We start from the raw sequence: 72089 nt of genomic DNA, 5'->3' as shown, positions 1-72089 counted from the left end.
CCTAGGACTTCTGTTCATGAGCGCGAGGCGGTACCTCGTCGCTACGAATATAAGAGTTTCATACTAACATTAGTATGAAACTCTATGGCCACGAAACCAGAATGGGTCGCATCTTGAACAGAAGCTTAACAAGACGAACACTCGAGCGACCAATATCCCAGCGGTAATCTCGTCCGATGTAAATCGTGTGAGATCAAATGGGAGGCTATTCCTTGGTGGCACCGGATTTGCATTTCCAGAGGGGACCACAAAGCACAGCCTCAGGATACAACTGCAGGCGCATCCGACGGGCCTGTACAGTCATCCATCGGCTAAGTCCGCCGTGCCTTTCTTTTGCCTCGGGGCATCGGGTACGTCCGGCGTAACGTCTTTAAATAGAAGAAGACGTAACTTATGTTTTCCACTTTGGGTTACGTCCGATATAACTTGTCTAAAGTTTCGTCGCACGTAACTTTAGTTTTCGATTTTGGGTTACGTCAGACGTAAGTCTAGACACTACGTATATGTTATTGTTAACTGATGTGTAAAAAAAACATTGTTTGTTAGGTATTTTTTGTGTATTATCTATTTATTATTTATTGTTGATTATTTATTTTTAAAAGAAATAAAAAATAAAATTTTATTTATGTATTAGCCAAATTTGCCCAATTCGACAAATAAATATTTATATAGAGAAGCAAAAACTAAGAGCAATGTCAAAATCTCCTTTTGCTTAACACCACAACGCGTGAAATACCGCGCGCCTTGATGCGATGATCACGCAGGTAAACAACGGCAAGCTATATATTACGGAGCCGCTATTATGGACTGCATTTATAAAACCTACTCTTAGTTTAGATACGGTCTAATCTAAATTACTGAAATGCCCATTTTGAAAACATGTATCCCTAGAATATAACTTCCTGCTAATAAATGTTTTGGTAATTTCATTTCGCCTGCGTTAATCAGTATTTCCCTTGCCCCGCACTTTAGCTGCTGGTGCTTGCCTAAAGCGTTCCAAGCGGCGTATGAGAAGCATTCGCCTTCGCACAACGAAGCCTTAGACTAAACACGCCTTCTGGTAATCGCGTAGGAAAACCAAAACACGACGAGCACACCACCGCCCTAAACCAATGCCTTTTTCCACTCGAAAGTTTGACCTAACGCCGAGGTACTCTACCAGTTACGGTGGAGTCGAAAGTTTCGGCAACGACATGTCAGCAGGGTCGTTGCACCCGCCTTGTCACCGCCAGCACCGCGCCCTCCGACGACATCGGCCGCCAATTCCTCGTTATGTCGCCGCCCATCAAGAGCATCGCATCGATCCCAGCTGAGCAAGCAAGTCAGCGCTGCTGAGATTAAATTATCGCCAGATTTCCCCAACCTTCCAGCTCCCGTTACCACGGCGCCTGGAGGAGCGCTGAGACAAAGTGCGGTCCAGTTTTTGCTGTCGCGCGCCGGCAGCAAAGGTCGGCACATTTATACGGTTTGCGGATGAAGCATTAATATCCCGCAAAACTCGACATCTACAAGAGGAACGTAGGGATCAGTTGATGTGTTTCTATTTTGTACTATGCGAACGGTTTCTAGGTGTCGCTCAATTCGACACTTTCCGCGTGCAAACTAGGACTAATCTTCTACTTCCTACTTGATTGGGTGTGATGTTTAACGCGTGGAAGCTACCGATGTGCAGCCTGTCGCGGAAGCTACCGCGAGTCACGGCCCAGAGCCCTAGACGGAGCGATCCGTGCTTCTTTATTCGCTGTCATCGAACCACTACCGATGATGATCGTGGCGCGTGCTCACTCCCGCTGCGTCCTTCTTTTCTACATCCTCCCGCGGGCCCAAGATGATTAGGCGGCTGATTCTAACAGGTAAAGTTTTTGCACTGGACGGTTTATCACGTGACCCGTTGCTGTCCGCACCGAGCACGCTCTAGCGACGCCGTCGACGCCGTGGTGCAGCATTGTCACTCGTCCCAGTTTCCACTGCATTGGCGGAGCGTTGTCGTCATGCACTATTACGACGTCGCCCACCTTCAGCTGCGGTGAAGTAGCCTGGGGACGGCTGTGAGCCGAACGCAGTAACAGCAAGTATGCGTTCCTCCATCTGCGCCACAACTGAGCCGTCAGCCTTTGACGGTAGCGTGCTCGTCGCCGTAGGTCAGTTGGGGTTGACGACGTCTCGGTCACCGCTAAATCTTGGGGCATGCAGATCACACGCCTACCTGTCAGGAAGTGGGAAGGCGTAAGTGGCACTCCTTCATCGGGGTGGTCTTCGACGTAGGTTAGAGGTCGGCTATTAATGACAGCTTCCACTTCGCAAAGGGTGGTGGACAGAGCTTCGGCAGTAAGGCTACTGCGCCCAAGGTAACGCTTGAGAACGTCCTTGGTGGAGCGAATGAGACGCTCCCACCAGCCACCCCACCAAGGGGCTCGCTCAACGATGAATTTCCAGTGCACGTTGAGCCCAGTCGCATATTCTTGAAGGGCTGACGCAGCGGCCTTAAATGCTCGAGCGCAACTATGAAACGACTGAGCGTTGTCAGAGTAAACAGTGTTCGGTATGCCGCGTCTTGACACGAACCGACGGAAGGCCAGTAGCGTGGTAGCCGCTGTCATATCCAATGTCAGCTCCAAATGTATGGCACGAGTGACACCACATGAAAATAATAAAATGTAGGCTTTTGCCGGAGGAGCTTTTCCACGCACGTAGAGTGGTCCACAGAAATCCAGGCCTACCACAGAGAACGGGTGTGCTGCCGTGATTCTGTCGCTTGGCAATGGAGCAAACGGTGCAGTTTGGGCAGTCAGCCTCCGGCGTCTGCACGTCAGACATTGGGCCAGCACCCTTTTGACGGTTTGGCGTCCCTTCACAATCCAGAACCGTTCTCGTGTCTCCGTGAGCGTGGCTTCGACTCCACCGTGAAGAGTGTGGTGATGGGCCGCCAAAACGATGAGGTACGTAAACTTGTGCAGCGCAGGTAGCAGAATCGGGTGCTTGATGTCGATGCTGGCATTCAATTTGTGTAATCGGCCTCCTACGCGGAGCAGACCTTCGTCATCCATGAAGGGTGAAAGTCGAAGCACCGCTGATGTAAAAGGAACGGTCTGACCGACTGACAGTGCGCGTACTTCAGTGCTGAATAACTCCAGCTGTACGTGCCGCATCCAGTAGCGTTCAGCCTTCATTATCTCAGTTGCTGTGAGGGGACCGCTTACTGATGGCCTTCGCCGCTGGGCATTTTGCAGAAAACGTAGAATCCAGGCCGTGACCCGCAAAAGGCGCCTGAGGGTGCTGTAATTCTCTACGGTCAGTAGCTGTTCGTGCTTTGTGACATCGCAAGGGCAAACCAAAGTTTCCTGTGACACTGCGAGCTCCTTCGGGTCAACATGATGAATCTGCGTTTCAGGGAACTCCTGTTTTGGACCTAGGAGCCACGAAGGTCCGTGCCACCATTGGGTTGAGTGCAGAAGAGCCGCCGCCGATATACCTCGTGTGACTAAATCTGCCGGGTTGTCTTTCCCGCTGCAATGGTTCCAGTCTGTAGGAGCAGTTAGTCGTCGTATTTCGGCCACGCGGTGTTCTACGAACTGGTCACGCCTTGTGGCGGCGCTAGTAATCCAGTGCAGCGCGACAAGAGAGTCCGTCCACAAACTGACGGGGGAGTCTTCCAGAATTGCAGTTGTTTTGGCATAACGTACGAGTCGTGCTCCAATAACGCAGGCAAGAAGCTCTAGCCGAGGCAGGGAGATGGGCTTGATAGGGGCGACTCGGCTCTTGCTAATTAATAATCTGGTGTCATATAGGCCATTGTCACCCAGCTTTCGGACGTATAGAGAAACGCCGTAAGCTCGCGGGCTTGCATCGCAAAAAGCGTGGATCTCGATTGAACCCTCCACATCGAACGAGTGCGCGAACATGAACCGTGGAACCTGGACCTCATTCAACTCTGTTAATTGGGCGCACCAGCTGTTCCATCGCGCTTGTTCGTCATCTGGAAGGCGTTCATCCCATGAGCGGCTCTTTTTCCAGAGGTCCTGGAACACAAGCTTGGCCGTTACGGTGAATGGTGCAAAGTATCCCAAGGGATCATACATCCTCGCAAACGTCTGCAGCACGGTGCGCTTGGTTGACGGATTGGCTGCCGCAAATTCTGATGCGTCTTTCGTCGACAGGTAAATGCAGTCTCCAGCACGCTCCCATGGGACTCCCAGCACCTTCATCCTGATTGCGTCTCCCGCTTCATTTTCGATTGCGACGTTGTCCCGCACAAACTGATGTCCGAGCTCCTCTGAGTTTGATGCCCATTTTCGTATCTCCATTCCGGCCTCGGAGAATATTTTGCGAGCTTCCTCGTACACTTGAATTGCCTTTTCAACGCTAGGTACACCAATTATGAGGTCATCCACGTAGAATGCCCTTTCCAGCAGCGCTACTGTTTCCGGGTACTGCTCCCGACAGGCCTGGAGATGGTGGCGAATCGTGGCAGCCAGAAGGAATGGGCTGGATGACGCGCCAAACGGTACACGGGTCATCCTCCAGGTTACAATGGGGGACGCCGGATTATCTCGCGTGGGCATTCGTTCCACCCAGAGGAATCTCAACGCGTCGCGATCTTCTGGTCGAATCAGCAACTGCAGGTACGCCTTTTTTATGTCTGCGACAATGACAACAGGGTGACAACGAAAAGTCATGAGCAGCTGAACGACTTCGACCCCAAGCTTCATGCCCTTGCAAAGGACGTCGTTTAGGCATGGCTGGCCGGCTGTATGCGAAGAAGCGTCGAACACTACTCGGAGTTTTGTTGTCACTGCGTCCTTTCGGATGACGGCATGGTGGGGCATGTAATACAAGTTATCGCCTGTACGCTGCTGTTCTGCAACTTGTTCCGCGTGGTTTTCGTCAAAATATGCTCGAATTGCCCTGTCATACTGCTCGAGCAACTCAGGTTGTTCCCTGAATCGGTTCAGTTGCGTTCGCAGACGGTGCTCCGCGAGCTGACGATTGTCGCTGCCAGGAGGTAAACCAGGAGCCTGGATCATGAGGGGTACTTGGTACCGGCCTTCGATACGGGTGATTTTTCGCTCGAACGTTTCCATCGGGCTATCCTGCAGCGACTTTTCGTGACTCGGGTCATCAATGCCAATGGCATCCAGCCGCCACATGGCAGACGCGTCAAAGTCCAAATGTCCGGGTGAGGTGCACGACAGGAACATGGCACTGGTAAAAGGGCATGCGGTAGAAGCGAGCCTTCCTTGAACGGCCCAGCCTAGAACTGTTTCTACCGCTGTGAGGTCTCCGTTGATTCTGTCCACCCTGCCCGTGGCCACCTTCCAGTAGGCGTCGGAACCAACCAGTACGCTGATTTCATTTGCCTTCCATGTGCTCGGATGGAAGGCGTCGGCTATGTCGTACCGCTTTTCTATAAGGGTTTTTACGGTCGCGGTGTCGAGTTCCGGGCTCGTAAGGGAGCAGATCTTCGGAACCTCTAAAGCTTCCAACACGACCGGCCTTCCACGAGCTTGTGCGCGTAGCGTCACCTGTACTCGCCGGCACCGTAGAACCTTGGGTGACTTCGCAGTACCGAACGTTACTAAGGATAGGTCTTCCGTGCCGAGAACCGTGCATTTCAGGGCCCTAGCCGCATCCTGGCGAATGAAGGTGCGTTGGCTGCCAGTGTCTAACAGCACTCGAACAACAAGGCGTCGCCGTACACCCTCTGCCAAGGCTCGGGCCGTCTGGAGCAACACGGACGTTGCCCCGGAGTATCCGCTCGAAGCCGTCATGACGGCAGGTGCGCTTTCTCTAGCTTGTACCTGGTGTGTTGATCTGGGCGTGCTGCTGCCAGTCGGATTGAACAAGTCACACAGGACGGTTAGGTGGCGCCGATTGCAACTGCTGCAGGTCAGGTTGCGGGAAGCTCTGCACTGACGCGCCACGTGGTTGCGTCGGCCGCACCGAAAACAGCAGCGAGCGTTGCGCAATCGCGTCCTCTTCTCGTTCGCCGACATGTCAACTAGGCAGTCCGCCACCTTGTGACCATGGCTGTCACACAAGGGACACGCTGGTATTATTACGGACTCAGACTTCGCGGCCAAGGCTGACGCTGAGGGGACGGGTGCCTCCGGTTGCGCTGCAGAGATCAAGTCGGCGTTTTGGACGGACCGACGACCTGTGTTGGGGGGAGGCTGTCCTTGTCTTCCTTCCTCGCGAATTTCGATTTGAATTCTTAGGAATTCCATTAGCTCTTTCACCTGGCCAGCTCCTTGTTGCCGCGTCGCGGATTCGTCCGTTAGCCCCTTGTCCGTCTCCTTAACCCTCTGCCGGTACATTAGAGTCAGGTCATCCGGCAGGCATCGGAGGAGCACACGGTTCAGGATTACGGCGTACTGCTCTGGCGGAACTCCCAAGGCTTCGAGGGCGCTGACACGGAATTGCACCTTGTCGTACATTTCGCGGAGCCTCTCGATGTCCATTGAGCTTCTGATCGGCTTCGTTGCCATGAGTTGATCAATGTGCTCATTGATGAGCAAGTCTCGTCGGCCGAACCGCTGAACTAAGGTATTCACCGCGAGGTCGTAGTTCGCGTCCGCAAGCCGGATTCCCTCAATGGCTCGTTTGGCGTCGCCGATCAAGTATGTAAATAAGTACTTGAACTTCTCAATCTTCGGCAGCTCGGCATTTTCGTGGATCGTCACATTAAAATGATCCCAAAACACTTGCCAGTCGTGCAGATTTCCCGAAAACGCTGGGATCTGGAGCTTGGGAAGCATAACCGTCCGATGACGTGAAGCATGCGTGTGCCCGCCTGACGCACCCGTGGGAGCAGTAACTGGAGCGGCTGTCCCTCCGCTGGCGCTGGAATCGGTCGCGCTGGGCACTTGCTGGGCGTTTCGTAGGAGGAAGCGTGCTTGAGATACGGCGTAGGATATCTTGCGGGTATACTCTGCCGCTCCTTCGAGCTCCTGCTCCAGCCCGTCGTCATCCGTGGCATCGGCGATTTTCTCGTTGAGAGCGGTGAGCTCAGGCTCTTGCTGTACGATGTACTCGACGTGGGAGCTCAGGGTTGCCGCGTCGGGAGACGGCTGCTGCAGCAGGTCATTCAGCTGGTTGAGCGCTCGCGTGACGCCGCTCCTGACGACGCCACGAGCCTTCCGAAGGCGGTCGATGGACGAAGCCATGCGGATGATGCTCCGAAGGGCGATTTCCCGGGTTGATCGGCACCAAAGATGTCGCGGAAGCTACCGCGAGTCACGGCCCAGAGCCCTAGACGGAGCGATCCGTGCTTCTTTATTCGCTGTCATCGAACCACTACCGATGATGATCGTGGCGCGTGCTCACTCCCGCTTCGTCCTTCTTTTCTACACAGCCAGTGTAGAGAGGGCCTATCCTAAATCCCCATACTCATTATACTCATTCAATGAAAGCACTTGACACCACACGACGCAAACATTTCCCAAAATATAAACACAATATATTCCACACCACACGTCTTACTTTTACGATATCAATCAATGTTTCATGTACAACTTGTTTTTGAGTCCCTCATCGACGTAAAATTTTTAAATCTCATTTCTTATCACGCATTTTTATTTTTACATCTCATTTCTCATCATGCACCTTCACAACCTGACATTTACTCCAGTTAGATCTTCATTGCCTTGTGTTTCACTATTGTTTTTACTGAAATGTTTCTCTTTTGCTTTCCTTTTACTCTCACGGAATAACTTCCCTTTAGCACGCTTTCCATCAGTCGGCCTAGCGCCATTAAAATTCACGCATCTTCATTACGCACTGAAGCTACCCCTGCGGTATGAGGTACGCCGTAGAGCAGAGCTCCTGATTATTTTGACCCCACGGGGATCTTTAAGGCGCGCCGAAGTCTCGCCGCGCAAAGTTTTTCGCTCTTCTCCTTCATCTGAAGAGCGGCCAGCGTGGGCTGATTCAAACCCGCGCCCTTGGCCTTCGACAGTGAGCTACCACGGTGGGTTGGTTTCTTCCTGCTTTACGACCGGTGCCAGATGGCGACTACTTACTTGCCCCCTAACTGAACTTCTACAAATGCGAGACGTGGCACTTCTGCGCACCGCGCTTCGTGTTGACGCAGCACGGTGCGCAGTAGTGACGCCCTCCTGATCCACGTATTAGGCACTAAAAGTCCAATTGTCCAAAAGGAAGTAGACTGACCCCTAGTTAAAAACAGAATCGAGCCCTCTCCCAGCCTCTGTGCGTCGCCGGTAGGATTGGTAAAAAAGGAAGTTTTAGGCGATCCGGTGTTTTCAGTTCTCCAGGATGCCCAAATGCTGTTGTGTGCCATGGTACACAAAAAGAAGGAACTAATATGCTCAAGAGGAAAAGGTAAGAACTCTAGAAGGTAAAGTATTATCATTTATGGTGTCATCGCATGTGCCGCAACAAACATGCGTGTTTCTTGTTTCTCGTGTATGCGTGTCGCGCGACCTGCGAATCGTATCGGTGTTAGTTTCCGTCATATAGATATGACAAGAACAATCTGTGTGATACGTAAGGTGTTACCAAAGAACTGCCCGCTTGCCTTAAATCAGCCATTTACTTCGCGCTAACGAATCGGGGATTGCTGGATACTACGGCGGTGATCGGTGCGAACGCGATGGAGGCTCTATTTACCCCGAATACTAAATCGAACGGCTAACGCACGCGTGTCTAATACTGACAGGTTAGCGCTAGTTCTTGCTTGTTTGATGTTTAAAACTATTTTGTCCTTCGGACGGCAAAAGTGTCAACAGGCGTCCGAACATAGAGGCTGAAACTCCTGTGTTTACATGCTTTGTGACTTCAAGGCAAACTTAGTTGCTACATTTAATGGCTGAATGTATTTTCTGTACTGTTCGCAAGAAGCCGTGTTTTACGTGCCCATGACGAAAAAGATTTCGCACGGTAAGTTTTGCACTCTCTGTTCGCACCAAATGCAATGCAAATTACGTTCGAGCGTTCGCGTGAACGAAGTTTCTGCCCGACCCAACCCATAGCTTCATGTGTGATTGTTCTTGCCACGAATGACGATTATCTGCCGCAGTCAGACTAGAAGAGCGCAGAAAACGCTACGAGCGCAAAAAAAAAAAGCGCTTTTTCAAAGAAGCTTGCTTCACTTGGCAGGTCATTGTGAAGGCTAGGTTCACAGTCTACAGGTCTGCATCCTCTTTCCGGCTACGGTAACGGGCACAAAGCACAGCAACAGCAGGACCAGAGCCCCTAAAACCAAACAGGAAACCCGTGAAGTTAAATACAGACATAGCTGCATTTCCTGCTTAAAAACTACACTACCGCTTAAAATTGAGCGCACGAGGGAGAACGCGCATTCAGAGTTTCTCATTTTTACTACAGTGTGACATGGCCTTTAAAGGGGCCCTGAAAGGCATTTTGAGCACACTAAATGAACTAGCGCAATCGCTAGATTGGGTCGCCAACGTCACCTGTGCCAAGTATTACTCTTTTACGCGCAGCGGAAAGCTCACACTTTTATTGCAAAGTTTGTCGCTTTTTTCTCACCCTTTCCTTCGTGTTTTTGGACGCCGCCATCTTCACATGTCTACATCATCGATTCCCAGATGTTCGTCATGAGCTAGACATCCTGCTATTGGGCGGCTTTTTCACGCACTTCCGGCAAAGAGATGAGTCGTCTGCTCAGCGTCGGCTCGCCGGCTGATCTGCCAGCGGAGTGCCGGAGTGCTTGAACATTTTACGACAAACGAAACAAATGTAAACAAACGCTTAACCGTTTGTATTGAATGCAACACGGCCATAACACGACGTGGATTTTATCTTACGTGAGTAGGTACCATAAAGAAAGTCCCGTGGCACTTCTTTGGTGCAATCGCAGAGAACGCCCTGAGCCGAATGCCCGGGTTTGACGCGTACATTTTATTCAACTTCAAAACAATCCAGAGATGCGTTTCGAACGAACGCAACGTCACAACATGCGTTGCAAGTCTGAACCGCGATTGACAGACGATGAGTTGCCTCCTCCTGCCCGTCGTAAATTCGGCACTCACCTCACACCCGGTTTGCGGGGACGAGCAGCAAGTCACAACTCTGGCGCGCAAGCGAGAAGGCTTTTAGCCAGGCACACTGCACATACCCCATGCGAGGTTGAGTGGTACGTCGTTCTAGAAAGATAATCCAGACCATGGGAAGCACTATCCACCCGCAGAAGTACAATGTCGCATTTCATCGCGAAACGAACGCGTCCACAACACACAGGAGGCGATGCACACACACACACACAGCTTCGGTCGCTGCATTGGCTTAGCTGCAAGCTTCGTTCGGACAATCAGCGATGCTACGACGATACAGAGCTGCGTGAGGACGATGTGCTAACCACTTCACGTATTTAAAAACACAGGGGCAAAGAACTAGGTTCATCGGAAGCAAAAAATCTTTCCTCCGTTATAGTGCCTCAAATATACTGGCTAGTGTGCCGAGGGCGGGCTCCAGGCGGGCGCCGGGAGCGATGTACGCGGCCGTCTGCCGCTTGGGGCGCTGCCGTGCGGGAGTGTGCGCGTTCATCCGGCCCGAGCAGATCGCGCGGTTACCTCCGAGCTGCGTAGCAGACGGCAGCGGCAGAACTTTCCATTCCCGCTTGCGACGAAAGCGAGCGAAAGCGACGGGAATTCTGTCGCGCAACCGAAATTTGTCCCGACCATTCGACAAAAACGATCGTCGCGCGACAAAGCGACGGAATTCCTGCCGCTCTCACTCGCTTTCGTCGCAAGTGCGAACGGGCCTTTATGCGCAATCTCCGCCCCACATAAAACAAGCTCTTGCTTGTCGCCTGAGCATACGGTTGATATCTGACTACGTTACACTGTGCTTGCCAGTGTATTTAAACGATGTCACTAGGTTTGAAACGTACGCGCTCGGCCTGCAGCTTTGTAAACGCAAGCGGTTTCACATACGCACGCTATTTTGCTGCTAATAGAGTTTTAGTACAGCGTTTGTGGCCTTTGCATACGCTAAACGCTAAATTTTTGCGTCCCGCTACGTGACACCACGATGGGAGTTTTAGTAGAGCGTCTCATCAGTTTTGCGTAGCGACACACTAATGCATGCGGCGCCATCTGTCAAATGTTTTCCGAAATGTCTCGCCGGCTGATCTGCTAGCGGAGTGCCGGAGTGTTTGGACATTTTACGACTATCCAAACAAGTGCAAACAAACGCTTTCCCGTCAGTGTTGAATGCAACACATGGGTGCAGCTTGTCAGAACACGGGTTCTCGCTGATCGAGTGCAGCGTTGGTTTGCTCTTCGCCTTCACGTTCATCGCCGCTGATAAAGCGATCCGATCCGGCGCGTTTTGTGCACGGGTTCTGTGTCGGTTGAAAATGTCTTTTTTCACATGCCGCCGGTAGTAGGAATTACAACCACCGCAAAATAACACGCGGCACCAGCGGGGCCACATCTGAGACCGCGCTTTTTGGATAAACAGTGCGCGGTGCACCAAAGGGAACGAGCGCACGATTCTCCCCACGCGGCTGCGAGTTCGCCGCCGATGCCAACTGCACCTACGTACACCGCGAAAGGGCAAGGCCAGGCCGCACACATGCGGCCAGGTCATTCGTTCGCTTTTCCAGCCTGTGTCCATGGTGTCCACAGAGATGAAAAAGCCGAAAGAGCTGGCCCGTAGCAGACGGCAGTCTGTGGGAGCGCAATAGCGGAAGTACGTCACCGCTGAGGAGCGGAGCATCATGGGAGGGGAGGCCAACAGCGAAGAAACAGTTGAAAGGAGGAGGAAATACGGCGCGACGATAATTCGCGGTTTTTGATTTACGATTTCTCAGCTAATACACATCGCTTTAACAAAATTCTTGCAGGAGGAGATTGCTAATACATTGCTTTATTTGGTTACATGTACATCCATGCATCGGCGGAAGGCATTTCAGGACCCCTTTAATGCAATCCCTTGGGAATAAGCAGGGTAGCTGGTGGTTTAATCATTTGTGACTACTATAAAACTGAATTCATGATGGTATATAGAATGTGGAAGTAGAGCACCGTAGTAAGAACTCCAGTAACAGCTTTGCATGACAACACAGCCCTTAACATTCGGTAATTAGTATACACTTTCACAAGTGTGGTAAAGTAAGTTAACAGAGTTGCACACAGGCAAAATAAATTTAATGAACGCCACAAGCAAAGGTGATGGAAATGTGCCAGCGTTTTTAATGTCCCTGGCACAAACAATGCGTCTGTGCATAAGGCGTACAAATATATGTTCTCGCGCGACAGAGCCAACACGCAGTCCGTCGCGTTATTTCCATGAAACTTTGTTTCATTTCCTGACCAGTTGCGCTTGCTCGATCGCCTAGGTCATTCACTTAATACGACGGAACGAATTCCTTCGTTTTTCTTTCTTGCAAAACGATTGAAATTGCTAATTCACTCTGCAGAGGTTAAGTTTTTTTTTTTTGCGAACGACCCAATATTGCAGTTAAAAGAAAAAAACGCAAAGTTGAATCGTGAAAGAGCCAGCACTAGTCGATTTTTTTTTTGCTTTTATACGGGAGATGCAGCGAACTGTTTGTTGCGAAACATACCCCCAGCGTGACTTGAACACTCAAGAGCCATAAGCCAAATATTTATTGCATTAAATAAGAAGCGCACATACAGTGAAACGAAACGCGCGTGTTGCGGCTGCCCAGGCGACTGATTTTTCAGAACTTCGAGTTGCAAGCAGCGCCTTCGATGGCTCGGTAAGTTTTTGGCCATCAGATGATGTTATTCATTCAAGGCACCATTTAACAACTTTTATGCAAACTCAAAAGCACATACAAATAACAACGAAGCAAGCGTACTTACCGTTGCACCGCTTCGTCTTCTTGGTCGGCCGGCAAACATACGATTCGGTGGCAAACTTGTAACTGCGCTTCTGCTACCGCTGCGATTGCGAATTGGGCGTTTCCGCGAAGCCGTTTGGGTACCGGAGCAACACGGACAAGTCCACACGCCACTCATAAGTTATTACGTGCGACCAAACAGTACGAGACGTGCAGCAAGTCAGTTTGACGCGAAGAAACGCATGTGTAGCACACGTGCGGGCGACCGGCGTTCTCCTTTAACATGTTGTCGAAGGGAGGTTTCGCAACGGCTCCGACAGATGGCAGCACTTTTGCATGAGGTCTAGTGTCCTCCTTCATGATCGGGTCGTGTATTTCTTGTCTAGAATCGTTCCTTTTTTGCGATTTTCAATAACCGTTCTGACACAATGCAAGGCCGGTTTCACGCACGCGCCGTGCGTCCAGAGACCTTACCAGAGCTTTTCGGTCGATGAACCCGTCTATGGAGAAATGCCTTATTGTTTTGACCGAACATTATCGGCCCCTCTAAGAAAGCTTTCGCTTTAAAAATATCTCCTCCCGGGACAAAGAATTGGGGAAGGTGTGTTCGCACGACGCTTTGTTCCGTAACGCAAGCACTTTCCATGCGGCCGGCTATGCAGCGGGCGACTTTACTCGGATTCAAGGCGCCCGGCTGACCAAAGGCCGCAATCAGCCGAGCCCATCAAAGAGACCGCGTGCGTGGCGGATGACCCACACGGAGTAGCGAAGGGGGCAGAACAACAGTTGCTTGTGAGGGAGCTTTCCTCGGTGGTGGGCCGGGCTACACACTCTGCGGCTCCTAATTGGCCCGTCGAACGCGATCGGCACTGTTCTGGGACCATCCCGAGCTCCCGCATCGACCGGCCTCGAGGGACGGGGCACGATGGCGCCGATTGCTTCCCGGAGGCTGATGACGGTGGTGGTTTGTAGCGCGCCCTCTTCTGACACGTAACGCTTGGCCACGTCGAAGTTAACTGCATTTCTCCAGCTTCTAGATCTGTGAAATTAGTTCGTGGTTCCAAGGCAAACGCTAATTATTGGGATGTGGAAAGTGTTTTGATAGCCTGATTTGTTAAACTAAGAAGTAGTAAGGAAATGTCGACTTGTTAACCACTTGTTTTTTTATATATTTAGAGTGTAAAATAGCTATCACAAATTATAAGACTAACGCACTGCCTGTTTGGTCGAGTTGGCTAGCTGACTCGTGTTTACCTAGCCATGCCCGTTTAGCACCGATTATTTAAAGTTTACTTGTGCGATTACTTCTGGACAAATCACGAGTAAAGCAAGGTTTCTGGACGCCTTAAGGTATAAAGAAGGTCTGAAGATGCTTTCTGAAATATTTTAAAGTTGTTCACTCGCGGAAAAAAAAATGAACTGTTTTATGCCTATTTTTGTGCTGTTTTATAATGGTAAAAACACAAAAAATGGAATTCTACGATTCTCATACATTCGACTTACGGCGGGCGTAATCGGAAAACACGAGTTTAACAGCAAAGCTATTTTAGCTTGAGTTTGGTACGTTCGCGTTCGCAAAAAAAAAAGGAAAAAATTAGAAAACCTCCTCCGGTGTGAGGCGTCAGGCACGACCTTCGCCCAGCCGCGCAGGCGTATAGCGAAGCCTCGCCTAGCTATGACGTCATCCCTCGCTCCGGCACCGCTCGACCTTCCCGAACACTCTGCCCAGCGTTTGCGGTGTGATCTCTCGTGCTCTTTTCTTCGCCAGTTTACGTGCGTTCGCGCCCGCAGTGGGGAGCACAGAACAGCTCGCGCTACAGGCGCGGAGTTCGCGAAGCCGGTTGCCGCCGGGTCTAGCGCGTCATTATGCGGTCAACATTGGGAGAGATGTTAAACTCCGCACACAAAACAATCAGTGCCTGCCGGTCATCGAGAACTGTCAGCGGCAAGTTAGGAAATCTATGTGAGGTACAACAGCCGGGGCACCGACGAAGAGAGAGGGGCCGCCAGCTCTGCTGTTTCTCCAGCCTTGCACCCCTAGTGTAACCTGCGCCAATTTTCCTTTCTTTTAAGCGCTAAGAACTATCGCAAAATCAGCGGGGCTGCCTGAGTGATTCTGTAAAATTATGCACGTTAATGCTGCGCGTGTAGATACTAAAACCAAAATTGAGGACTGTATAAAGTACTCCACTTGAAGTAGAGGGAGGATTGGTAAATGTAATCGCTTTTTTAGAGCACATACCCCGCCTCATTTATTAGGGCGAAAGCTTCAAGTGCCCCGTTAAACACAGAACCGCCGTTATTGTTGCACGCTCAAGAAAATGGCCGCAACTCTAAAGGGTACATAAAAAATACATGTGTGGGTTGATGGGATTTGAAGTCGCGAGAGAGAGAGAAACATTTTAATGAGCTGAAAATTAAGAGTAGATCCCTAGTCCGTGAATCCATGCGTTGCCCTAGCCATCTTTGCCTGTGTCACCAGGAGAGCCTGGTCTTCCGGTTGGCAGCTGGTGAACAATGTCTCTCACCGCTCAGGAAAGGAACGAGTGGATAGGGGTGGTACGGCTGGGTTGTGAGTGCATTCCACAATTAAATGCTGGAGGGCACCTAGCTGTGGAAAAAGGTTACATAAAGCGGAGTACAGTGTGGCAAACAATAAGTTAATTCGAACCGAGTGTACGTTACTCCACAGTAGGAGCCTGATGCGACATGACTCTGTTATCACAGCACGTTCCAACCGGCAGAACTAAAGTTGTCCGTGTTTTTCCTATATTGTTGACTCCTACCCACTCTGGGGGGTGGCCACGAGCGGCAGCTTTGCGGAGCTTATCTGGCCGTTTTACAAAGTTCACGAAACTGCCTATCGGAAACGTAAAGGTTGTAGAGTAGGGCATGTCGGGTGTCACCTGGACGTGATGCACATCAGTAGAACAGGTCCAACGCATCAGCACCGAATCTGATTCGAGAAAAGCTGTGCCGAGCGCCAGTGCGCTTGCTGACGTGATTCGCGCCGCACTACAAAGAAACGAAAGTGAAGAAACAGACGTGAATACGATGTTACAGCAAAGAAATCCTTAGTAAGCATGTTCAGGCTTTGTCCTGCAAAGCACGCAAGCAGACTTAAGTGCCCCGAGAATTTGGTTTGCAAAGATTTCTCAATATGGAAGTGTAAGACGTACTACAGGTTTACAGAACGCGCATTCTGGGCGCTAGGGATATTTTGCAGGAGGAAAAAAAACCCTCTGTAACAAAAATCGCGGATAAAGTGAGGGCTTCGTGCTGACATCTGACTTCAGGTATGAAGGAAAGCGTAGAAGAATGACGTCGACTTTTAATTAGTTTAGCGGGAGCGAACAGACTAAACCGGTCCACTTTGTATTAAGTGTTTATAGTTACACGTCATCTTGAGCGGCTAGGGAAATGGAAGATGCGGCAGCGGCCTAACGAATGTGGAACCTAATACTGCGCGCCCTTGTGTACTTAGGCTGGCTGTCTTTTATTGCACTGTCGGCGAGAGATCGTGGAAACGAAGGTGCGACACGGGATGAAATAGGCAATGGGATATCTACTTAATTGAGCTTGGATAATATTGCAGCGGAACTAATTAGTTCTTTGAACACCTTATCCACACATCTAGAGTTGGAATTAATGCGGGTGCACTTTTTTGGGTTCCGGCAAGAAGTATAGTGGCGAAAAAATATGGCATCAATATGGTCATTCCCTTGGTGGTTCCTCGTATGTCGGTGTATGATTAAATTTGCAATTTAATGTTGCAATATTAGGTCGTTTTTGTTATATATAGATCAGAACTTTGGAATTTGGAGAAAGGTGGAAAAAGCCACTTTAGTTCCTATAGTACGCCCGGAATAGCTGCTATTAGACAGCCATTGTCGATATTATACACTCGTTCACGTTCAAAACGGGCGAGCCGCAGTTTACGAAGTCAATGTTGTGGCGAAAACGAGAAACAGCACTTTTTCCCCGATAACTGCACGACATTGTATCACGGAACAAAAGCTGCAATCATTCTGCCTATAGTCGTTTATTAAATACAAGAAAACAAATATGTAAACAATAGCCCTGAATGGTGGCACAGACGCCGCAGTGTGAACCTGGAACAATGGGCCCATCGAATGGCTTAGTTCCGTATAAGAGAAACACAGAGCACAGCTCTCCCATTGTCCAGGTAAAAGATTCATTGTCACCACATTTCTCTGCCACTTTTGTAGAGAGTAGCGCTGTAGGACGTGGCAGGGTCTGGGGAAAAGTAAATCTCTCCGAAAATCGGCGACCTCTCCTGTGACTTGTATCTTTATTTCGACTATAATTAAGGGTTTTCCTTGACTGTGTGGGTTGCCATGCGAAGGAACACGTTTTTAACTCCGCTCACAGCTGGGCTGTCTAGGCCTGCGAGATGTATTTAGTGGCACGGGCAGGATGCAAACCAGCAGCCAAAAAGTGGAAACTTCTTTCAAGCCGAGGTTCCCACTTATTGCAGACAGCTGCTTCAATGGTCAGAGGTTTCTGACTCTGGAATGAAGCAAGCACAAGAAGTTTGTATTCTACGAAGATGAAGTGGTGCTGTCTGTGGTGGTCAGCAAAAGGAAGTACATTGTTTTGCTGGTGAAAGTCGCATATTATACACGTAAACGAAATATTTTAATTTTGATACCATCCTTATTTCGTATCGGCTGCTAATTACGCGGATACAAACGTTGTACGCAACAAGATTATAGGCTTCAGTGCGCACTGCTAGATAGTAAACTGTGCCTCGTCAACTGATGAAGAAATTGTGGAGAGGCCTAAATACGCAAACAAGCTAACAGAAAGAAGCATTTCACATAGCGGAGCTGATTCCTGGTGGCACTAAGCATGCCAGTTTCAGAACTGCTGCCTCTCATGCGCAGAGGGTTCGTCTTTTGAGACAGTATAGCATTCCCGTGAATAAGCATACACTTTCGTTGAATCGTGTACATAAAGATACCATAAATATAAAATAAAACCTTCCTTTATTTGAAAGAACCAGCTTTACTAACTCACGACAGTGCTTTTCTTACGAATGACGCAGATCCCACAAACAAAAAATATACACAGTATATGTGGAAGCAACGTTCAAATCTTGCTCCAGGCAACGTCAGCTGTTACGTTAGCGAAGCCATATCAAATACAGTTATCATTGTGGTAAAGACATGTTGGGGCACCTTGAACATATTTTAAACCTCGAATTCTTCTTCAGCATAGTAACAAACCCATCCACTGCCTCAAAATAGGAGACCTAAAAGTACGTCGGCCAACTGTTCCAATTCTACGCCTTGAGATGACATACAGAATACCTCACAAAGCATTGTTCTCCTTCCTGGTCTTGGAGCTCTTCGAGCGCTCAAATGTCGTCATTCAGGCCATGCTGTGCCCAAAGGCTGGCTTCCTTTCAGCAGTAGCAATAGGCGGGTTCGGAAGCCTATTTAAAGAAAATTACAACAAACGCAAAGTCGAAACTGCTAAACGTACCTGGTGCGAGGAGCAAATACCCGAAGGCCGATCTTCGCTAGCGACAACTGTTGTTTTGCTGTACATCCAGGCACGACGAAAAGATTTTATAGCATTTACCGGCAGTCCTGCAAAGTTCCTTTTACTCTTTGTTGGTCTTACTCTGCTTTCATCCCTGTTGGACCTTTTGCTCCCTGTTGGTACACCCTGCAGAACTGAAAACCAAACTAAACGCCCCACTACCACGGCACAGGGACATGCGTTAGCACTAGGGATTCTTGTTTCTGACAACAAATGGGGCATGCTAAATAGGGCATCAAAAACGGTAAGCGGGAAAGACTCTGCTAAGTCCCCTCTACTTCAGCTGCATTTACTTTTATTTTGAGCAATGTTTTGATGTTTCGGTAACATTTGCATACGTGTGCTTAGAACAAAGAAATCTTTCAGATAGAGCATAGTTACATTTTAGCACGACTGATCTGATGCTTCACACCTTTCGTTAGCGGCATCCGGTCCTTTGAGCTCTGAAGCCTGCCGACCAATGTCACAAAGGGAAGAATTTCGTGCTATAGCAGAAAGGAGCGTTGTTAGACGACGGGTTGACGAGGCGGCGCGTCGGCCATTGAAGGCACAGCGTCTGTTTTCATGCCAGTTGAGAGCACGGTAAAAGCACTCAATGCACTGAAGATGAAAAAAAGCGAAGGTTGATAGCATACAAAATATGGGTTTGTGCTCACGTGGTCCTGCCGCTTAGTGTTTGTGCAGCGTATCGCCGCTATTTCCTTTATCAGAGAGTTATAGAAGAGCGGAAAACCGGTTTCGCTAGGGTACCCGGTGAATCTGCGCATGCGTACAGCAAGTTTTCCCGCCTCCCGCCTCTGCGGCGTACCGGTTACCGTACCGGGACCGGTTCTCCGCTCTGCTATAACTCTATATTGTTTCTTCTCGTGGAGTGCGGGAGAACGGGTGGGCCAAGTAAATAGAGCGATTTCGGTGCTCAGAGTCGCACTCGTGGCGTTAACAGCAGCGTAAACAACGACCAGCTCAACGTGCGTTCATACACCTGCGCGCGGTCGGTAAACTAAGATCGCGGGGAGCGTGGAGGCAGTGATGTAAAAATATTGCAACATAATTATGCAAATGATAAATAAAGCAAAACTTAGAATGAAAGCATCATAACTTAAAGCACCCAAACGGCTTTCCGTTCCCCCTCCAGCATCACCTCTCCCGTTCATCTTACAGGAACAGCGTTTAATTTTTATTGCGGCAGCAACATGTGGCCTGCGTCGCCAAAAACTTGTACGATCGGTCGTATGGAGAGATCTCCGGAGGAGCGTAGAACTACAGGGCGTGCGCAGAGGCAGGTGACGTCACGCCGAGTGAGCAGCGGTGGGAGCTGACTCCGCGCAGGTGCCGGCCCTGCTGGGGACGCGGCGGTTTTTCACAGCTTGGCGCTCCCGTCCCCCGGTGTTCCAGCGCAGCCTGTTGTGCGAAGAGAGTACAGGGCCGAGTAGGAGGAACAAGAACCTGGAACAGGATTGACGGCCACAAAGTGTCGACACCGGTGGACTAAGGGAGCGGCAAGGAGGCAACGGAGTTGCTAAAGGGAGCGAACGTTACGAGTTCAACGCAAGTCATTGTTGGCACGCCGAGCGCAGGGAAGACGAGAATAGATGTGTTGCGTACAACACAGCCGCACAAACGTGTGCTTATCGATCCCAGTCTCAACTCCGCGAGGAAACGGAATGGGAGGTTCACTTATTCTTTAGGATCAACCAATAAAATTTCCATTTACTTTTTCCTGGCGCGTACCTCGTTGGATTCACACACTACAAAGTGCTCCGAACATACCATAGAGCGAGTTTAGAACGTACAGAGGGCAACACCCGTGTCTATAACACCGGTTTCGTACTTGTAGCCTTACCTTGCGTCGGGCGAAAAACATTTGAAGAAAACTATTGTGTCATTCTGAAGTATTGACCATATAATTTGACCTCAACGTTTTTTGTGACAAATTTAAGTCCGCAGTTTTGAGAGATAACCAGTTCAAGTCGAACTCAGTGTTTTATACAAGAGTGTTGCGCACTGTACTCCTTATTTTATTTTTGTGTCAAAAACAGTGCCATCTGTATACAGTTCCCTCGGCAGGACTGGGTGTACAATGTAACGAGCAGAAAAAGAAATGAAAGGGTGGTATGGTATGCTTGTTGCATACAAATGTTTTAGAATAACCACAGCATGATGAGAGAAACAGTATGGAAAACCGGAAAACCAAGAAAAGCAAGTATCCTCCGCACGTCGTGACGTGTGCAGTGCTAATCAACAAAATTATTGGGGAGACAATTGCTCGCGATGCCACACTGGTAGCCCACTCGGCCGGTAATGCATGTACAGAGGGCACAAAACTTGTCTATAACACAGGTTTCGTACTTATAGCCTTATCTTGCCTCGGACTAAAAGCATTTGAAGAAAACTATTTTCTCATTCTGAAGTCTTAACCATATATTTTTATCTCAAGGTTTTTTGTGAAAAGTTTGAGTCCGCCGTTTTGAGAGGTAACTAGTGGAAGTTGAATTCTGTGTAATAGACAAGGGCGTTGCGCACTGTACGAACATTACCCAAAGGCATTTTACCCGGCCTAGTGCAAGGCGTTTGCATTCTTACAAGTAGTTTGAAGTGCTCCGAAGGGCCGAGCAGACATGCGGAAAGCGACGTGTTTCTGCACACGTTTTGCCCACGACCGGCTATATTTTGTACGACCTGCGTACGCCGCCGCTCGCCAGCGCGCGCTATTTGTTTTTGCTTGTCTTGTTCTTTTTAGTTCACCGGAGCGCCACTGCAAGCCACGGCGCTGCGTTTGATCCTCAAGTCGCGGCACAGTCGCATTGACTTGCATAGGGATTGTGCTAGGAAACTGCGCGGGACCGGGACTACCGAAAGCCCGAGCCCGGCTCTGACCGCATGCCGGGTTCGGGCGTTGTAGCACGCATTTTGTCGGGCTCGGGCCGGGCTCGAGGTTGAACAAATTTTTTTTCTGGTCCTGCCGGCACGCGCCGGCCCGCGCCGGCCCGCAGGGCCTGAGGCCCGGCAGTCGCGTGCTGCAGATTTTAAATTGTTGATAACAAAAAGTTTGCTAATTTACCCTTTAGGTTAAGTGAACACATAGAAAAGCGAATGAAAACAAAAACGAACGGAACTTCACCGCGGAGGGCTACGTAATGCAAGCAAGGCCGGCCTGTCTGAACAATTAGAGAGGTTTTTGGACAACTTTTTCTTTTCCACAAAATCCACAAAATCATATTGAAGGAGAGTTTTTCTGTGAAACGAATTGAACGGATCAACGGAAGGTAAATAAATGTGTAAATAAAGGAGATTATCCTCTTTTCTCAAAATCCTTTAAATGACCCCCGTTGTGCGTCGCAATTAAGTGCAGCACATGCATTCGCCCAGATTCTTGAAAATACATACTCTAAGTCAGGAAATTTTGGTTGTACGAAGCTCAGGCCAAGTTTAATAGACGTTTAGATCCAATATACTTGCAGTATGCTTACGTATGTTTCTATGTTGAAGACCACAAATTTTTTTCGGGCTCATTTTTTTGACTAGGGCTGATATTTAAAAAAAAAATGACTGGTTGGCTCAGGCTTATTTTATAACATTCTGTGAAGCTCCGGCCAGACCAGGGTCACATTTTATAAATTTGTCGGGCTCGGGCCGTGTCTCCCGTGTCACTCCGGGCCTAGAAATTGCAATTGCAACACATGTTCACAGCTCTATATGAATTGTGCGTGGTCGTGATATTTCACCTTTTTTACAACACCTTTACACCACTTTTTTTACAATGCTTTACACGCTGCGGTTTTTTACAAAAACCGCAGCGTGCCATCGCGCTTGTTGTCGACAATGGTACACTGCTGCTGCGTTCCGTTATGCCAGGGGTCGGCCACCTGGCATGCGGCCCGGTTGTTTGAACCGTACGCCCCTCCCCCTGTTCTTAATTCTTATCTGAAGGCTGACGCGCCAGTTTTGACATCAAATGGACCGGGTGATAGGTGGGAGACAGCAGCATGCGAGTTGATCGCTTCCCCATCTTCACATTTAGCCAGATTATTGTCAAGTATTATTGTCAATTCGCTGAGTTTTTTCTCTTTGTCTGCAACCCCCCCCCCCCCCCGCCCTTTTCCGATTTGTCGTGCGGACCTCCGCTGTGTCGGATTTATGCAACTCGGCCTTCCACCTCAAAAGGTCGCGACCCCTGCGTTTTGCCGTTCCGCCAATCGAATTTCCTTTCACAAGTTCCCGTTGACCAACTATTTATCAACCAAATAACAAATAATGACCACTTTCCCGAAGACCATTTTAATTTTTGTAATGTAAATGTTCCTAGTCGTTTTTTTACTACATTCTCAAAAAGACAACATTTTACAGCATAATGCTCTACGTTTCGTAACGTAAACTTACGATTTAATTATGCTCACTGATATCTAAAACGTTTTCCCGTAAAGAAACTAGCCGAACGTAAACTTATAATTGAGCTGAATATTCCCTTATAAGTTTAAAATAAAAAAACGGAGTAGAAGTCTATCATAGCCACAGTTACGAGTGAGGCTGTTGTCAGCGCACCAAAGCAAAAATACATTTGCACGAATATATACAAATACATTTTCACGAGACGTAGATGCATATCTAATTAACATCGAAAAATCGCGCGCCACTGCCGCTATGTTTACGTTATCTGCAAACGTGCAACTTCGCAGACCGTATGGAACCCACGACGGGCCGCGCGTAAACAAGCGATGCTGAGGATCAATTACAGTGCCACCTGACGGGGGCGCCCGGCGCCAGAGCGAGACCACGTGATATTTCGGGGGATGCGGGAGGCAGTTGGAGGCGGCGGCATGCGCAGGTCGTACAAAATATAGGCGGTCGTGGTTTTGCCTCTCTGGGAACCTGTCCGGCAGCCGTCAGGAACACGCATGAAGGCTACAGAAGTGGTTATTGGAGAGGGAAAAACACGTCCCGAAACGAGTCGCTTTCGGCATACCTGTTTGGCCCTTGACGAATTTAATTTTATAGGAAAGCGGACGCTAGGAGGGGCTGCGTTCTGCGGCCATTCCTTCCCTGCAACATGGAATGCTCGTGGCGCTCTCGCTAGCAGAGCAACGTGTTTTGATTTTCCCGTTTGAGCCATTTGCGATTGTGCTCAACTTCTCCCACTCTGGCTATGCATTGTGCGGCCGCGTCTGTTGCCAACTCCTGAATCTGAACTACTCGCACCCAAGAGAGAAAGACACATGGCGGTTGCGACGCGTCCGCTTGAGTTGCGAGGCGAAGTCCTGGTGAAAACGTATGGACGGGGCGGAGATAGAGAACGGTCGAGTGCCCCCAAATGCTGGATGAGTTACGACAGCCGCTCGCGTACCTTGCCTGACGTAATCGCCGAACTCTGGAAACAATGCTGGGTGAGGAAGAACAGCACGCAAATTTTAGGGGCGAAGCACGTTAAGGCCGAGGCTTCTCCGTCCGGCATCCGTGCACACGGCACAGCACCGTGCAAATCGAAACATCTGTTAACAAAAGGTTCACGAAAGGTTAACAAGAACAAAATACAAAGGTTCACAAAAGGTTAGAGAGAAACAGAGACGCACGGCACCGTTAAATTGAAACATCTGTGAACAAATCTTCATGAAAGTTTAACAAGAACAAAATAAAAGGTTCATAAAAGGCTAGAGAGAAATAGAGGGAGAGAGTGTTCCTGGAGAGCCGTGCTCCGCATGCGCGAGAAGCATTGGATTGAATTGAATATGATTGGATTGGATTAAATTAAATTGGATTGTATTGGAATTCGTTTTAGCAGCAGTAAGCCCTCTCACGGGTCATTTACGGTAAGAACGATCCCCAGTGCTTCGCCCGCTCGTCATGATTCACTTGTGGAGATGCGTGAATTTTTCGTGCCCACTTTAGTGTGCACAGCGTTGTTTTTATCGCAAAAAATACCGTCTTTCAAAAACACATAAACTAGGCCTGGAGAGAAAATACTTGGTGGCATAGAAGTTAGTTGGGTATTGAAAGCAGGCGAGGTAGAGGAGAGAAAGGGAGGTGCGGGAAAGACGATCTCTTAGACAATTCTTCAGCGCGTAGTGGGACACACATTTCCTGGAGAAGTTGTGAGGCAAAAAATAGATCGGTGTTATTTTTTTCCCGGCTCGCCACGTGCTCATAGATGCGATAGAATCTTAATGTATCGTTTGCTGTGTTGATAGGGGAAAACTCCATAAGGAAAACGAGAGGGAGATAAGAAAAACATGGAACCCCACAGGCATCCTCCTACCGCGAATTGCGGTACAGGGAATTATTTTGAGTCATGAATTATTTTGATGCTAAAGGACGAAGTAAGCACCCACGCATTCTTTTAAATTCCCCATGAGGGGAAGAGTCCTCAATTTAGCTGTTGTCGCGTCTCCACAAGAAGAGTTGCACAGTAATTCTCAGCCTTTATTAATTTTCGGGGTTTATGTTTTATGGCAACTGTGACGACAGCTCTCAGCATAGATGCATGCAAGACAGTATTCAGCGCTCCTGATTTTGAAATTAACTGAAGATCCCGTTTTCCTTTAAGTGTACGCTGAACTTCACGGAGGAAAATCGGGAAAAATGTTTCTCAATAATAATTTGACGGCACTAAGAATTCGCACAGTGCAAAGATCTTCTTTTGACACACAAACTCATTAAAAGTTTGCTAAGCTTCGTTTTGATTGCTCACAGAGCAACAGCAGTATTTACGCTTTCACATTGAGGACACCGGGAAGTTGCTAGGATATTTAGGCGAGTTTCTAGTCATATTAAAGTTTTTTCAGCTCAGTTTGTTGTTACACTTCGTAAGAGTCGCATGTCCTCGAAAGTGCTTCTTACTTACGCTTGGTATGCGCTTAGTTTTCCACACAGCTTTCAGCCGTGGTATTCCAATCTTTCTAAGAAATATTTTTGCCTTTGCTGCAAAACAGGTAGGACAGCCTCAAGGGCTTTCGAAAGCAAACTCGGCTGCCGTATACACAACAGGCAGGTCTCTACCAGCAGGAACGAGGGCGAGGCGCCGGTCCTGCCGCTTCCGGGCCACCTTCCGCCCAGGACAACAAAAGCGGAAGCTTTCTCCTCTATAAGCGCGTCTACATCCTCTAAAATGCACCTCCCAGGGCGGCTTCCAAAGCGCACCTGGAGAGTTGCCATAGCAGCGACAGCCTTGCAGGGCTCTCATCCCAGTCGAAAATGACAACAGGAAAATTTCTGTAGTATGTCGTTTGTCGCATTTTTGCGTGTTGTACAGTCGTCTTGTCGTACAGTCGTCGTGTTGTGTCGTTATTCTGACAGTTGTCGTGTGTAGTATTCCTGTAGCAATTTTGTTGTTTCACCGTGTGTTGTAGTCCTGTAGGGATGCTGTAGTATGTCATAGTCCTGTAGTGATCCTGTAGTATGTCGTAGCCCTATAGTAATCCTGTAGTAATCCTGTAGTATGTCGTAGTCCTGTAGTAATCCTGTAGTATGTCACAGTTCTGATGGTCTTCTGCGAGAATCATGCCTGTCTTGTCACAGTCCTGATGCTTCGTTATGTATTCCTGGCATCTCGCATTCGGGACCTGTTGCATAACGCATTCATAACAATTCTGTTGCAGCAAATATCAATATTTTTGAATCTGGCCATGCACAGTATTCGGGCTATCCGTACGTAAACAGCTAGGCAGCCCAAATAAGCCATGAGCCCATGCACAGACAAACTGAAGAGAATACCAAAAATTTATTGGTTTCCTTCATGCAAACGCAGCTCCAGGCTGGAAAAAACAAGTACAAGTGCCATTAGAATCAGCTTGCCAAAGGCCAAAAGTGCACCATCCCTAACTAAAAAGCATTATGGATGATCTGCGCCATTCTAAAGCTGCGACGTTTTCCGAAGATGCAAAAAGCTTATAGTAAATGACTAAATTCCCAGTGAAAAACCACCAATAGCTAGAAGCTGTCAATAATTAATTATAGCGGCAGAAGGCCATGGAAAGACTAAAAAACTATCAATGCAGACCTCCTGAAGCACAAAAATGACATTGCAAATTACATCAACCATAAAAAATGCCACCATTTTCTTAATGATTGTTTAGGATTTAAATGGTACAGACACTGGCTCTGGCGTTCACACCAACCAAATTGGCACACAAGCCCATGTACCTTCTTATCGGCGCAGATCCGCGCACTTCTGCGCAAGATACCTGGCCAGAAGCTTGTTACGCTTCTGCATTTCTGCTGGATCACAGAGCTTTACCTGGAGGTAATGCCACAAGGAATCTGCATCGATAGAAAAAAAATGGTGCAAGAAAATGACAAGCAGCACAAAAAGACTGAAAATCATACTGCTAATACTCTGTCCTTAAACTGCGCCATTTTATAAAACTAAGCACGTCTCCGCATGCTGAGCAATGCTGAGCAATAAGAAGTGCTCTCTATATGCTGATAATGTGCTTTTCACTTTACCGTGGCTATTCAAAATCATTCAATTTAAATGATATCTTGAAAGCCCCTTTTCATAGCGTTCCTGGAACAAGTAAAGCTATTTGGACTTATATCAGAAAATGCCATTTCAAAAACAGTTTTGTTTTCATTTTGCAACAAAAGTGCAATTTTCGACACGCATCACGTGGGTGCAGAAGAGGGGCGTGGTCATCGCGTGTCACTGCTACCCCACAAGGCATGCTGCTCGTACTAAATCTGCATCAGCGTTTGGTTTGTGTTATCAGAGCATGAATGGAGATTCAAAAGATAATTTTTAATTGTCAGGTTTGCAGTCAGACAGTAATAATCCCTGAAATCGGCTGAAAATTTCAAGCATGCTTGATATTTCGTGAAGTAACTTTGCAAACAGGCACTGCAGTGCCTGTTTGCAAAATTACTTCACAATTTTAGGCAGTCTTATTGCCTTTGTGCATGTTGTTCTAAGTTTTGTTGTAGTTCCACTTACTACAGGACCATTCAAACAGTTAGCAACAGTTTCGGTTTCGTTTCTGCATCGCGAAATTCATATTTGCTGCTACTATACGGTTACTCAACTTCAAGCCTACCTGCCATGGAGTTCAGCGTCCACTACAGATCCACAAAAAAAGCATGCCACTCCTGATTTCACCCCACCCTAACCCGTTTTCGGCGATAACAACTTCCGATGCAAGTCAGAAGATAACACCCAGTCACCAGATATCAGTTTCAACAAGGAGAGCGCTTCAAACCGGCCTAGGTCTAGTGTTGCTCCTTATAGTTGAAACGTCTATTCAGACGGAGTTTTCAATACATTTGGTACTGTTTCATTTTCAAAAATGTTAAATGCACTGTAATGTAGGAGGCTCATAGTGCTAATCTTTTTTATCGCGCAACAGCTACTCGGCCAAAATTTACAGGCCACAATTTTCACTCATCTCACCTCATTCCTGCAAGCAAGGTTAAAATAGCAAGTCAGAAGATGATAATAAACCGCAAGTTTATGTTTTTAGAGATAACTGACAGTGAAAGCCAAAAGCATCAACCACGTGCAGTTTCATTTTCAACATGCATGTTTTTCCGCATCGTTTGCTTGTCCCCAATACTGTGCTGGCTGTAAATGCAAAATCAGTCATTGAGAAGATGTGTTTACGTCATGTGGGGCAAATTGGTGCCTCTGATAATGTCAAACCGCCAGAATTCTTCCAGGAAACCCCCCAAAATTGCACATCTTGAAACGAAGGTTCGGCTTCACCGCATGGCATAGGCACCACGCGTGCTAAGATTTTTTAGTGGCGAAGCACCTTAGGACCTCGCTTTGTCCGGGGCTTGGTGTCCGAGAAAAAAGTGTTGCGCATGCGCGAGGAGCATTGGATTGGATTGAAATAGATTTGGATTGGATTGGATTAAATCTAATTGTATTGGATTGGATTGCAATTGTATATACTGTACACACGTGTTGTCACTCATTTAGATGCGCGAGTGGGCAATGCCACGGGTGATTTATGGTAAGAACGATCCCCAGTGCTTTGCCCACTCGTCGTGATTCACTTCGTGGAGATGCGTGAATGTTTTTTTTATATCTGCAAACTTTTCCGCACAAGCCAACATTTTTTCTAGAACGTGTTTCTGAAATGTTCCCTACAAAATGTATATTCGAAATTTTTCCTACTGTTGACAGTTTGTTGTACACAACACCTTCAGCAACTTGATTTTCATTTTCTTTGTTTTCTCATTTTCTTTTCGCTCATTTTCTTTGATAATTTGACAAAAATTTTGACTGATATTTTTTGGCAGCTAAGATGCGTGAAAACATGTAAAAAACTGGTGTTATTGGAAAAGGCATTAAATATTCTGCATTTGGTGTTCCTGTAATTAGTGCCTAACCAATTTTTTTTGCAGAAAAAAATGTTTTCTTGGACCCCTATAAATCGGTCAATTTTCCAGCAGGAATGAGTTAAATTACTACAGAGCATGACTCATACTCATAAAAGTTCCCCACCCAAAAGTATAAGCCAGCTCGTAAAACTAAGTGAAGTTCAGCAACGATAACAGTTCAGCAAATTAAAAAATGAATTAAAAAGAAAAAAATGCTGATACTCCCAATGCAAAATTTCTGCGCAGCACGAACTGCTGTCTTCTTGGTCGAGGCGCATAGTTGCTGTGTCTCAGAAAATGATTGTGTGATCATCTTGCTGTGCGTCGGCACAATGGAGCATGTTTTCTAAATCGTGTTTGAACTACCACACAAATGTCACGTGGCTCGACGAGCGATGCGACGAGGACGACAATGAAGGGTCCGAAGAATCGATGACCGTGCAGCACGCAGAACTTGAAAGAACAAGACGCCTGTTTTCATGGATGCCTGGTTTTGCGTTTGCTTTCTTGGGTGCTACTACACGCCGAGGGCAGTTTTCTCACACGTGTTGGAAACAGCCTTGGCAAGTGCCCTCCCGCCCACACTCTCAGAGCGTGTCGCGCCACCTCAACAAACGCCCGTCTCCCTCACAATTTCGCGACACTCTCCTACTCCTTTGTTTTCTTTCTTTCCATCGTTCACTCAACTACAACGCCGAGCCATTGCCATCGTGAGACCACAGCAGCGGTGGCCGAAGTGCTGTGCACAAAAGTGTCAAGCTGGCGCCTACATTTTCCCTGTGCAATTTAATGCATCTGGACGCCTAGTGTCCACGTCATTGCGCTGTTTCAGTGAGAGGGAGTTTATAGCTGTAGGGCATAGTTAGAGCAGTAACTAGTGGCATCACGCATTAATAAATTTACCTGATACTGCTGCCACCTTGACCGGGCTCAGCGCTTTGTGGACCTTCAGGCCACCCTTCGAGATGGCTTTGTTCGAGAGGGTGCCGGTCAAGCTTCGCACTTTCAGAACATCATTCCCCCACATCCGCACCGCCAGCTGCTTGCAGAACGCGGCGTCACTCGGCAGGAGGAGAAGCCGCTCCCACGTTCCCAGGTCAATGTAGATGCCCCTACCAAGGTGCACCTACAAAGAAATTAGTCGGAAATGAAAGCAATTGTACGGGAATTTCTCTACAAAGATACACTGCAAGTCATGCGCTAAACGTCTTAATAAAGTGTGCTTTACATCAGCCTACCTGCCCATCGCTCACGGTCCCTGCAGTGGTGTCTGGGATTAGAGCAGCTTGTCGAAGGGCTGTAAAAAATCAGATTATAGGCTTCAGTTGTAAATCTTGACTACATGTTATGCACTGCCTATAATTGCTTACCTTCCATAACGAGGTCTCTTTTGTTCCTTTCTAAGAAGTCAGCAGAACTTGGTTAATATTAGCTGGCCAGGCAAAACAGATTTTTAAGGGACATGCGATTTTTGACTGTATTCACCCATGCATATATAATTTGCACCAATAGTTGACAAATGTCAAAAGTGAGGTGGAGAAGGAAGCATGAGCAAGAAGGATGATTCATGTGTGAACAGAGCCCCGAGCTTTCTCGATCCTGTGCTCAGTCTGTGTTGACACCCTGACCGTGAATAAACCCTTCCTCAAACAGCAACCCCGGCATCCAAAATTGCCTTTACAGCTGAAATGTTTAAATTTCGTCACCCACTACATGTATTGCTGTGGAACAACCCCTTCTGCAATGCAGCACACATTATTGCTGGGAACATTTGAGCATTTGTATATGAGCCCACTTATAATGAACTCGATCATCATGCTGAACTCGCTCGTTATATCCGCAGTTCATAATAAGCCTTTTCTGCATGAGAAAACGCTGTGTGCATACGGCAGGTGCACTGACGCAGCGGCAGACGTCACTTGCTCAGCGTTGGCTGTAGCAGTGAAGGTGCTTAGGAAAGTTTACTACTCGCTCACCAGAACAGAACTATGGATGGTTAGAAAATGGCGGTGCCCAGTGCACGATGGCAATTCTTGTAAGGAGAAACAAAGAGTGTGTTCACTCAAGCCTAGGTAATTCAGTGGCCCCCAGCTTTCCTTCCTCCATGACTGAAATCGTTCTTCCACTTTCTCCTACCCCGGGCTGGAGGTGGGGGAAGACACGACCCACGCTTCGCAGGTGTTGCTACTGTGCCAGCACGAAGTTTCTGCGCATTAAATCTATTATGCTCCCCGTCTCGCGCTCCTCCTTTTGACACGCTCCCGGCCAACAGGGATGGATAGAAGGGGAGGGGGGTCGGAAACCTGGAATTCCCAAGAGCGGTGCCCTGTTTTGTTTACATTTGTGTTCACTGGCAGTTTATTTTGCTGGCTGCTATCTGTTGAAAAAGGGTGATCATGTGCAGTGCATATCACACTATGCGGGCATAAAACAGCCATCGAAGTGGCGACTGGGACTGCTGTTGTATACACACAAGGGTGGGTCCTTCATTTTACCCAAGCTTCACCCTCACACTCATTTGTTGTATCGGAAATTGATTGCCATCGGCCCAGTGCATACAATCGTTCGTTATAACCAAGCCTTTGTTATAACTGCGGCAGTTATAAGTGGGCTTGGCAGTATTTTGTATATGCATTCTAACATTCAACAACAAAAGTAACCAGCAAAAATTGTTGCCATGGTTAGCATTTTAAGAACACCATGAGGAAGTGCACGTAAGCCTGCTTGTTCCTAAAGCCAACCCAGGCATAAACAAACACACCTTTTTTTGGCTGTGGTCTTGCCGCATCCTCGACCCTTCCAGTCCCTGCTGCAGTAAAAAAAAATGTTAGGACAACCTGAAGTTCTAATGGTAAAGCCACGATAAAAAGTAAATAAAGCGCAGGTTCACTTGCTTCCAGGAAATTTGTATGTTGAAGTGGCTTGCATAAGTAGGATGCAAAGCCATCCTATTTATGCAAGCAAGGAATCAATCCACTGCCCACATCAGGCTTCATAATGCGACATGGCTCCACGGCCATTGCTACTGAAAACTGCCACAATGACCAAAACAGGCCTCCGCCACAGGCCTACTATGTAACTCTGCGGCAAAATCATAGGTTCCACTATACTCGGTTACAACTTAACGGCAACGGAAGTTGCCGCTGTGCCTCATCACCGCTGCCAGATGTTACTCTGCGCGGCGCAAGTAGTGCATTACTGGGAGTGTTTTGTTGAACATTGCACGAGCCGTTTCCGTGATTTTTCGGAGTTAGTATGCTTATAAACTACTGCAGCGACGACAAACAAACTACGTGAGAAAAGGCAGACGACATCACTCATTCACAGCAATCTCCTTTCAAAACGCGCAATCTCCTTTCAGAACATCCGGGTCTGTCGCTTGAGCGGAGTGATACCGTACATGAGGTATTGCCGTTCTTAACTTGTTCCCGAGTATAGCCTAACTCGGGAAATACGCATCTGTCAATATTCCGAGCCAACAGCAAGAAAGCGTTCAACACCTACTTTCTTCACAGCCAGTGTCGAGGGCAGGTGGTGGTGGTTCTGCCAGCCCTGCGCTGGCACAGCTAGTGGTTGGCAGTGCCACAGGGCCTGTGCTCGCGCAGCTAACGGCTGGTGGCGGTAGCCACCCAGGGCTCATGTTGCCGCAACTCGTGCCTGGTGATGGTGCACCGGAGTCCGTGCTGGCGCAGGTAGTGCCAGATGGTGGTAGTGCCCCCGGGCCCGCGCTGGTGCAGCTACTGCCAGGCGGTGGTAGTGCCCCAGGGCTTGTGCTGGCGCAGCTCATGGCTTGTGGCAGTAGTGCCCCCCAGCCCGTGCTGGCGCAGCTTACGGCAGGTGCTGCAGCAGGGACCATGCTGGTGTAGCTTGTGGTGGGTGCTGCTGGTTCCACAGCTGGTTCCATGTTGGTGTGGTGCTGCAGGCCATCTCCACTCTCTTCGCTGCATGGAGGGGTGCCAACGTTACCGTGTTTGCATGTAAATAAGCGACCTCAACTATAACGCAACGGGGGCACTTTTGGTCGCTCCGAAAATGAAAAATATATATATTACGATTATAGCACGAGGTAATGCAAAGCTGTCACGAGGCCCACCAACCTCACGTGCAAGCTCTCTGGCATTGAGTTAAACAAGCTTAGCGTTTACAGGCAAAACTAGCCGCGACGTTTGCGGACGAATTCTGCAAGGTCATTTTTCAGTGTACAGTAGTGGCCATTCTTGGGTCCGCGGAACGCTTTACCAGTCGGTGTGGCTTGAAAGGTGCGATCACACTTCCTCCAACCTCGAATGGTTGCCTCGCTTAGTCTATGCGCTATGCACAACACATACAACATCGAAAACAAGTAAGCCAATCTACATAGCTGCAGTTTGTTCTTTTGGGACTAACAAGCCACTTTCGTAGTTGGGCCTGTAAGAAAAATGTAGACCAATAAGCTGCGTGGCCCAATAAGTCGCATCATTAGCAAGTCTGCTACACAATATATGGAGCATTTACATGTTTCTCCACTTTATATAGCAGTGCCGTTTTATGAATTTGTAACCCGGCCTTCTATTCCACAAGGCGTAATTTATGTGGTGCCTGCAAAAGGCACTACAGAGGCTTACAACTAGATAGGAAAGCAATATCTCAAAATGCCTACAAACAAGCCATATAACGAGGCCATGCTGCAGGGCTAAGTTTTGTTCTAACCCGCACAAAGAAAATACCCTGTTCAATGAGGGTGCAGGCTGTTTAGATGTAATGGCGCATGTTAGCAGATGGGCTACCTTCCCTGCACCAGTTGAGATTACAGCCAACTAAGCATGACAGTAACTGCAGCATCTGCCACATAACTTAGCTCATAACAGTAATAATACACCATGCACACTGATGGTTTACGCACATGCGAAGAGAACTTTCCGGCACAGAGCTTTCTGAAGCTCCCTATTCATGTACCGCAGCTCCTGCAGCTCGCTGCTTCAAAGGCTTTCCTGTAGCTGCTTGTTTGAGGCCTTCAGTTGGCTGTTTTCCGCCTCCAATTTTTCGGGCTTTCTCAGCCTTTTTGTTAGTCTTTGCCTGCAATGAAAGGTGAAGACAGGATAACAAATGTCACTTGTTCTGCATCTCTTCCACCAAAAAGACTCGCCTATTTAGAGCCACAAACATACTGCAGTGTCATTTGACACACAAATTTAAGTGTTGTTTTGAGATCAACTTTTGCACAAATATTGGTTGACTTCCAAAAAAAGTCCCTAAAAGTGGTTGCTAATTTATTGCCATAGCGTTTAAGTGGGTGCTTATGTTCGATATGAACATTTACGATTAACATTACTATAGTGGCTAAAAGAAACAAGGCCTTCACCGACAATTCACGATTTCGAAGCTCTGACATGAGATGTTACTTAAAGCCTTGTTTACTTAAATAAGGGTCGTGTGGCGATAATTGGAACACTTTAAAAAAATTTCCTAACGAACCGCCGCTCTGTTCGCACTCAAACTTCACACGAAGGTCGCATTTTGTGGTCTATTTTGTTTGACACCGAAACAACAACGGTACTTACCTGGTTATACTGAAAATAATTAAAAACGATTTTCGCCTGTGGGAATGTGGCGGCTTATTTGGATGTGTGAGCAAGCGCAAGTTGATCTTGGAACGACGAAGCCACCTGGGGTATGCAGAGCAAAACCCACATTTCCGATTCCCAGTAGGAAGAAGCAAAATGGTGTAGCAGACGATAAGAAAATCTTTTTCGTCCCTAGTTTACGATGATCACATATTCTTGCATAACAGCTGATACCAATCATAACAAAATATGCCCACGGTTCATCATTGCCAAGAAACATTGGATTTGTTTCCTCCCCTACTGTTACATTTTCTGATCGTCTGCTAGCATTACCAGGTGATTCGGCCCTGCGTTCTTGTTTTACTTGTGAAGTTTTGTGTGTGTGTTTGTATGTGCCTGTCTGTCTGTCATCGCGAAGCATTGAGATGCGAGCTTTTTCTGCGGAAGAAAAGGCAGCTGCGGTATGTTTCTTGGCAACGACAAAGTCGTACCATCGAGTACGCACCCTCTTCAAGAAAAGATTCAGCAAGCGACCCCCGAGCTACCCTTCTGTGCTTCGGTGGAGGGACTCATTTGAAGCGAACGGATACTTGCAGCTTAAAGTGTGGAAAGAAAAAGGGTGCCGGCGTTGGGTACTTGCCGAGGCCATTGTAGGAGCGTTCGAAGCCAACCCGCGCTTATCGTGCAGGTCTGCGGGGCTAATGTTCGGGACGTCAGCGTCAACAGTCAGTCGTGCCTTGAAGGCAAAACGCTTCAAGCCTTAATAGCTACAGGTCCACCAGTGACTGACGGACGACAACAAGGGGCGTCGTTTGAGCTTTAGTCACTTTGAACTCAGGCGAATCGTGACAGACCCTGGGCAGCTGTTGTTTTTTGTATTTAGCAACGAGGCAGCTATTCATTTGGGCGGGCGTGTGAACCGCCAATGTACGCATTTTCTGGCGAAATTAAATACAAATTTTGTGACTACACGAGCAATAAATTCCCCCGGCGTCATCGTCTGGTGCAGAATCTGGCGGGAGGGCATGTTAGGGCCGTTTTTTTCCGACGGCACTCTCACAGCTGATTCGTGGGAATATTTTATTATGATTGGTATCAGCTGTTATGCAAGTATTTGTGATCATCGTAAACTAGGGACGGAAAAGATTTTCTTACTGTCTGCTACACCATTTGATTTCTTACCGTGAATCGGAAATGTGGGTTTCGCTCTGCATACCCCGGGTGGCGCCATTGTTCCAAGATCATCTTGCGCTTGCTCGCACGCCCAAATAAGCCGCCATTTTCCCATAGGCGAAAATTGTTTTTATTTATTTTCAGTCCAACCAGGTGAGTACGGTTGTTCCCAGTGTCAAACAAAATAGACCACAAAATGCGAACTTCGTGTGAAGTTTGAGTGCGAACAGAGCGGCAGTTCGTTCAGGAAAAATTTTTAAAGTGTTCCAATTATCGCACCACCACCCTGTATTTGGCTTGGGGACTATTCGACGCCAACACGAACTACGCAGAAAAATTCCTAGAAAGTGCACTTCGTACACAGCGTTCGTAACCAGCACAAGAAGCAGTGCACGGGCCGCAATTTCTAGGCCCTGACCGAAAGAGACACGGCCCAGGCCCAGCCCGGGCCCGAGAAATTTATAAAAATTGAGCCAGAGCCCGACCCGACGAATTTTAAAATCTGAGCCTGAGCACGGCCCGAGCCCAACAAACTACTAAAATACGAGCCCGAGCCCGCCGGAGTGTTGTTAAATACCATCCGTAGTCCGACAGGATATTAACATGAACTTGAAGAAGTTTGCTGTTAACCTAAAAAGCGTAAACACAAAGCAAATACGACTACTTTGGATTTAAATTTCCTTGGACCGAACTTTGTACAACTTATCCTCACTTAGAAGCTGTATTTTCGGTAGCCGTGTAACTTCATTTGCCAGTCCTCGAAATCAAGGCAAACCCGAAGATACCTTAAATGATTCCGAGTAAGTGGTTTTTTTATTATTGCAATTCTTCAATAGATATTGCACCTTTCGTTCTTCCATTCCTTGCTGAAATTTGATCAGACGATGTGTCCGGTTTCACCATTTGATTTTTGTCTTTCCCTCTAGTTACGTAGGCAGCATGATTTTATCTGCACTTCTGTTCTTTCTTGCCTTTAGTCATGGCTCTAAAAAATCTTTGCGCGAAAACATCATGGGCTCTGCTTAGAAAATTGGTTCTTAAAACTCTGCACACACTGCGAAATCCAGGTCACATTTGTTCTGTTTGTTTTAGTTTGAAAAGGAGAGAGAAAATACAATCATGTCGTATTCTGTGGCTGGAGTGCCCTCGTTTTCTCGCCCGCTCTCACCCAATAAGCTGATGGGACCCAGACGTTTCTTTTATTGATGTGAAGGCTTTCTAAGTGCAATCGTCATTTTATCGTATCATTTAACGGCGCCGTAGTGAATTAGCACTTTCTTTTTTTTGTTTTCACTTTACCTGAAATATCAACAAGAAAACTTTCTCTTTCCAACAATTTAGAATTTGCGGCACAGGATACCCGGGCCTCAGGAACTGCCCGAGCCGGATCGGACCGGCACGGCCCGACAAAATGCGTGCTTCCCGGCCCGAGCCCGGCCTGCGGGCCATACCGGGCTTTCGGGCCGGCCCGGGCCTGTGCACTGCACTAACCAGCACTATCCTGTGTAAAGGTGAAAATTGTGCAAGCTTTTTTACGAACCTTTTTTTTCGGAATCGGTGCGATCTCCGAGGTAGCAGGCCTCGTCGGCGCCTTGCGACGACTCCGCTGCCACGAACACATTTCTTCTTTACTTTCTGCGATTAGTGTCGGTTTAAAAATGTTAAAGCACGCTCAGATCAGATAATATTACGCACAATTTATGGGTACGTACACTTACCGGTCATATGAATGACGGTCGCTTCGTAATAGCCACCCCGCGTCTCGCTGTCCCCGGACCAAAACACTTCATATGAAGTGTCCCTTTCGTAATCATCGACATCCTGAGGAAAAAATCCGCGCACGTCTTTGTGTTCTACAACTTCTCTTTTCCCCTTCAGAACGTATTGCACGAGAACATACATTTTTAACACTACGATGCTCGTGCAATACAATAAAAGAAATGGCTGGGCAACGCTGCCATGAACGCTGCCTCTAGTGTGGGCTACGGCTGTGGCTTCAGTCGGCCCGCTACAGATGCTGAAGCGCCGCAAAAATACTTCAAAACTCGCTAATTTTTGTTTTTTAATATAAACAAATATTAGTAACTGTTGACGAGTTTTGTGATTAAAATTTTACATTGTATTGTCTACTGATACCACCTTCCAAGTTTTGCACAGTTCTCCTTCAAATCGTGTAATCTTACGTCATTTTCTATCAGCAAAACAGCATCCTGTAGATTGTAACTGTTTTTTGCGTCGTTTTTATTGAAAAGTACCATCTTTTTTATTGATAAAACGGTATCGGTAATTTTGTTGAAAGTATATTTTTAGTTTTGTATGGTCCGCCACATTAGCAGCGGTGACAAGCAAAACTATCGCGTGACCCATGTAATGCCGGAGCCTGGCAGGGTCTAGTTCACTGTGCAGGTTACAGGCGAGTTGCTGTATCCCCACCCTTGTTTTTGCGGTTTAGTGCTATTGCGTTGTTTTGTTTGGTTAATTAAGGTGTTACAATGAGTAAACCGGCCGGAAAGCGGTATCGCCGATACCTCGAGCCCGGAGAAGCGAGAGATGTCCCGGAGGCAACGTTGCGTTATCAGCGTGCGAAACGCTCTCGCGAACTTGATCGTGTCGAACCACGGAGTGTCGAACCACGGAGTGTCGAACAGTGTGGAAGTGGCGCCCAGCTGTCGTCCGATGAAAGTGAAGAAGGACAGGACTTGCCTCACAGTGATCTCGTGGAGGAGCCAGATGAAGGTTCGATTGGCGAACAGAATGCGTCGGAGGACAGCGACACGGATGACTTCTTTGACTGGACGACTTCTTTGACTGCACAGATTCTGCTGACGACTCGACACCTTTTGATTGTGGCGACGAAGACATTAGGCACTTTTTTGAGAAGTGTGCCCATGAAGTGCTTCCAAATTCAGCCATCAACAAGGCGCAGGCCATATTGTTGGTATTGACGTACGTCGTGTTCGCTGGCTTAACTTGGACGCAGGTGGATGGCTTGTTGAAGCTCATCAACACGCTCTGCGGTGCCGAAGTCGTTCCAAGAAGCAAGTTTCTTTTTAGGAAGATGTGGCAGCGCCATAAGGATTCCCTGAGCGCCCAATTCTTCTGCGAGACATGCTTTAGTTGGGCGCCAGGGACCGAAAAGACAGGGCACACTGCTTCTCCTGTGCAAGTTGCGAAGACTCCGGCCAGAAGTCAGTGAACAGTCTGCTCACAAAGGGATGTTTTTTTCTTATTTTTGACATTGGGAAGCAAATTTACGATGTTGTTTCCGCGTCCGCTGAACTTTTATACGAACGCCTAAGAAGAGGAGCTAGCATCCTTCACGGAGAGTACGGTGACATTTGCGACGGGCGGCTGCACAAGAGCATTAGGAAGAACGTCGGCGCTGCATGGAGCGACCTGGCGTTAACTTTGAACACCGACGGTTCTCCAGTGTTCAGCAGCAGCAAGGCAAGTGTATGGCCCATACAGCTTATGGTCAACGAGTTGCCGTTTAACGTGCGCTTCCAGAACGTGATTGTCGGAGCGCTGTGGTTTGCCAAGACTCTCCCCCCTGCCCACCTGTTCGTGAAGGCATTCGTAACGGCGCTGAACAATATGGGACCTATAACTTGGCATTGTGGAGACGAGTGTGTGAAGTCGAGTGTTTATATCACCTGCTGCTGTGTCGACTCTCCAGCAAGAGCCAGCCTTCTCAACATGAACCACCACGGAGGCTATTTCAGCTGCCCATGGTGCCTGCAGGAGGGAGCCCCTGTAGATGGTGAGTTTGGGAAGTGAACTATATACAGAAGAAATACCAAAAAATACACGCGGACCGTGCAGGTTTTGTTATATGCTTTGCAGTATTGAGCAGACAGATGTAGCAGGGCCGCACATGTGGTGCCCTTCAAGGCATTTGTGAATACAGCCTATTGTTTAATTCACAGCTTGCTTCGCGAGGTAACGATGTACACCGCCCAATTGTTTGTCAATATCATGGGAGTGTTGACCTTGCAATTGATCAGCCACCCTATGACGGAGTGGCACAGCAAACACGGCAAATGTGTGGCCACAGCACTAGCTGTGGCGGCTGTCATCTGCTAGCCTCTTCCAGGTGTTAAGCACACCCCCAAATTGTTTCCTCCGCTTATCACACTCCTTTGGGTGCTCGCCGTCTTTGTTCACGAGAAGGCTCGTGCCAGTACTTCACACATCGCTAAAAACGCAAATTTCAAAATTTTCTCGTGGAATGCTTAGGCTTGCGCTATTCACCTGCTCTCTTTGCACCGTTAGTGGCTGTTTGGCAGGCAGTGTGCAAGTTTTGTCATTTGTATTTTGTTGTTTTCACTTACACAAGGAAAATAGAAACTTTTATTGGGAATGAACCAACTTTATATTAAAGGAAATACGATATTACCCGCATCTTTTAATTCCGTAAGCAAACTTCTACCATAGCATACTTGGGCTCTTAATGGCACACATATTTCGCTTGTTCTTTGTAGACTAGCCAGTTCTGTAGTACACTGCAGTCTGTTTGAGCTGCAGATTTGGTGCTTGTGGTAAGTGCGTCAAGGGAAATTGACACGTAGCTGAAAGACCACTCATTGTTGGTTTTGTCGAAGCAGGGAGTAATACTGTTGTTGCTGCAGTGGTAGGTACCACAACAATTGTCTGTAATTTGAGCAAATGTGATGCTGGATTTTACGTTAAATGCAATTACTGCTCTTAGTTGGACGTGCTCATGCAGCCTGAAATAAATGGCAGTGGATGGACAGATTGGCGTGTGTATTAATACAACGTTTCTAACCCAGGAACGGTGCGGTACAAGACTGGAGGGAGTCCCGCAGCACCACGCACTCACAGGAATGTCCTGAAGGACATGTATGACGCCCACGACAGCTATGAGATGGTTCGCGGCCTTAAAGGTCAATCACCGCTTATCCTTCTGAAAGGGTTCAACCTTGTTTGGTACCTGCCACCAGATTACATGCATTGTGTTCTTGAGGGTGTGACACAGCAACTTATAGATATTTGGGTCGCTGTCAAAAAATATAAAGTTAAGAAGGATCTAAAAGAAGTGGAGATGCGCATGAAGCAGATAAAACCTCCGAATTCATTTTGTCGTCTCCCTCGTCCAGTCAAAGAGAGGAAGAACTGGAAAGCCACTGAGTGCCTTTATTAGCTCCTTTATTACTCACTCCCTTGCCTGAGCGGTATACTCGACGAAAGAGCCAATAATCATTTTGCATTGCTGTGTCAAGCACTTTTTCTTCTTCTTCAGGCCACTGTTACTGATGCTGACCTTCAAACAGCTGATCAGCTTTTGTCCTTATTTTTGAGTAGAGTGCGTGCACTTTATGATGACAGTCTTGCCACCTTCAATGTGCACCAGCTTGCACACCTCACAGAAGTGTTGAAATGCTCGAGCCGTTGTGGGGGACGTCCACGTTTCCATTTGAAAATGGAAATGGAATGCTTGTTAAATTGGTTACAGCTGCACAAGGTGTCCCATTTCAAATTGCTGAAAGGGTGTTAATGAAGTCATGGTTAAGGACAGCTTCTAAGTTTGTGGAGCTTCCTTTACGTCTTGCCGATTTAAGGGATAGAATTATCGGCTTCCACAGTGTTCGAGAAACTGGCAGTGTGCCTCTTCTGGGAGCCCCGCTAAAGTCTGTGTCTTTAGAGCAAGCCGCAGTGCAGCTCTTCGTTGCTTGGTATGGCGAAGTGCCCTCCTTGGCGCACTATGCTCGCTCAGAAGTTAACGGCACTGAGATTCACAGCACGCGCTACAGCCGGGTTACAAAGACTTGCTCTACATGTGTCAGAATGAATGATGGGTTGTACTGCATGGTTACTGACATTTGTTTATTCGACTTAAATTGCCAGAAGATCATTCTTGTCTGCCAAGAATTAGTGACTTCACAATCGGAGTTTAGGAACGTTACATACATACAGAAATGCAAGCTTCCGCCTCCAGGTAGGAACATCTGCCTCTACTCTCCTGAGGATGTTTCTGCTCAGTGGGTTTTTGTCGATCTGGAGCATCAATCCTATGTTTGTGACATACCAAACAACTATAAAGTAGACTGAGAAATCAAGAATCACCAAACCTCATCATGCTTATGAGCCGGCATAATTGCAGCAAGTCTGCCATTTCATTACAAAAAAATTAAGCCTTTTCAGTCTGGTCCTTTTATCCAATTTCTGGCCATTCCGGTCTGCAGCTATTTCGCCAGTTTCTGGCACCACAAATAAAAATGCAAAGAGCAAGAAAAACTCGCAGGATATTTATTTTTTCTTTTGCATTCTGCTTGCAACTTTTTTTGCCATCATTTGAGCAGTGTGTAAAACTGCTTGAAGCATTCTCCTGGGTGCAGGCCAGGGTTTTAACTGACTTTTGTTTTGCGGTTGCTACGAACGGCACAGTTTTTGTTGCTTTGGCCTGGGAGCTTGTAGATGAAATGGCTTGTCCCATCTAGCCTTTACTCGCACTCCAAATGTGCAGACGGGCCCAGCTTCTTGACTCAAGCCCACCCACCACCCACCAGCTGGTGGATAAGGTTGCGGCAGTACTGCAGGTTTCCCTGCTCTTTTTCGTCATGATTCTGCAGCTGTGTGTACCTCTAAACACTATTGACTAGGTAACCTCTAGATGCTAGAAAAGAAGCTTTCACCACCATTTCATTGTCTTTCGACAAAATGAGCAGCTCAAAGAGTAATTATCCACGTGGTGCTGTCTCCACTACAGTTGTGGTCTTCGTCGCTCACTTCTGTCGTCATTCACTTCTGTCGAATCACTGTCATCACGAACTGATGGAGGAACGCAGTTCTCTTCCTCACTGAAGTCGCATCACTTTCACTAAGTGCACCACTGTAGAGCGCACACGATGAGGAAGCAGGCATGCTTATCAGCAAACACTGCACATTTGAAAGCGCTCTGGAATCCAGAGAGCCCATGCCGAACATTGGGCTGCACCCTTGTGAAAAAAAACTTCAACAAAGTGCACTTTGTCCCACGAGACATGGCGCATCATGTATGCAAAGAATGAGGAAGCATTGCAGTTACAGAAAAATGTGAACTTTAAACTTCAACATTCATGTTGAGAATAGCCCGACAGTGGACCGCTACGGTGGTTTTGCTTTCTCGGGCAGGGCCCGGCAATAGACCACAAAGGGTTAGGAACACCTGTCCGTGCTAAATTGAAATGTGATGGAGGAAAATTTTGCATCCTACCTGACACTGCTATATCACCACGAAGAAACAGCTCCTATGTCGTTTACGTGTCTTCTTTGTTTCAAATTTGAACTGTTCACATTTAAGTTTCTCTAAAACTGTGCTGCTGAAGAAAGATTTTTCCTGGTATGGTACGCGGAGCCGAAACCATTGCCTGTCTAAGGAAGTCACTGTATCGACTAAGCCAACCAGAGGTTATCTGCTTGTAGTGCGAGAGCAAAATAATTCACAACCTATCCTCCTGTGCTCAAAGATAGAGGCATTGCTTTAGAAGATTGTTTGTCCAGGTACTCTTATGCATAAACGGTTTAGGTGTCTATGAACCTGTCCAGTAGACGTCCGGACTATCCAGGAACGAAGGCCTTTCCTCTCAAGGAGTGTGAAAGGAATCAATCAAAGCCCTTTCCCATAGTTTGTAACAAAAAAATTCTGTAGTAGCTGCGACTCTTTTTTTAAGCGTCTGATAATTTTGGATGGTGGCTGGAGCTAAGGCAGCACTAGCAGCAGTAGTTATGTCCTGAATTCATGACCAAATATCAGCTGGTCTAGGCTTTTCTCTGTAGATGGTCAAGTGGAGTTTGAAAAGGAATCTGGCCAAGTGAAAGGTATGTCTGTACCTTGTTTTCTCAGTGGCACCAGTTTAAGGTCACATACGTCACACTTCACGTGGCCATTAGTTGCCAGGTTACGGTATGCAGCACTTGTGACTATCTGGATTCCATTTCCCAAACAAAATGTGGTAATTTCAGCTGAAATGAATGCAGTATTGTCTGTCATCAGCTTCTCTGTAATGTCAAAACTAGTGAACAGTAGATAAAGCTCCATGATTGCTATTGCCAAAGTAGAATTTTAAACTCGCTGCATTTCTGAGCATTCCGTGTATGCGTCTATGACGACCAAGAACGTTCAGCCCTTGACTGGTCCAGCAATCGAAATGTAGCATCTGCCAAGGGCACAGTGGGTGTTCCCATGAGGGCAAAGAAGCTCAGGTTTCACGTGTCTGAGACCCTTGGAACTCAATATATTCACCTGAAGTGACCTCAATTTCTCGGTCTATGGCAGGTAACCACACATAACTGTGTGCCACTATTTTCATGGCTACTGCACCTCTGTCACTGGCATGGATGAGCTTCCCCAAAACAGGCAACCACACTGTGTCAGTAGCTTTAGGGAAAAGTTGAAAGGTTTCCGCCGTTAGGTCAGGAATCCTGCTGTTTTAGATTTTATTGTAGACTCGAAGAAGGGCATCAGGTCTACTTGCATCAATGAAATTATCTTTTTAACAGATATTGGTGGATTCCGGAGTGTTTTTGCATGCGTACATGTTATTTACAGTTTTCAAATGCTACTTTGAGTGCTGAGTTTCATTGTAGCCATGCTTGCTCTTGATTTCAGTATGTGATGCCTTTGTTTTAGTATTAGTTATGTAGTTTCTGAAGCTGCTGTTTTATTTTTATTTTTGCTCAGGTGAACAGATGTATTGTGTGTCATACGGCACTTGCATTGTATTCACAGTTTCCAAACTTTTTGCTTGTGTTTCTGCATGGAGTGGTGAATTTATATTCTAGCCATGCTTGCTCTTGGAGTATTTGATGTCATTTTTTTTAGTTTGTTTGTGAAGCTGCTGTTGTCTGTTTCTTTACCTTGTCAATTGCTTTCTGTGCATTTTTTTTCATGCTTTTGTATGGAAACATTTCAAGCCACAACCTTACAGTGTCCAACTATCTTCTTGTGCTTTGTTATTTTTTGTGTGATATATTTTTTTTACCTGTTGCCCTATCAATTCATATGGGGTTGAGTGTACTTGTTATAGATGTCTAGATTTTTTAACAGTTAAAATGTGCAACTGGGAATGTGTTCACTATTTCATACCGTTTTGCTCAGGTGGACAGATGTACTTTGTATATCATACTTCCTGACACAAAACATTTGTGTCTTACCTAATTACTTGGGGTAGGGTTCATAATCTCAAGCATTGTGTTCAGGTCTTAAGTCAGGGGTCTCAAACTCACATAAGTGAACGGGCCACAGTTCTGAAAATTTGTCCCGCAAGGGCCGGGACAGCGAAGAAGGTTGAAATGAGTTGGGGGGACAACAAAATGACAGCTAACGCTGCCATTTGAAGAAATAAGTCCTGTCGCACATATTGGAAATTTGCTGGGTGGTTTCTGAATAAAATTTGGTGTCAGGATTCCTTGGCTATGTACGAACAAAGCACGCACTCACGCATTCGATCTGAAAAAAAAATAAATGAACGAAGGCACTCATGAGTAGCCCAAGCCGCAATCGAAAGATCTGCAGGCCGCGTGTTTGAGACCTCTGTCTCAAGTGTTCTTTACAGTGTGAAATAGTTTGTAAATACGGCTTACTGTTGTAACCATGTGTACCGTTTGAATTTATAACTCTGGCATCTCACAGCTGCCTTGGATCTAACTTCAAGTGTAAATACTTTTTTTTGACAGTACGATTTTCAGTGTCGAGATTGGATGACGACTAATGCTGGACATTACACAGTTTCTTGCTAATAAATTTTTATGAAGACTGAAAGCAAGGTGCGGTGCTTGCTTCTGCTTTAATATTAAGCTTGGTGTTCGTCTGTATGCATTTATTTGGCTCTGCAAACTACCTCGTCAATGTGAAAAATCTCTCATCAGTGAGAATAAATGATTACATCATTTTTGTATCACTTTGTGACTATTCACACGACACTAATGTCAGAACCACAAGCAAGGGAATACAAAGGTAGCACTAGCAAAGTCATGTTGTTGGTGCTTTTGCAGAGTTGCGCTCCTGATGCCAGCACTCAATCAGAATGTGCATGCGTATGCTGTTTCCGCGATGTGTTCTTCAGTTGTGATAGTCGAGCTGAAGTCCGAATAATGGAGTAATATTCACTTGTAAGAGCCTGGTGGCCATCAGTTATTGCAGATGGTGTGAATGTTATGCTCATTGGGAAGAGTAGCGTAAATACAACACATTTAGCTTTTAATGCACAACACCAGGTCAATTCATTTCAAGTGACAGAATGGAGTGTACATGCACATAGTATAAAACTAGGGTTCGTTTTCAGGTAAAGCCAGATCTTACCCAATTTTTACACCCCGAAGATGTTTCAGAAGAATCTGGTTAAACCCGATTTCTCCCCGAACAGACCTTTTCAAAGTAGCGACCTGCACAAACGTTCTCTGACAGTCTGCCGTTCTCAACCTGTACTTGCTGAAAGCAAGGCCTCAAACACAGCGTCTAAACTTATTGAGTGTTGGCATGATGCTACCTCTTACTGCCTAAGGCTATAAAATGCTGCATTGATATTGTTGTGCCTAGCTAATATCAGCTGCGTTGTCGAGAGAACTTTATCCCAGTGGTGTCTGGAGAACTTTATGAGGAAGTTCTCAAATGGAGACCGACATATGCTGTGCATAAAGATAATTTATGTAAACAAAGCTGAGGAAAAAATTGACTACCAGCTTTTCGTGAATGCATAAGTTTCATTTCTTGGAAGTTATTAATTATCCTTACTGTCATCATGATTCATCTCCAAACTAATGCCGAGTTTCAGAAGGCATTTTAGTCTTGATATGTTCCCTCAACTACCAGCTATTCTGTAACTACTTTCGCCATTGTAGCGTAACGGCAATGAAGAAGTCACTAAACTTGCCTGACCTGTTATTGCGCCGTAATTAAGCGTTCACGGCTTTCAATCTTTCACAAAATCTTTCATCACAACCCCATTTTAAAAGAACAGCTTTCCACACACCCCTCCTATATTTCGTCCCGTTTGGATAATGTTTTAAAGTTAGAGTGCCATCTAGACGAACTAATCTTTAACATGACTCTCATTCCACGAACAAGCAGAGACTGGAACCACCTTCCCGCTGCCATCGCCTCCAAATTACGGACGTAAATAACTTCAAGGTCATAACCCACCAAGAAGTGCTTTAAATGTATTGTTCGCACATTTTTAGTTCTTGTTAAACCCCCCTCCTTTCTGTAATGCTCTCGGGCCCTGAAAGTAAATAATCTGGGCCTGCGGGCATTAGAGACGCATTTTATAATTCTTGCGACCTAGGTAGGCCAGACTGCGGACCGGTGACGATGAAGGGGATCCTAACGAAGGAGGAGGCCACAGGCCTTTCGTCGTCTGGAGGAGGAGGAGTAGGAGCAGGAGGAGGAGTGAAACTTTGTTTTTGTTAAGAAGAAAAGAGAGTTAGGGCCTAGCTGCGGCCCTCCGCACAGGTGCAGTCCCTATTCCGGGACCCCATTGGTCAAGGCCGCCGCGATCGCGCCCGTCGAACTAGAGCCAGCGTTCCGTGGACAGCCGTTCTCTACCGTTGCCCAAAGACGCCTCTCCCGTTTCCCTCTCCTCCGGAGGTCTCGAGTCGCGGGCACCGCCACGGCCGCGGCCGGTCCGATCCTTCGGTCTCCTCTGAAGCCAGCGGGTTGTCCCCCCGATTCCGCCGGAGCGCACACGTGTTCCTAGTTTAGCGACCGGACACCCAACCAGTGGTCTAAATCACTTGCTTCTGTTGGGGGCCTCCCAATTCTTTCCGACGCGACAGGGATGCGCAGGCGCGCGAGAGTTAATGGCCGCAGAGGTCCCCCCAGAGTACCGCACGCGCAACAGTGCCCTCCTCACATTGAAATAAAGGTTTGTTTTTACCGTGGCTATAGAAACAGTAAATTTGCAAAATAATTATGTCCCCCTTTTTTTCTCACCGCAGGAAGTAAATAAAAGAACAGCTGTCCTCGCGATAGAATTGTCTTGTTAGCATTTGCAACTGCTCTCTTTTGTAAGTAGCGCGACATATTTTGTCATGGCAAACGCATATAGGGTTCTCTCGTCGCGACAGCCGGCTATGTCACTATAGCATTCTTGTCGTGGTCCTGTAGTAACGACAGACGTCACGATAGCATGATGCCGCTGTAGTGACTACAAGATTCTGTCGTCGCGACAGCCGGCTATGTTACTACAGCATTCCTGTCGTGGTTCTGTAGTAACGACAGACGTCACGACAGCATGATGCCGCTGTAGTGACTACAAGATTCTGTTGTCGCGACAGCCGGCTATGTCACTACAGCATTTTTGTCGTGGTTCTGTAGTAACGACAGACGTCACGACAGCTGGCTATGTCACGACAGCATGATGGCTGTCGTGACGACAGGGAGTTCTGTTGTGACTACAGGAATTTTTGTCGTCGAGAAAATTGACTCTGTCGTTACGACAGAAATGTGTGTCGTAACAACAGAAGGCTTCGTCGTAACGACAGAACTTCTGTCATCACTACAAAAAATTTTGTCGTACGGCAGGAATTCTTGTTGGATTTCTGTCGTATTCCTGTTGACATTTTCGACTGGGATCTTCGACTTTGCGGCGATCTTCTGTCCCACACAGAGGACGTCCTCCGCAAAACCTCAGAAACGGAGCGAGCGTAATAGTTAGGGGGGCGGGGGCGCTTTCCGGTGTGCTCACATGAAGGTTTGCGTCTTTTGGATGAAAGAAACCTTCCAATCGAAGGTAGCCTGTGTGGTGGCCCTACTCGTCTGCGTCCTGGTTAACGTTAATTCAAAGTTATTCAAGAACGAATGGGCTCGTTGCAGCAAAGCTTGAGTTCAAGGCAGATCATCGAAGCTGTTTTTATAGGGACGTTTGGAACAGAAATAGACGCAGAGAGTGGAGTGGAGGTCCAGAAGCGTTGTAGGCGAAGAGGTGGCAGGATTTAAATGAGTAGGTGAAGGCAACGCCTTGCGCTTCAAGGGCGGTTGATTGTCCCGGTCAGGGGATAGGCACGTGTTTAAAAGGAGACAGTTGCAATAACCGTGAATACAAAAAAACTCCCCGAGGAGAGACCTTCTGAGAGTTTACCAATAAATCAATAAAATATTTACACCTAACTGCAAGGCGAGCATTGGACTCATTTCGAACCACTTGATAATTGCAACTAGAAGGTGCCTAGGGCAAGTTGTGATGGTTCTAACGAGGAAGCACTAACTAACCAGGGTCAGTTATCTGTGAGTTGACGTGTTTCATTCGTAACTTTAGAAGGAGAGCAGAACGGCAGAATAAAACAGTTTACGAAATAGGATTTACGAACAAATCAACGGCAGAAAAAGCTCATAATAAAGGGCAAAGAGCAAGTCAATGAATACGCTGGTTTGCTATCCAGTGAATTTTAACTGCCTCGACGAATGAGTATGCCCCGTACATGTCAACGAGACTGTTTATTACCACGGCAAGTTCCTTGATGCGCTGAATTATTTGTAAGCTTTTCAGACACGCAACAGTTGTTTAGTATTACCGTTAATGTTACGGACTACTCGCGTCGATTTGCACATAAGTTGTATTTTGTAGTGCCTGCTAGTACTTCCTCTTTGGTACCATTGCAGTGGCAACGAGGAAGCGCCCCGCACGAGTTGATAGCATGCATCAGGAATAACGCAGCAATGCGAGTGTTTTAGACCCAGGGTTTATCTAGAATGGAGGGTATATTACAGTAAGAGATGCAATCTGCTCACTAATGGTCGAAAGCACGCTTCCACCTTACCTAGCCTTTCTGTCATGAGCGATAAATGTTAAACGTGTTATATTTCTCGAAGATTTCACTAACAGGTATATTTTGGGGAAACCAAATTGCCTTTGAAACAACAATATTAGCACAACACAATTCCATAGCCCAGAAAATTTTATTCTCTAATAGCAATTTTGACGGCTTAATGCGTCGAAGTTACATCTGACTTTCAGGTGCGCCGTAGAGTATCGGTGGTGTTTACTGAAAAGTTCAGCTGGAGATTTTATCGCTTGGCAACACTAAAAACCGCCATGACCGTGGTCACTGTTCCTGCGCATGCCCTTTGAGCCCATATCTCGCAGAAAAAAATAACACCAGCCTGCATCGCCTTTCGCATTTTAACCCGATTTGTGGTGGGCGTAACCCAATATATTATTAATTATTTAATTGCACTCACATTTCTCAATAAATATGTTTGTACAACCACTACCACCACATTATGTAGAGGCGCTCTTCTTGCCCTCGAGCACTCCGTATCCGTTGTCTCGGCCGTGGCGTCAACCGATATCAATAATATCAGTTACATTTCGAAGTGATGCTACGATAGAATAAGGAAAATAAAGATTAGAAAGGCGGGGAAATGAGTAGAGAAGAGTAATTACACTGTGGTTGATGCCATCGCACACACCACGCCTCGACCACTGCTGGCTGGTGTCATGCTGCGTCCCGGAGACCAGAAGCCTCGAAGGGAACGATGAAGCGTGGAGCCGAGCCAACTTGTTGTGACGAGGAGCGAAGTCTCCTGCTCTTCCAACCATTTCGGAGTTCGCTGGAATGGAGTGTAACCGGCAGACTAGTACTGGGACCGGGAGCTGGCACTCCATAACCCCCGCCAGCAAGGCCCAGGCCAAGCGACAACCAAACCCAGGTCGGCGGCCCGCGTAGACAACGGGCCGCCGAAATGAAGTCCCTGTGAGAGCGCCCGATGTTGAAAAAATTAGCAGTGGCTTAGCTCGGCTATGCCAGGATATACGTAGCGTGAGCCAAAATCCAGCAATCCATCCAATTCAATTCAATCCAGACCAATCCAGTGCAGTCCAGTCACTGCTCCTCGCTCATGCGCAGCACGGCTCTCCAGGAGCCACGCAAAACGGCTATCAAGCGGCTCCGGCGCAGCGTCAGACTTGGCTACTGCGCAGCGGAGGCGCACAGCTGGGCATGCGCCGGCGCCAGTGCGTCTGCGCCGGCTATGACGTCCCTCCTCTGGAATGCTCAGACCGATTAATGGGCAGACCCAATTCTCTACACACCTGTAATCCAGTTGGATTGGATTTCCAATAAAATCCAATATAATCCAATCCAATCTTAATCCCAATCCAATCCGATCCAATGCTGCCCGCGCTTGCGCAGCACGGCCCTCCAGGATCCACGCGAAACTGCTCAACCTCGGCCAGTGTAGCTTACGCTAGAAAACAACGCTACGCAGTACTCGCTGAAGACGTAATCGAATACGCGCGGCGGGACCACGTGAGAGCTGACGCGCATTTTGCCGCGAGAGGAACACTTGTGGTACGCCGCTTAGAGTGAAATGAATAAACACATGTTTCTCCAGAAGGTAATGCTTTTGATCCCGGTAGGACGGCGTGATGCGTGTGCCGCCACAATGGAGGCCGCGCGTCTCCGTTGCTAAGGCGGCACACGTGGTTGCCGGCATGCGCTCCACGCCATGGATTACCGTATTTACTCGCATAATCATCGCAGTCGCGTTATGATCGCACCCCTGAAGTTCGTCGTCGAAAATCAATGTTTTTTTTTATTATTTCCCGCGCAATGAACGCACCTTCAGCTTGCCGCAAAGTTATTTCGTATGGGTGCCAGGTCTAGCTCATGATGGTCGTGCTTACCTCTGCTTCCTTACCTTTCCAAGCGGACATGGCTACGTTGCTGCCGCAGAGTTTCTGATTTTCGCGATATCGGCAAGCATGCGTTCAATATTGATGAGGAAGAAACTCTCTCTAAAGGCACATGATGTACTCACAAGACAAAGAAAACAACGCGCTCAGATTTCTCCGTCGACATCCACGTCTCCTATGACATCCGGAACTGTCAGAGCGTCAGGCAGTTATTCGTCGACCTCTTGCCACCTCCCAGAAAACTCGTTCCGGCGCATTCTGTAATTCATAAAAACACTGCATTTTGCGTGACTTTGGAAAGCGGCCGGTCGCGGTGTGCGAAGTTTTGATCATGTTTTGATATATTATTTTTATGTTCATAAGCATAATTTGTAAAACATTTTTACCTGAAACTTGCTCGCATTTTTGGGCTCAAATTGTTTCGCTAAAACTTTATACGGCGTAATGAACGCACCCCTAAATTTGCACCAATATAAAAAATAAAAGTGCGCCCATTATACCAGTAAATACGGTATTACCTATAGGGTCCTGGACATTCAACGCGTGCACAAATTTAGGCAGACGCTTTGTTTAGCACACTTCTAATTTCTGTAAGAAGAATTGATGCACATCAGGTAGGGATAGCCCACAACAACTCCCTCTGCTATCGTTATTTTGGTAGTTATTTTGGTTATTTTGATACTGGGCTTATCTGAAAACCTGCTTATCTGATAATGGTGAACAAATTGGGAGGTTGTGGCTGACTGGCTACACAGTACTTAGTAGCCGAAGGGGAAAGGATATTGTGGTTTCGATAACTTCCCCTGACTAGGGGAACACAAGTAGTCCTATTCATACAGTTTCTCACTAGTTTTCTGAGGAACTCTATAGTATCTGTCATTTATCTGTCTGCCATTTATCATTTGTCTGTCACTTATCTGTCATTTTTTTAAACACGAAAGTGTTTTATGCCCGGGTACACAAACCTCACCGACGTCATATCCGTCACGTAAATGACATCGTCAGAAAAAGTTCCATTGGCGCGGCAGCGCTGGGACTCGATCCCACAATCAGTTTGGCCGCAATAGGAGGTGCGCAACTCTCTGCTAACTGAGCCACGAAGTCATGCCTGAAGTCATGCCCGGGACTTTTTTCAGACGGTGCTGCCATCTAGGATTGGTGAAGCGAAGTAGTGCGTCATGACGCTAATGTGCGCCGATAGTTAGCACCTATATAATGCCGCGTACACCAGCGGAAGCTGCTGTGTTTATCTGCCAATGTAAAATGGCGGCTCACCTTATGTAACGCCGTTACCGCGTTGCACAAGCTGAGCTCGTCGAAACGCAATCATGTGACATACACGCCACGGGGCAGGACCAATGTGGTCGCACCTTTGCCGAAGCGACGCACCAGCAGGACTTCGCTCGCCAAGCACACCCACAAGACTGCTACTGACCCGCAAATTATGCTCTTTTCGCTGTAGTGGACCGTGACTTCACCAAACGATTGGCTGACAACCCTTTCGGTTCCGTTCGCAAGGATTGCGAGTGCCTGGGGTTTCAAATGGATTTACGCAATGATGCGGCGCGTGTAATCCAGTGTCTAATGTTGATAAGTCTGATAGTGCCATACCGACGAACTATAAATAGTCATGTGCAAGTTCACATCGATGCACAATAAACATTCAAATTCTCCTGCGAAGGCCCATTTCACTTTCGTGTTTTTCCGATTCCTATGGAAGAAGGATCAGCCACATTTATTTTTTATTTGACTTTCTTCGAAGGAGTGCAGGGCAGTAATTTTGAAAATTGTAATAAATCGTAGCTTGGCTATGTGCGTTTATGACGAAAACTTTGTGTTACGTGCACGCGCCTCTCTTTTCACTTCAGCTTTGCTTGATCAAGTTTTTTTTTGTCTTAACGCCAAAACAACTCATGATTGTAGGGTGACATTTTGTACCCTGAGACTTCCCCATTAGATGTGCACCTTCACGGAGCAGGGTATTAGGGCACTGTGGTAACATGTGTACTACTTTTTACAGCGAAGCTGTCTATGTCTAGGATTCAGCAGATAGACACCGGCGACGGACCTAGCGTATACAAAACAATTTTCAGTGTATGCAAAAATTCATAAAACGATAAAATGAGGTCTCAGGGCCTCAGTTCTCTTTATACCAGGCGGTTTGCATTGCTCTTCGAGAAATGTCTTCAATGCGATGCATTTGTGTTTAGAGAGGCATCCAACTTTAAGGGAATCGGTGTTTTCTTTCTCTTTGTCAGCTGCCTCTTCACGCATTGTGTGCTGCGTTGTGAAGCATAGACACCTGTGGAGGAAGTAATGTTAGAGCCCCACATTATACTCCTCGCCACGGCCGCCGCCTTTTTCATGCACGGCGTCTCTCTTCCCCCTGGCGTTTATGCAATGCAGCACGCTCTTCGCTGCAAACCTGTGCGACGCACTAGTGACGTCGTTTTCTTTACCCACAACCGTCTGTGCCCTTAGTTATGTAGGAATCGCGCAGCGGTCCTTATTATTCAACATAACAAATCCCACCACAGCACCAGCTTCACTGGACTTCCCTCTTCACAGCTTGAAGGGCTCAGTTTTTTTTAACACGAAACTTTTATTCCGTGATTCAGGAAGATTTCAATTACGTCATATCCGTCACGGAAGTGCCGCCAATACGGCGAAGCAAGCGGCCGTGCACCCCTGAACACAGGGTCTTGTTGCGGGGAAGCAACCTTTAGTACTAGACAGTACGTTATACTTCGGGTTGTTCGTTTCCGGGTTTTATATTTTAACACGAAAGAGTTTTATGCCGGTATACACCAAGATTTCACTGACGTCATATCCGTCACGCAAATGACGCCAGTACAGCTTTGCCGAAGCGACCCGTTAGCAGGACGTCGCTCGCCAAGCACACCCACAAGACAGCCGCCGACCCGCAAATCATGCTCAGCCGCAGATTTCGCTGCACATTCATGTTTTACCGATTCCTATGACAGAGGAATCAACCACCAGTTTTTTTTTTCTGCGCCCACGACGTCTGCTCATTACGAGCAACATGAAATGGAAGGTTTTCTCGCCTTGCCCTGCTTTCCACCCCGTCAATACAGACTGTGTAACACAAATTGCGCCTGAATATTTTCTATTGCTGTACCCGCATTCTCCACTGCGGCGCTAGCTTTCGAATTATCGTTAACAAATTTGTTTTGCAATTTTACTGAAAAGCTGAGAACAATCACGGGTTCAGAATTCGAGTCAACCAGAAGCAAAATGTAGAAATAGCAGAAGTCTTAAACAGGTACTTGAAGTGCTGGCTAGGCATTCCGGCTTCCTTCCTGTACGCCGTGACAAAGATAAGCGACCTCCCTTCTTGTTCTTATTTTTAATCTCAGCCAATTCATTCTGCAGGTAAACAAAGCGCCGCCGTTACATCCAAGTGCGTGCGGGAGATTAGTGCGCAAGTGTGCTTGACTCGTCTTGTTCCGCATCTTCCGGAAAGACTCGAGAATGTGAAAAAGAGCGGAATTTCGGCAGATGAGAACGAGCAAAAACTGCGGTATTTCTCGCATACTGAAGGATCGCATTGACCGATTGATGTGGGTGAGTAACCATACCGAATAGAATCAGCCAAGTAAAAACAAACTTCTGGTTCGTTTTATTGACTTTGGGCAAGGTTTAGGGAAACTCAAAAACCAGATAATGAAATGGTGACCTACCCTTGTATACACGAAGCTCATGCTTTAAAAAAAGGAAGGAGCAGGTGGTGTTTGGAGGGAAACCTCTTTCCTCCGAATGCAGAAGGGAGAGTTGGAACCACGCGCATAGCTTACCTTCATTCGGCGAGCGACAAGAGGACGTCGACTCTTCGCTATGCCAAGGGGGCAACACAGTGTTCTCTCGAAGCCAATTTTGTTGTTGAGGTCGAGACAAGACTTCACACAAGCTCATGTAACGGATAGGCTAGAGGATGAATCGAATAACTTAAAAGAGGGAGTCGAACTAAGATTGGCATGCTGTAAGTTCGACCTTTATGTGAATGGGGAAGGAAACGAGCAAGTAGCTGAAAGGAAGGTGGCTATAGAGTGCCGCGAAAGGAATAACACTAACCGGAGTAAAGGCGTCTGCTGCTTCATGTCTTCCAGATAAGCAAAAGCTTAGGGCGCTTGGGTAGACCCTTGCTCGCCACGCATCCCCTGGAACTCTTATGCGAGCACGCGCACTTGGAGCTGTTGGTTGGTGAAGTGTGGGTGGCTGGGAAAAGTGGTTAAGCATTGCTCAGTATTACGACAAAGGAAACTATCGCTCTTTACCTGCGTGCATTCATTGCACGTTTTTTTGCACGGGAAAAGTTGATGTCAAGCATTTTAAATAGCTAGTTTGCTTTTTTCTTGTGAGACTCCTGTGTCTTGCTTGCGGTCGCCGTCCAGCGAAGCAGTGAGGAATGCGGATTCAGGAATAGAAAAGATTCAGGAGCAATATGTGATAAACACACTTCTAATGACGAGGTGAAAACCCGGCCGCCGGTGATTCACGGCAGTGTTTTTCAGGTGCCACTTTCTTAAACATTATTATTGAATAATTTTTATTGGCAAATAGCAGCCGAAACATTCTTCACGTCGTTTCCGCCTTCATTTTTTACCATTTTTCCCACGTGGGCTACATCGTCGTTTTCGGGGTTTAAAGCAGCGCCAAAAAATTTGTGTTGAACCGATGAAGTTGAGTAGTGAAAGCTGGCTCTTTACGTGAATATTTTCTTGTTTCTGGTTTATAAGGCTGAGAACAAATTCTCCAGAATGTATTTTAGCGCCGCTTCAGCAACGTTTACCGATCTGAAACAATAGGTTTCAACACTTCGTACTTACTGAAGGTGGTGCAATTAAAGCGGTGATAGTTATCGTTGTTGTCACCCGGAAACAATAACTACAACACTCTAGTCCGTGTGACTGCATGAATTGTTGCATGCGTCTATGAGAGAGGGTAAAAGAGTTCCTAACGTTACTTTGTTTTTTTTTATTTATACTAGGAGACGTAATATTTAAAAACTGCTCCAACCGTTAGTTAAGGAGACCGGAAAAAATGTTTATTCAAATTTTTATTTAAAATTAGCAACACGGTTACTTTTGTTTCCGTGCACCCCCACTGAACCTTGCTTCGGCCCTGTTTTCACAGTCAGTTGATGCCCGTGGGGAAGTATCTAATCATAGGAACCGCATTGCCCTTTTAAATGCGGTAGCACCACTCAAGTGCTACTTGGATGGGGTGGCGAAAAACGTAAGACTCCAGCAGCCGCACCACCAAACAGCCCAAATTTAAGTGGTCGGCAAAACCCTGGCTCCGCCATTCAGTGAATTGCCCTGCCAGGCAGCGTTCGTGAGAGCACTAGATGTCGCAAGCTCGCCCAATGCGCCTAGTTTCTAGCCTGACTGAAGGCGGGAGCAGCTACGAGGGAAGCGTCTCGTTTGCGTCCAAACGATCTGGTGAGCAGCCGAAAGGCTTTCTCTTTCATAATAAGAGCGCCATTGTTTGAATAAGTGGAACCTTTGCAGGAGGAAGGAGTGCAAGCTTTCGCTCGAACACTTATTTCAACATACACGAAACGTTCAATAGATTATTAGATGCAGAGCATCTGATTCACTCGCCTTGTCCCTCCGGCGTCGTCGTCGTTGTAGTTGTCCTCGTCGTCGTCGTCGGCGTTGTCCACCCCTCCCCCATTTTCCTCGCCGCACCAGCTGCGCTCTCTGCCGCTCACCCCCTCTCCTCTCCGATAGCGAACACTCTCTCGCGAGGGGCATTGGATTGGAATGGATTGGATTTGGATTCGATTGGATTAAAGTGGATTGTGTTGGATTGTGTTGCGTCATAGCCGCGGCAGACGGGCTGGGGCCGGCGCATGTGCAGTACTCTCTCTTCCGCGGTTTCCTCTCCTTCGGGCGCGCTGCGCATATAACCGATGTGCCGTTCTCCGGCGATGCAACATCCACGCTTGGCTCAAACACCTCGAGTCCAAGCCGCTTTACAAGTACGCCAACGTCGTCATCGACTGGGACCGGCTTACGCAGTCCCCTCAACGTTATGCGCGCTATAAAACGCCGTCCCTTCGGCGCTCCGCCTATGCGTCGAATCTACACAGGGGTTCCCGCGAGGGGAGGTGGGAGTTCTTTTTGTTTTCGCTGAAAGGCCCCGCCATTCCAAGTGGTATCAGCTTGTGTTCCACGACAAACTATGCTCGGTTTCTCCAGAAAACAATAGTTATTGACGCGATTTATCCACGAGAAATGTGAAACAGAAATCAAAAGTGTAACAAATCTTAGCAGCAGTTCTAGTAGGAGAACCTACTTAACAATATTTGGCCGTCAATGGTTGGTGCATTTATGAAGCACTAGTGCTCTGTGGGGAGTGGCTTATCACGTATTGTGGGTATACACGTATGTGTTTGTATGTTCGTTTCAGGAAATTGTTCACACGTGATCGACGAATCCCGTTATACAATTAAGGATTCTTGACTCTAGATATTGTAGTGCAGGAAAGGTTATGTGTGCGGGGCCTGTACCAGTTTTGCACCTTCTTAAAGTTTCTGCGCTTTTTAACTGTAGCCGCGTGTGGTATATTTGTATTTGCGGCACTTTAATGGCTGATAGAGGTCAACTTTTTTATACATGCTAGTGTCCCTCTAAGGTGAAAGGATTCAAAGAATCCTCAACTGAAAGGTCGAAATATGTCACGTTCTTGTTTTCCGTGTATCACACCCATAAAAACAATAAACTCAGCCGAACAATACCTGGCCTTTCAAAACTCAGCGACCCTTTGCGACATAATTCGGTGGCATAGATAGCTCAGCGAAACCATTGATCACGCCTGCTCACGAGCTTAGCTGTCCTGTAGTTTTCACAATGCACTTAATACACAAGAATTTGTGCCGCACTGCACTTACACAAGCCGCTTTGAAAATCAAATAATATACCTTTTTTTATTGCTTATACTGACGTACAATGGTTCGGAGCGGGGAGATGAAACGATGCGTCACGTTCTTTTCGATGCTCCGTTAGGGCTTGTTATGAGCATTGCAAGGGTTATACGGATCAACACAATGACGATTGTGATGAATGGCACGCGCCGGTACACTGAGGAATAGTTCGTCTCTTTTACGCGGTCGCTTCTTGATGGGAGTGACCATGCTTTATATCGCTCCAGTATAGAAGCACGCCCATTTCCTCGCCTCATGATATTTCTTGAGCCATTCCTTCTTCGGGACTATAAACGAAGGGGCGGGGTATACGGGGCAAAACCATATGGGCGTGGGACAAGCGGTGATAATGACGTTCGGGAAAAGGGGGCCAAAGGATTCCGCAGCGGCGTACGGCACTGCATCGTAACGAAGACCGGCTGAGCGGGGACGTTCACGCGGCAAAAGATACGAAACTGAAGACGAATGAGCCTCCAAACAGCGTCAAATGCATCAGCCAGCGACCACAGGCGAAGGGTCTCGCTCGTTTATCTCTTCGGTGAGCAAACTCAGTTTCCGGATGTAGGAAAAAACAAAGTTGGCGAAGCTTGAACTAGGGGTGCAAGGCTGGAGAAACAGCAGAGCTGGATGCCCCACTCCCTTCATCGAAGACCTGGCTGTTGCGCCCCCCATGATTTTCGGAACTTGCCACTGAAAGTTCTCCATGACTGGCAGGGCCAGGTCGTTGTGTCTGCACGCTTTCCCATCTCTCCCAAAGTGGACCGAGTTAGCACGCGCTAAAACCCGCGGCAACCGGCTTCGCGAACTCGGGGTCTGTGCTCCCCCTTCACGAGAACTCGATTCCCGGCCGTGGCGGCCGCTTCTCTGATGGAGGCGAAAAATAAAAACACCCGCGGGTACAAAATTTTGCTGCACGCTAAAGGTCTCCAGGTGGTCAAAACTAATCCGGAGCCCTCCACTGCGGCGCGCCTCTTCGCCTGCGTTATATCGGCGCGTTAAACCCTACAATCAATCAATCGATCCCTTCACGTGAACTGGCGAGTAGAGGAGCGTGGGAGAGATCAGGCAATCAACGCTGGGCAGAGTGTCCTCGAAGGTCAGGCGGGCCGTCGCCAGGAACTCCTCATGAGGCGCACGTTCAACTGCACTCGGTATTTTTTTTTTGTATTTTTCTGCGAGCTCTTCACGTGAAGCAAGCCTACGCGTAAGCCTGGACGACGCCGGGTGCTCCTCACGAGGCGCCGTTCATGTGCTCTTAGTATTTCTTCTTGGATTTTTTCCCTGGAAATGTTCGACAGGGGAACTACAAGAATGAACAGCTTTGATGATGAAAATCGCCACAACAGGTATGCTGAGGCCAGGTAAGGAAGCATTCTGTGGCGACCCAATCAAGCATTCCCGCTCTCTATTGGGGATACCGAGGACTTCGTAGCTGAATCTAGTCTCCATAAAAACCGTGAAGGTGTCTCTCAGCTGTTTTTCGTGGCACATAAACGATGTTTCACTTGGCTTGCGAAATTGTGAATAAGAAATATATTCCACTCTGCTTCTAGCCCTTCTCCGTTTAAAGGTGTTCCAACCTTCCCTCGTATCTGTGAAGGGTTTCGAATTCATTGATTTATATACATTACTTCGTACTTTTGGTATTTTCTGATGGGAGTCGAACACTTGCGAAAGCGATCTGCTGTGCCGTAGCAGTACGTGTTTGCTCATATTTCCTTCCACATTTTTCAAAAATCAGTTTCTGACACAAAAATAAACAAACATTTTTTAGTTAATTTATATTTAGTCTGTGGTGCATAGCGGAGCAATATCTTGATCGGGTATTAAGTGGCACCCAACTTAACGATCAGACGCGTTCACCTACCATTTTCAAAAAAATGTTAAAAAGTGATGCAAGGGGCCTCTTACGTGCTGTAGAATTGCTGCACCCACAGCTGGTTGTTATTCCTTACGATGACATGCAATGTAATTCGTTTATTGCGAATTATAGAGGCTCACAAAAAGAACAAAATCCGGCTGTACTTTGAACGAAGGTAACAATGCACCACTGCATCTTTCCCGCTACGGTACCCATATTTCTGACCGTTGTCGTGTAGACTTCCGTTCTAGGTCTTGAGAGCTTTCCAAAACCAGTAAACGATTTTTATTGTCTTGTCTGAAAGTTTCACCCCTCGTGAGGGGTCTGAGGATAAGGACTTGGAAATAAGCTTGCTGAGAGAAGAGAGAGGAATGCGCTGTACTCTAACTTTTAATATCGCGGAGGTGGGTCCTTATCTCGATCATGATAAAAAAATTCACGCATCTCCAAAGTGAATCATGATGAGTGGGCGAAGCACTGGGGATCCTTCTTACCGTAAATCACCCGTGAGAGTAATTACTGCTGCTAAAACGATTTCCAATCCAATCCAACCAATACAATGCAATTCAATTTAATCCAATCCAATCTAATCCAATCCATTTCAATCCAATCCCATACAATTCAATCCAAATCCAAATCTAAATTCAATTCAATGCTCCTCGCGCATGCGCAGCACGACTCTCTAAGAGCACCCTCTCTCTCTCTCTTTCTCTCTAACCTTTTGGGAACCTTTTATTTTGTTCTGGTTAACCTTTTGCGAACTTTTTGTTCACAGATGTTTTGATTTACACGGTGCTGTGCGTCTCTCTCTCACCTCTCTCTCTCTCTCCCTCTCTCTCTCTCTCCCCTCCCTCTCTCTCTTCCTCTCTTTCTCTCTCTCTGTCTCACTCATTCTCTCTTTCTTTCTCTCTTTCACGCTCTCTCTCTCTCTCTCTCTCTCTCTCTCTAACATTTTGTGAACCTTTTATTTTGTTCTGGTTAACCTTTTGCGAACTTTTTGTTCACAGATGTTTCGATTTACGTGGTGCTGTGTATTGAGCACGAACGCCGGACGCCGGACAGACAAGCCTCGGCCTTGAGGTGCTTCGTCCCTAAAAAAGAGGCGGTTGGTACAGGACACTGCGAACAGGAAGTGAAAAGAAGCAACGAAAATGAAAGCCGATTGCGGCGCTATCCGTGCCGCTCGTGCTCTGCCAAAACTCGCCGTTAAGCGGAGAAAAAGGTCGTCACTCTAAGGCCGCTACGGGAGTCGTGACTTCCGCCTTCTGAGCGCCGCGGAGAAAGAGGACTACGTAGAGGCCGATTCGACCGGGAGTCCGAGGATTCGGCGCTCCATCAGCTGGATTTCATTTTGGCAGAACGAGCTTTTCGGTTCCCAGTTGATACAAGTGCTGCATACGGGCACGAAACTAAACTTATTTTTGCGTTTCAGGTGAAATACTACCGTTTTTAAAGACGGTAGTCTTTCTTGGGCCACTCAAACGTGGAAGTTTTGGTTTGTCTGTCGCTCGGTATGTCCCTCGATTGCGCCACCATGCCGAAATTGAAAGAAATCGTGAGCGCCAAGTTTGTTTAGGCAAATCACTTTCAATCTCGTAAATCTGGAAACGTGCTCTATATTTTACAACACTGTTCAGTAGGAATTATAGTAAAGGTATTTGTACAAGAACGACCATAAATAACTGTTATTAGCAGTGTTCTTTTGGTTACAAGTTTATTTGTGCTAAATTTTTGAATGAGTAAACTATGTAAAGCTCATTGAAAGCAATGTTTTAAACAATAATATGAAAACACTGCTGGCACCGGAGGCTCGCACTTGTGGGTCGAGCGCTCAGCCCCAACACTCTAAAAAAAATGTGCGCCAGCAATGTGAACGCGGGAAAACTGAACTCCGCAAACCTCCAATGAGACGAACGAGACAGTAGCGGAGCAGCGTGGGAGGTGGGTGGATGAGACAGCCGAGGCAGTTAAATGGCAGGGCTGGCAGAAAGCTATCGCATTTCCACATTTGCAGCAACGCTAGCAGATTCGGTGCTATTTTTTATGAATTTTTAAAATCACACTCAAGCGGAGAAATGCGTGAAGGAAAAGACGATCACGTGGGGGCCAATGATATTGGCAATAGCAGCAATTTGAGGCGAGTTCTCAGCCATTACCACGTCTATCTCGTTTAACTTCGGAACTATATAGGCAGCCATGCAGAAAAAGCAGGTCGGTAAGTATCGGGTGAATTCGGCCTGTGTACAGCATCAGAAATAAAGTATTCGCTAAATAAAGCTCAATTGCCCTCTCCTGGTACTTTTTATTTGTTATATATGGATGTCGGACTATGCCACTTAAGCAAATTGAAGGCGCGTAAGCGAGTCACTTGATGGAGCTTCGTCGTCCCACGCCACCATTCCAACGGCTCAAATGACTTCGTCCACCAGTCCTGCTCTTTCTGCTTTGCTCGATGGGACACCCCTTGCTTGAGATCGGCGTCCAGAAAATGGGTACCGCCGAGGTCTCCTCTCCCGCCACTTGCAAAAAGGGGAAATGGTGCGGGTAAAATGTTTGGGCGACCGTGAATAAGCAAGTTTTGCTCATTACTCGCTGCTCTGATTCGAAACATCTGGGAGCTGCTACCAAAAGTAGGGCTCGAAATCGATATATAGCTGCTTTATCACACAAACACGTCCTTAATTTAGAGAATCAATATTGGACTTGTGTAGTCATGTAGGAATTAATTAAGACTTTATGGCTTCATATTAGGCAGGCAAAAAGTCGATCTTTAGAATACTAGACGCCTGGAAGTGTGCCACGGTAAACGCACTTCGTAGGGCTAATTCATTGAAATAAAGCCTTCTTCAATGTTTTTAGTGTCGATACCAGTAAATATTTGTTTAGATTGGCGTTTTTGTGAACTTCGTGGGCTTGATGGCAGTGAATTCGGGCCTTCCATCTCTATAACTTTTACTTCTTTGCAAACAGGAATACTCTTTGTACAGCTCACTTCTTATGGAACTGCAGTTGAGTTTGATCTCATAATTTGAGCACATTGAACCGTGTTTCCAAAATTAGGCAAATTTTTCTGCCTTTACGACACTATGGATAAATCACTAACTCGTTTGTTTTCTTGCTTTCGGTGTTTTTTACGAAGCAAGTGATACTCAATAAACTGAAAACGAAATGTTCTCAGGAACCACATTAAGACGAATTCAGTGTTACGGAAAAATATGCCATATTAGTACTCCGGCTGTACGCATAGGTACAGTTCCAACGTTGTTGGCATGGCCTGCAGATTATCTGGAGACCAAAGGAAGCCCGCGGAAGGTAGCGAATATCTCTAGCGTGAAACAATACGAGCAAGCACGTCGGTCCTCTGGCCACGTGCTGCTGACGGCTGCTGTGAGGGTCGCACCGACCGTAGCACTTCGTAACGCTACCTCGTCATCGATGACCACTTCACCTTCAACAAAGGAGGTGTGGCCAACACGGCGAATAAGTGCACTGGTGGAGCACCTACGGTCGTCTTCTTTGATGTACAAAGGACAAGTCAACTCAAGCGGCCATTGAGGCTGTTCCTGCGTTGTCTGAAGTGAACTTGTCGCCGCGTACGCCTGTTGCTACGTGAGAATTGGCGTTGTTGATCCTGTTCTCATGGAAGGTAAGTATCAGAGCCTTCCAGAGGGTGGCTTTGGACAGAGACACCTGATATTGTAAATTTTTAAAGGGGCACTGACACAAAATTTTGAAGACGAGATAACTTCGGAGATAGATTGGTGGGAACACATATACATCATCTGCAAAATATCAGCGGCGAATACAGCCTAGAACATATTTAAAATCAATTTTGAAGTGTGCGAAACGCAACCGAGCAGCCAGCAGAGGACCACGCGCAATTGTAAATAAACAACATCCAAACACGTCACGAGTTTGTGTTTGCCGCTTCCGCACTACCGGCGTTTTCGGCCGGCTCGCCCGGCTCGCCGCTCCAATCGGAGGGCCGGAGGGCGGAGCTTCTGCTCTCGAGAACGAACGACCCGATCGTTGGCGGCGGAGGCGCCGTGATTTCGTCAGCTCACCGGGCAGCTGGCCGCGACCAAAATTCTACAGCGATTCCAGGCACTCTGTTTCTACTACTGTTTATTACCATTGGATGCGAAAACGCGCCGGAGGCACGAAAAGCTTGAGCTAGCCGCACGGTCGCTGTGCAGGCGGCGGCCACGGCCGCGAAGTGGCCCAGGCCGGCGCAGGTAGCTCGAGTGACAGCTTGTTACCGCTGCACGAAATTGTCCCCAAGTCCCGACCATGGTGGCTTACATGAGAAAGGAGTTAATGATGCGATGGCGGGTTGCATTAAAAATTGTCATCTGCACCGCTTACGAGAGCGGCACTCGAATATCCGCCGCAGGGCTGAGCCGAACACATCTGTAGGCGGACCTGTAGGCAGACCGGCCGGCTGCTCCCAGCGCGCGTCTTGCCACCCACCGTCTCGAGCGTCGCGCGTCGTTCTTTAGCCGCGGTAGCATTTGCACTCGCAGCGCCTGCGTCACATCCACGGTCGCTTTTTAATTAAGCGCCTCACGAGATCAGTACGTGGGGGCATTCGCAGAAACTGCCGTCGATGCGGATTCGACAGTGCTACGGTGGCTCTGCTCTGTGATATCCCTCCGACGGTCACGTGGTCAGCTTTGTTCATACAAAATCCACAAAATCCATCCTTTCGCGGCACTCGCTGAAACCGAAACTGCGACTGGCCGCATTGAAAATGCCTCTAATTAAACAACCGTCGCACGCTGAAGCAAATGAGGTTTCTACAGGTTATAAGTAGGTCACTAGCTACTTATCGCAACAAAAAAAACAAGATGCAAAATTTTTGTGTCAGTGCCCCTTTAAGGTCCCGCCCCCCTACATTGAATCTCGGAATCACGACAAGGTGAGAAGCTAGTCGTTTCGGTATATCCATTGCACACGTGCAAAGCGCAAAATTTACATTCACGGTTCGAGCATATCCATCCGGTATATCCACCCGCCGTTCAGCTCGATTGTATGCGGTCCTGTGCGGGCACATGACTTGAAAACCTTACAAAAGCAAACTCCCAGCGTGAAAATACGTTTAAGCATTTCAAACGCGAACATACAGGCCCCTAGAAAAACTGACAGCCGCAAGGACTCCCATGTAAAACGCTGACCGTTCTGTGAACCTCGTTCAGGTTCTTCACAGCCGACAGTAGGCATATGAAAGAGGCGTAAATGTCCGAAAGGCACCTTTCAGTGCGGACAAGGATGCGTTAGACCGATAGTGCTTCAGTCGCTCACAGAATAAGCTGCGGGTAATCGCTCACCTGATACCTCCGCCTGTGCAAAAGCTGCTTCCCAAACAAAATTGCAGCACCCATGCTCTCAAATTTCCTCAAAGGCTATACAAGACATCATACTGTACAACACACCGTTCAATCACCCCTTTCTCAGTTTAGCACGCTTAAAATACGCTCATATAGAAAGCTGTTTCGGGGCCCTTCTGTCTTGCTTCTTTCTCGACCAAAGCGTACTCGCCTTTTGCGCTTAGAAGGGTGGACTTTTTCTCCCAGAACTCAGCCAGCTAACCCAATAATACCTATAATTAGCTGCAAGGCTGCACACAACCCGCTTTTTTTTGGGAGGGTCCAACCACCATGACCGCAGTGGCGGTGTCCTAACCAGATTAGGGCGCGGCGACAGCTCTTTGCAGAGCGCTGACACTCCCCGCTCAGCGGGCGTGAATTCCCGAATGGAGGCAAGCTGACGTGCACGTTCCGGCATCGCCCTGGCCTTCGGTGTGCGATGAACACTCGTTTACCACCGTGAGGGGCTTTAGGCAGCGTGGAAGCGGTATGCTCACGTGAATCGTTGCGTGAAACGGCGAAACTTATTCCTTTTCTTGTGGGGGAGCGGAGGAGGATGCTAGGAGGAGGAAACACCCTTGAAGCAGTGTTGGGGTAAACAGGGTTTTGTACTACAGAGAAGCAAATGTCTATGATGACGCTCTGTTTATGACTCGAAAATCTGAAATTGAACACCGTAGGAATACTACAGTACGTTGTGCAGCGGTTGCTGGACGACGAACTTATGTAGATTATGTACATTACAAAAATTACGTAGACAACGTACGTGCATTGAACAAGGACATTGAAACAAGGCACTTATCGAAAGCTGAATAATTACGAAGCCCTCCATGCCATCAATGAACAATTGCCGTGCTCATAACTGAAGCTACACTGAATCATTTGGTGTTTAGAGAATTCCGCGGGCAGAAGTTCTTTATACACTTTGTTTTAAACGTAATGCATATATACAATCCGTACGGCAATGTGTAAATAAAAAAAAATTGGGTGAATGTTTTTTTAGCTGAATGCTAAAACATCGGTAAGGCGTTAGTAATTACAACCCCATAGTCATACTCAACTTCACTGAAACTTTTTATGGCGGCTTATCTCAGCTTATTGTGAGAATATAAGGAAACATCCTAGTGTTCCAAAAAGTCTCTAACTTCCCTTGAATGATCTTTTCTACGTAACCATTTGAGCCTCTGCTTTAATACAGCTCTTCTGCCATTTTCCTCGCACATTCCAGCTTCCTGTTACTGAGGCGCGACTAAGTGGGTGCATCGCATCGAAATGCCTGTTGTCGTTCGGAAAGGTGCGATAACAGAGCGTTTTGCCTAACCGTTTTAAACGGTCCGCTCCGGTATCGGCGGCAGGATCAACGCAACCGGAGCCAATGCCGTTCGCCGTAGGGCGCGCCACGCATGCGCAATGGCACTCCCGCTTGCTATCGGAGCGGAGCGGAGCGTAAAAACGGTCGGCTAAAACTCGCTAATCAGATTCCTGGTCGGACTACCCAGGATTAAGGTTGCCTGCAAAGCTTATATTCTGCGCGTCTCCTGCGATGCGCGTCTAAGAAATACTTCTCTGCAAGGTTTTTATGCTGAAAAGTGACATTCCGAAGCATAGGCTCCTAATTTTGCACAGAAAGTGGTCCAGCAGGTTCATGGCTGTGAGGATTAGGAGGAGCACTAAACGGATCTGGAGCAGTATTCCTTATTACAGAGCCCCTTCAGACCATACGGCTTCTCGGGCCCTCTTCTCCAGCCATAGCTGGTGTTCAGGCACCGAGCTGAACAGTGCTCTCTCCCCGTTTTCGGGGGAGGAGTTGCACCAGATGTGAGGCTAGATTTATGGAGTTGTAGTGGTTGACATCAGCGCATATGTCCTGGTCTGGTTACGGCGTGAAAGTATGTGATTCAAGTTGCCACACCGAAAAAGGTTACATTCTGAGCGAGAAATCATCATTTCTAGTCGAATAGGAAACGCAGGTCCCGATCGTACCAGCGTGGTCCAACCTAACGGGACATGTCAAGCACTGTGGAGATGAACCACCGCTTGTTTTGTGCATGCAAGCCAGTGGGAATTCTGCGACACTGGGAGTCAATCTTCATGTGTCAAGCTTTGGTAAACGCATGCGTCTGACTGTTTGCCCGTTGAAAAACTTAGGATACGACCTACAAGGTCAAAAACTACCTGCAAGAAATGAAAGGTTAATTAGCATATATTTCTCAAGAAAAAACATTCCATCAGCTCAACTTCAGGCTACCGGAGTTGGCCAGATAATTGAATTGGATGCTACGATGGTCAATGGTAAACTAAAAACTTGTGTCATGCCCATCATGCTTTTCAATAAAAAAAAAACAAAAAAACAGTATGAAGATGCAAACAAGGGCAGCGTAAAAGCACTCGTACAAGAAAACAAGCTCCATTTCTCGGGTTATTGGAAGGTCTCTTGAAGACTTGGCCTTGTCGCCACCTCTTATACCAACAAACGACTTCATTAGTCATTTTTAAGAAAATAAAATCTTATACGACTATCGTGCTCCTGCATTTCAACCTGTGGGGTTGCACAAAGTGAAGTTCTTAGCCACTATGACTTCTTTTCTTGCTACCTGAATAGGGTCGACGCAACACTGGTGTAGAGTGTGCTACTGACGATGCCACCCGCATAAGGGGCGAAACTTCTTACGAATTGTTTTAATGCTGTTGATTAAAACCAGTGTTTTTGAAACTCAAGAGCAGGGGTAAGTTTAGAACTGGCCCCCTAAAGCGAGGAAAAACCTCGCAAGCAAGCTTGCAGAAAAGAAGTGCTCAATAAAGTAAGTGAAACCAACAAAAAGAGGCGAACAATCATCTATGAAAAAGGAAACGAGAAACACAAAAAAGGAACTGAAATTACGCCTATGGCTACGCTATAACAACCTTGGGCAGCGTCGGGTGACGCTTATCGATCACTAACACAGCAGGAGCGAGCGACTGGGCAGGAAATACCTTCATTGGTGCCCCTTTAGTGGCGGTGCTGTCGGCTACATTGTTTTTTGGAAAGGAAAGTGGTGGCCCGTAATTTATTGGACACCGAGACCCTTTCCCGCAGAGAACTTCGGTAAAGGTAGGCACCGAACCTATAAACACACACCCTCGTCACGGAGTGTTTTCCCGCGCTGCTCATTCAGGGCCGGACGTGTTGCAGTTAGCGCACTCGATATCCCGAGCTGTAAGCTGGGCTGGTATACGACCGTCGTTAAGCATCAGAAAAGGGTAACGCTAAGAACATCACGAGTCCTTCGCAGGCCTGACTTTGTTTAGTCCTGGTCTCTAGATTCTGTCCTCTCGAACACTCCAGGAATATATAACGTGCGTTGTTTTTTATGAATGAATAGGAGGGAACGTTTCTCTTTTATTATGTTTACATTTTAGTGTGGTTTGAGGGTCTAAATGTTTCTTTCTTTAAACACAAAATGTAGAGTTTGGAAGGCTCAAGAAAATGATGTGTAAAAACGTTTGCTGCCTACAATTTTAGACAATGTTCAACAAACAAAACACTTTAAATGTTTTCTGGCTAGAGAATAGAAAAGAGCTTAATCCTGTCAACAAATGCTTTCTGCAAAACAGTTATGTATCCTTAATGTGTACCATCAATTAAGATCTAGAACAAACTAAGGTACGTTTACATCAGACTACAAATTAGGAGCACTATATATTGCTTGTTGTGCTAACAAGACATTTTATTTTTGTGCAACCGCGGTACTCCATTCATGTTCTTTTAAAAATGTGCCTCTCCCTACATGTAAGTTCTAGAATATAAAATAAAACTTATGCAGTACTTTCATGTCTTTGCGGGTTTCTTTATTGCAGAGAAATATATTGCCCAGCTAATCGGTTGCCCTGTGTTACAACAACAGTTGGCACAAATAGGGACGCATTGTTGAAACTAGGTGATCCAAGGTGGCGCAGTTGCGCTTCTATGAAGCACGAATGCAAGACTTTCTGCGTATGTCCGGCTTACAGCGGCGACCAACAGGGGTGTGAATGGATTATTAGTGCGTGCGGCCAATGGAGCAAAAGCTTCTATAGCAATCACAAGTAAGAAATTGCAGACTTTTCTCTCACCAGCTCAAATGGCGGTGGGTCTCATCGATCCGGAATCTTCAAGGGACCCTGAAGCACTTTCGATGAGCGCTTTCACTCTTTCCTTCGCATCTGAAACCACTGTGAAAGCTATAGTTCTTGCCAGCAGAGAGCGGCACTGCGTTATTTGCTCGTCGTACCAGAAATGCCTTCCGTTTCTGGTTTGTTTTCGAGGCGTTTTTTAAGTTGCTATCAAAAAGCGTTCATCGCTGCAACTGAAGGAAAACCAGCCAACAGCCGCTACATGGCCTTAGTGAAGTAATTCCAGGTGTCGAAGAACCCCAAGGCTGGAAAAAAGAGAAAAATCTTTTGAGCGTGTTTTCAGCTGATTTGATAGGCGTAGAGCAGTAACTTTGGCTGAGGTACTTTGCGACCCCCTAATCCAAGTACTGGGTGTATTGGGGGTACTACGTTGTGCAAGCATTTAAGATTTCAAGAAGAGTTGAAAATAGTGTTAGAGGGTCCCTTTAATATTTTCAGCAACGACATTTTTCATGGCGAAAGGGGCAAGTTCATTCAACTTTGGCAGCAGCGGCAGCAGGAGCACCGACAATGTTCCTGAGCCTCGCTGCGTAATCTTTGCAGATTAAAGAAACGCCACTGTGCCGTGACGCGCCGTCGCAGCAGGAAACCACTACGGCCAGGGTATCGCCGGTCATCGGGATCCATATCTGCGGGCCCAATCTGGACCGGGACATCGCCGCTACATCAGCGGGCGCTGTTGTTGAGTGTGCGTGCTATAAGTGCGCACTCCGGTTGTCACATTGGCAGCAGCGGCAGCAGGAGCACCGACAATGTTTCTGAGCCTCGCTGCGTAATCTTTGCAGGTTGGTGTTTATCTTGACCTTACAACTGTATTCAAATTTGTTTCACTGCTGCTGTTGCTGCCAAAGTGTGACTATGTCTTCTAACGTGGTGTGTCAGAAATGCTAAGAAGCATTCACTGAGTGTGATGTGTCTATTGCATGTAGTGAATGCGACTGCAGATACCACATTGGCAAGTGTGCTGGTATTTCAGTAGAGACTGTCAAAGCAAAGGGCGAAGTCTACTGCAAAGCTTGGCGCTGTGCGACGTGCCGAGGTGCAAAAATGCGCTCACAACCAGTTCAACAGTTGAGCAGCGATTCTGACATGCAAGATATAAGAATATGGCTCAAAACCATTAATGAAAAGCTAGATCAGGTACTGAAAGTGAAAGCAACGGTCGAAAACATTGAGGATTCGCTGCAGTTCATGAGTGAGCAATATGATGAATTCCTGGCCCGTACAGAGCAAAATGAACGGGCCGTCAAAGACATGCATCGCAGGCTAAACAAACTTAAAACTCGAGATAAAGAAATCGCTAAACTTGAGGGGGGGGGGGGGGTGGAAACAACATCTTTATTTGCCGGCTAAAAGGTCACGGTGGCTCTCACTCCCTCGCTAGGAGGGGGGTGCCGGCCGCGACTGCTGGCGTGTGATCGCCGCCAGCGCAAACTGCGCGGCGGCTTTCTGTGCGTCCTTGTCCGTCTCGCGCACCGGACGCGCGAGATGGGGCGGTAGAATGTTCGTTTCCGCTTCCGCGTCGTTGCACTCCCACATCATGTGGGTCATGGTCGCCCTCGCGGCCCCGCACACCGCACACTGGTCCGTGATGTATCGTTCGAGCGTGACATGCACGGCCCACACCGGGGTCCACGTCGCTCCCACTTGGAGTTGTCGGAGGAGCGCCGCCTCCTGCCGGGTGAATCTGTAGTTGACAATCTAGAGTGGAGGAGCCGACAACAGAACCTAGAATTTCATGGATTGGAATTGACAAAAAATGAGGACTTGCTGGCTAAAATAAATGCGCTATCGCAGAAACTCGAGGTTCCGCCCCTTTCGAAGGATGATGTAGTCACAATTCACCGCCTACCAGCGAGGCGAGATAACATACCGGGCATTATCTGCTGCTTTGCCAAGCTTGCAGATCGAGAGAACTGGTGGCAAAACCGAAAGAAGCTTGTTCGCTCCGATGACAGCCCATTCATACTAGAAAACTTGACACGAAGAACCCGTGCTCTGCTTTTCGAGGCGAAAAACTGGGCGAAAGAGGCACATTTTAAGTATGTGTGGCACAACAACGGACGAGTGCTTGTAAGGAAGGCTGACCGAGACAAAGTTGCAGTTGTCACGTGTGTTGGTGGCTTAAGCAAGCTGGTGTCATAACTTAGCTAAGCAAAATGAATGAACATGCCAAATAAACCTCTTGAATCGTATATTTTGCCCCATGACTTTGAAACTACTTTTGGGAGGACACATTTGAAATCCTTCAAATGTTTTCATCTGAATGTGCAATCTATTACAAGTAAGGAGTGTAACCTAACTTCATTGTTCCAGCAATTAGGGCATGACTTTGATGTGATAATGTTAAGCGAAACGTGGTTACCGATTATTCAAATGTTTCCGTCTTCCGTGTTACAAGACATTCTATATGAATCGCACATGCAGTCGTGGTGGCGGTTTTTGTATTTTAGTAAAACAAAGTTTCAATTGCGAATTGATAGAACAAATTTGTGCAGTCAAAAACGACTGTGAATTCCTCTGTGTTAAAGTAGATGGTATAATATTGCTGTCTGCTATCGACCACCGAGCGGGATGATACCACCTTTTCTCTATTTTCTTGAGTTATTCCCGGATGTTCTACGTAGAAATAGGTTTGACGTCATTTTAGGTGGCGATTTGAATATAAATATGATAGGCCACAATTCCATACAAACCAAATTAGATGTGCTGTTAACCTCCAGTGGTCTTTCAAATGTGATCAA

At 47.2% G+C, this 72089-nt stretch overlaps 1 protein-coding gene across 1 annotated transcript; it reads left to right on the top strand.

The window, feature by feature from the left end:
- Positions 1-38771: 38771 nt before the first annotated feature.
- LOC144154838 (uncharacterized) lies at positions 38772-71490 on the top strand. Its single transcript, XM_077685930.1, has 4 exons — positions 38772-38832; positions 39062-39145; positions 70238-70657; positions 71033-71490. Exons 1-4 carry the CDS (start codon positions 38772-38774, stop codon positions 71488-71490), a joined length of 1023 nt encoding a protein of 340 aa, XP_077542056.1.
- The last annotated feature ends 599 nt before the right edge of the window (positions 71491-72089 follow it).

Source organism: Haemaphysalis longicornis, unplaced genomic scaffold (genome assembly GCF_048455015.1).
Source record: "Haemaphysalis longicornis isolate Haplotype H1 unplaced genomic scaffold, Haemaphysalis longicornis Haplotype H1 scaffold_99, whole genome shotgun sequence".
NCBI classification, from domain to species: Eukaryota; Metazoa; Arthropoda; class Arachnida; order Ixodida; family Ixodidae; genus Haemaphysalis; species Haemaphysalis longicornis.
Note: the sequence above shows the minus strand (reverse complement) of the source record. Positions and strands in the feature narration are given on the sequence as shown.

Coding starts and splice junctions, on each gene's coding strand:
- LOC144154838 (XM_077685930.1), top strand. CDS start 38,772: ATGGAGCGACCTGGCGTTAACTTTGAACACCGACGGTTCTCCAGTGTT. Junction 39,146..70,237: donor GGAGGGAGCCCCTGTAGATG/GTGAGTTTGGGA, acceptor AGAAATGCTAAG/AAGCATTCACTGAGTGTGAT. Junction 70,658..71,032: donor AGAAATCGCTAAACTTGAGG/GGGGGGGGGGGG, acceptor TGCCGGGTGAAT/CTGTAGTTGACAATCTAGAG.